General features: G+C 49.1%; 2 protein-coding genes across 3 annotated transcripts; both read right to left on the reverse strand.

Annotated features, from left to right (window-relative positions):
- Positions 1-10,789: 10,789 nt before the first annotated feature.
- Positions 10,790-45,845, reverse strand: LOC122364442 (probable N-acetylgalactosaminyltransferase 9). 2 transcript variants are annotated; one of them, XR_006253550.1, is made up of 11 exons: positions 45,593-45,823; positions 41,229-41,535; positions 38,488-38,654; positions 37,877-38,051; positions 37,229-37,429; positions 21,732-21,849; positions 20,423-20,608; positions 19,885-20,124; positions 19,237-19,389; positions 12,089-12,860; positions 10,790-12,029 (listed from the first exon to the last, which is right to left on the reverse strand). XR_006253550.1 is itself a non-coding variant. In XM_043334803.1 (10 exons), the coding sequence occupies exons 1-10, from the start codon at positions 45,642-45,644 to the stop codon at positions 12,726-12,728; spliced, it is 1,734 nt and encodes a 577-aa protein (XP_043190738.1). In that variant the 5' UTR covers positions 45,645-45,845; the 3' UTR covers positions 10,790-12,725. The 2 variants fall into 2 exon arrangements, 1 of the variants encoding a protein (XP_043190738.1); XM_043334803.1 differs by having other exon boundaries at positions 10,790-12,860; positions 45,593-45,845.
- Positions 33,180-35,185, reverse strand: LOC122364443 (zinc transporter ZIP1-like). Its single transcript, XM_043334804.1, has one exon. The coding sequence runs from the start codon at positions 34,851-34,853 to the stop codon at positions 33,714-33,716; it is 1,140 nt and encodes a 379-aa protein (XP_043190739.1). The 5' UTR covers positions 34,854-35,185; the 3' UTR covers positions 33,180-33,713.
- Positions 45,846-69,861: the final 24,016 nt, after the last annotated feature.

Genomic DNA, 69,861 nt, shown 5'->3' on the forward strand with positions numbered 1-69,861 from the left:
AGTTTGACATTTAGTCACGACGGCACAACCAACTGACCAGCTTCAACATTCCACTGAAATGGAGCCGCCGGAAGTTCCAAACGACGCTCCACGCCGCGGCACCTGGCTGTGAACTATACCGGCGGCGACGGGCGACTTTTCGTCCGTCCTCCGCCCATAAATCGTCCACGAAACAGCGTACGACCGGTAGGGGGCGGAAATCACGTCAATGACCCGGAATGGACACTGGGCGCGCGCAGAGATCACCGGGAGACCGAGGAGAGCAGGGTGGCCATTGCTAGCTGGCGTGAACGACTAAGGATGTTTTTTATGAAAATCCAAAGCATTAGAAAGTTTGATGCGCAGTATGACATCACGTCCATGCATTTGAACCGACCTGGGTCCAAATTTCCACCAGTGTGAACATAGTTTGAAGATTTTTCATTTCATTTCATTTTGTTGGGTTAGGCCCTTTCGGTCGACAAGACCATTGCAGAGCCGGAAGGATGATAGGATTTAGGGGGAGACATTGGTCTGGGTAGGCACCCTAGTGAGTCGCCGGGGCTGAGCCCGTCCAGAGGACAGGCCACCCAGCCCCAAGGCACTCACTGCACCCGGCTACGGGGTGCGCTCCCTCGGGAGCAGCGGTGCCGCTCCAAGGGAGCAGCCCGCATGAGATAAAGTTGCCTGTCCAGCCCGGAAGGGGATTGTGGCGTGGAGGAGAAGGATTTCAGTATCCTGAGGATAGAAGCACGGACAGGTGTAGTTTGAAGAAAAACAAAACCAAGCAAATGTGCAGCCTAGGAAAACATCAGAGCTCTGTGTTATCACATCGCTCTCTGACTCCGCCCCCACAAAACGCTGTGACGGGAAGGGAGGGGCGGGGCGGTCTGGTCCACTTCTGGTCGCTATGGCGGCGGCAGCAGCAGTGCTTCTCCTCAATGGGCCACTTTATCACCATCAGTCTCGTAACAAAAGTGTCGTCTCATTCATCATACCGACCCGGCGTTCCCTCTCAACATGGAACGAATGTAACGTCCGGTGGAGCGGTGCCGGGAGTAGAGTGGCGCCCAAAGCTATAAACAGCTGCACAGCTGCATTAGTCGCAATTAGCATATAAGTACCATTGAACGTTCATTGTGACAATTATGACTAGATAAGTGAAACTTTTTTAAATATAAAGGTACTGTATTATAGAAAGCCTTCGCAAACGCGTTTCGATTATATCATCTTCAGTGCTAGCTTCCCATAATACAAAAAGAAAATGGTACAAAAGTTCACAACACATCGCAAATACACACGCTGCAATTTTTTCCTCACAGTATCACGGGTAGAATGTTTTTATATACTTCTGGAATGCAAGACCGCAAATCGCCCCTCCTAAGGTGTAAAAGCCCCCCTTATGGTTCGTACATGGCACACTTTGAATTAATGCCGACTCAAGAATTTTTCTGTGCGATCTCTTCAGACCTGATTTCACCGCACTGGCTTTATCCCACTTAGGTAGGTGACCCTCTGTTTCGGCATGTAACGTAATTGAGTTAGACAAATTATGATTTATCAAATCACGCTTGTGTTCAGTTACTCTGGTTTTAAGCCCTCTGTAAGTTTCACCGATATATACTTTTGGGCAGCCCCCACAAGGAATTTGGTAGACTACGCTGTTCGCCCTTCGCTGTCCTTCAGTTCCTCCCTTAATCATGTCACCTATTTTTGTTCCAGATTTTTCTATCAGCCTAACACCTGCTTGATTTAACCCTTTTGCTAAGGATTGCACTTGTTCAGAGTGTGGCACAACAATGACTCGTTTGCTTTTCTGTTGTCTTTCTTCATTTTGGTTCCTTGTATTTGCTTGTTCTTTCTTCTTTCTTATGCGTTTGGCACTGTTCTTGCATCTAATGAGAAAAGCTCTTGGGTATTTGAGCCGTTCAAATACCTCGAAAATGTGTTTGATCTCATCTGCGATGTACTCTTCGCTGCAAATACGGTATGCGCGCAGGAAAAAGCCAATGACGACCCCTGACTTTGTTCTCATGCTATGTGCAGAATAAAAATGAATATAATCCTCCTTACTTGTTGGCTTTCTATAGACCGCAAACTTTACACTAACATCTTCCCTGATAATCTTAACGTCTAAGCTTTTCTCAAGTCTAAGCTTTCAAGAGCTTTTCTCATTAGATGCAAGAACAGTGCCAAACGCATAAGAAAGAAGAAAGAACAAGCAAATACAAGGAACCAAAATGAAGAAAGACAACAGAAAAGCAAACGAGTCATTGTTGTGCCACACTCTGAACAAGTGCAATCCTTAGCAAAAGGGTTAAATCAAGCAGGTGTTAGGCTGATAGAAAAATCTGGAACAAAAATAGGTGACATGATTAAGGGAGGAACTGAAGGACAGCGAAGGGCGAACAGCGTAGTCTACCAAATTCCTTGTGGGGGCTGCCCAAAAGTATATATCGGTGAAACTTACAGAGGGCTTAAAACCAGAGTAACTGAACACAAGCGTGATTTGATAAATCATAATTTGTCTAACTCAATTACGTTACATGCCGAAACAGAGGGTCAACTACCTAAGTGGGATAAAGCCTGAAGAGAAAGAGAAAGCCTGAAGAGAAAGCCTGAAATAAAGTCTGAAGAGATCGCACAGAAAAATTCTTGAGTCGGCATTAATTCAAAGTGTGCCATGTACGAACCATAAGGGGGGCTTTTACACCTTAGGAGGGGCGATTTGCGGTCTTGCATTCCAGAAGTATATAAAAACATTCTACCCGTGATATTGTGAGGAAAAAATTGCAGCGTGTGTATTTGCGATGTGTTGTGAACTTTTGTACCATTTTCTTTTTGTATTATGGGAAGCTAGCACTGAAGATGATATAATCGAAACGCGTTTGCGAAGGCTTTCTATAATACAGTACCTTTATATTTAAAAAAGTTTCACTTATCTAGTCATAAGTACCATTACTTGAGTTCGAACACAGAGAGCGAAGGGTCTGCTCCTAGCACGCATCATTTTAGTGCCTTTCCTGTACTGATGTTAGGAGGATGGCTTGGAAAGATTAATAATTGCATCTACAGCATTTTAGGCGCAATTTCAAAAAGTTAAAGGCCAGATTCAAAACGTTCACGTGCATTTCGAACTTAAACTTTTTGAATTTGGCCTTGAACTTTTTGAAATTGCGCCTAAAAGGTGTAGTGTTCTGTTTTCTTTCACATTCGATAGGTTCGAGCTTCAAAACAGGTGTCCTTCAAATGTTTTAAATGCTGTTTTGAACTTTGTCCATATCGACCCTTTATCGTGATTCGAATAGCATGAAATAAGTTTCGTTTATTCTTGCTCAGCAATTCGAGAACTCGAGAAGCAGCCGGTCATTCCACGGCCGACACTATGTCAATAGCAGCCTTCAACTTAAAGAAGTCGGCTCAAAACGGCCTAAAATCTTCGCCGAAAATCAATGGGTTTTCGAAATATAAATGCAGAAATCAGCCCAGCTTTTCGGCATTACCTACAGGCTACACATAGCTTTGTCCTGCCCGGTCACAACAAAGTTTAAAATAGTGCTGCTGGTTGGGTCACATCATAAAGCATTCAACTGGACAATACTATTTTCTGCTTACATAACTATCTAGACAGCGTCCATAATGCACATTGCTTAAGGCGGCTAAAGTCCTTCGATCTCTGGACTCTGGCCAGCCCCGGGCAGCAGATATGAGTACCCAGGCTCAGCTATCGGATAATATATTGCCCCTAGAGACAATTCATGGCGAGAAATAACTTCTCTATGGTCTACCATGACTGGAACATTCATATGGAGTTACGTGCTATTTGCCCGAGCTTCTTGACAGTTTTATATATGTTGATGTTGGGGAAAATTGTTCAGGAGTCTCCAGGAAGTAATGCCACAGAATTTCCGGTTAGCCAGTTTCAGTGCAGCTCAGGCGGCGACAGTGGCCTGGATTTCGTCGTTTGAAGGTCGTAGCCTGGCAGATTCCGCAAAGTTACATAGTTCATATTGTTTTAATGGTCCCTGCTAGGAAATTACATGGGTCCACCGTCTATGCCAGCAAACTGAATTTCCTGAGTGAATTTCTGCTAACTGAATTTCCTTTTAATCTTAGTCTAAATCGGTGAAAGGTTCAGAATAGCTGTAAGTAGCCACGACTTCAGAAAATTGTATGCATGAAAATCCAGTCGAAACCAATCGCACCCATGAAGAAGCACAAATACCCGATCAAAAATATAAATGCAAGTAGGTGCATTAGTAAAGCAAATCAGTAAAGTAATATTGGATGCACATACATTGCAGAAAGCTCTGCAGTTTTTCATGGTTCATGTCTAGCTTTTACGTAAAATCAATTGGGCCAAATTTCGCATTTTATTTATCTTTTTTTTGTCAGGTCTAATGGCAGCACGCAACACAAAAATTGCTGTTTCAAATAAATATAAGAATAGCTCCCGCTGGGCTGGCATTATATCATAGAGGGCTTACAGAATTCCTTTAACCCAACAGTTTTGGTACTTATATGAACAATGTCACAAATCCGACGTTGGTTCTGTTTGCAGACGACCATTCATTACTTCCTTACTCGTTAACACCAGGAAATTAAACACCGCCAACTTAATTAGTACTGCTTCGCACACACGAAACGCAGTTGCATTTTGGTATAGTCCTGAAACGCGCTGCGTTTGCAAACATATATGATGGTCAAAATCAGACATGTGCATGGATCCGAGTGATGGATCTATGATCTCAGTGGATCTCGAAGCAAAGCATAGGCTGGGATCTATGATTCCACCGGATCCGGCGTGTAAAATACATCTTGGATCTATGATCTCATGATCTGACGATAAATTAAGAAGTGGATCTATGATCTGAGTGGATCCCACCATGCACCACATTTGAAACCATGTTTTATGGGGTTTCTATGCCAATAAGTGCCGTGCCACAAAACTATGGATTATGACGTGCGATCACATAAAATCACTAAAACAGTATGTCTGTGAGTTGAAACAAGTGCTATAGTTGGGGATATACATGTGTTGACAAAAAAAAAAAATAAGTGAGGATCTATGATCTCACTGGACCTCAAGCAAAAAAATGAGACTCGGATCTGTGCTCCCTACGGATCTCTCGATAAATTACAGAGCTGGAGCTATGGTCCCGTTGGATCCGAGATCAGGATCCATGGGATCAGAGTCCAGATCCATTTTCTCGGATCCATGCACATGTCTGGTCAAAATGTTTATTGTTTGGCTGATGCTTCAGAGTTCAGAATGAGATTATAAAATCGTACAGTGAGATGCATTTTCAAATCCGGCAATGCTAGCCCAATATAGGGCACGTTATGAAGTTAAAATAATCATAAGCTGTGCATAACAAATGGCTAAACGTTCAGGTGTAAAAATCGTTAACATAAAATTGTTTTTAACAAGGGAATTTATACAGGGTGTCCACGTCAAAAGTGTACCCAGACTTTTCTCCGTATTTTATCTTAAAAACATCACACTCACAAACAATTGCCCTCGTTTGAGAGTCTAGGCAATGGCAAAACATTTGCTAATTGCTATGCTTTTCAACTGTGCTCGGCACTCTGCTGACCAGAGCGTGCCGTCTAGAGCAACTGCTCTATATGAGCCCCTTTGCTTCGGGCCACCGCCGGCAGACGGACCGTGACATGTGAAATCCCACAATGCCCCGTGCACTGGGGATCCCACCGCCTAGAAAAAGTTCAGACCATGCCTCTGCACAGCAAGAAAGTAATGGTTTGGGTGGCAATGAGGCATGGAGGGGGCATTATCGGCCCCTTCTTTTTCGAAGACGACAGGGGAGCGACAAACACAACACCGTAACGCTAGAACGTTACGTCTCGGTGGCACTGGAACCATTCTGGCGAGAGCTGAAGCGGAGACGCGGGATCTGTCGCCATCAAGAATGAATTCAACAGGACGGGGCGCCGCCTCACACCGCCAAACGGTCGCTGGAATTCCTGGAGGAGCACTTTCCTGACCGCCACAAGCACGGTGGAATGGGCTCCCCACTCGCCCGACCTCAGCCCTCTATAGACTTCTTCTTGCGGGGCTTTCTCAAGGACTGTGTGTACGCCGGCAATCCAGGGTCGACCCAGGAGCTGAAAGACGCCATCAGCGACGAGATCCGTCGCCTTCCTTCCCACATGGTTGACCAGGCCACCACCCACCTAGTCTGCCGGCGGTGGCCCGACGCAAAGGGGCTCATATAGAGCAGTTGCTCTAGACGGCACGCGCTGGTCAGCAGTGTGCCGAGCACAGTTGAAAAGCATAGCAAATGTTTTGCCATTGCCTTGGCTCTCAAACGAGGGCAATTGTTTGTGAGTGTGATGTTTTTAAGATAAAATATGGAGAAAAGTCTGGGTACACTTTTGACGTGGACACCCTGTAAATGCCTACATAAAACAACGTTTAAAGGGACTATCCCACCTTTAACATGGGGTGAGTTGAGATAGCCAAGTTTGCGGCGAGGTTCAGAAACCACTATCTATCTAGGTTGCAACCCCCGCGGCCTCTTGGTGTTGAAGAAATTCGTTCCCTTCATTTGAAAATGGGCCTTGTACAAGGCTCTATCTTCAACATGGAGCGACCGTTAGTGTGACGTCACCTCGTTTAGTCATTCTGATTTAAATGGATTTGTTCGTTGAAAAATCGCTTAAAACTTGGTCTGAACTTTGTTGTGGTGCCTACAGAGTAAAAAGAATCAGCTTTATGACAGTAATGTGGCCTGGGGAAGGAGGTAATTTTGGGCTGTGACGTCACATATTTGAAAGTTTGTGTGTGGAATATGGGAAGCCTAAGATGTTTAATGAAAAATAAATGCCAGAACCGTGTTCCTGGTCATCCAATCTATAAAGTCGGGCACAATTTAACTGGTTTTAACAACATTTTAGAAGGTGGGATAGTCCCTTTAACGGAAGCATTTCGACACATTTCACCATGATGACCAATAACAGCTAGCTGACCCGCCGGGACTTCCTGATTTCCAGCGCAGTGCAGCGGGCGTCGTCAGAGTGCCACTGGCCACCACCGAACCCCGCTCACCGCCGACTCCTGACCCCGATCTCAGTCACCGGCGCCGGGCCCGTCTAACTCGGGTCACGTCTGAAACCACTATACGTGGAGAGCTCGCTGTGTCCACGGCATCTCACGGAGGGCGAGAACAGACCACCGCTGAAGGTCAAGAAGCAGAGACCGCGACGAAAACCAGGACTTTGAGATATCTGGCGCACCAGACGCGGCGTGCTCAGCCAGGATTACCTGTCCCTTCGCCGCCGACTTTGCCGAAGACAACTCAGACTTTGACATAATTAACTGTACTTTGAGACTGGCCAAACTTGCTCGACGTCCCACAGGAAGCAACTCTGAACGTTCGAGGAAATGGCTCGGCCGACCTGTTAAGGCATAAATGACATCCCGGCGTCCATACAGGTCCATATCATGGCATGGTGGGTGGGTGGAAAACAGAGTCAAACACCCGCAGCCTTATGCCGTGTCACTACCTGACTGCTATGCCAAAGGCATCAGACGAACACATTTCAACATGATATCTAATGTGGTATGCATGCATATGACACTGCTGTCGAGCCGTACACGACACAGCACAGTGGCGTGCAGCTTCAGGGACGTTCCTACCACTCCATCACTGACAGCCGGCCGTGTAGGAGCCGTCAGAGACGCGCTCGCTCACCGGGGCGCCCCTCCCACCCTGCTCTCGGTGTACAGGTGTGCGCGCGACGCCAACTGGCCATCCCAGTCCCCCTGACAGCCTTCCCAGCTCCCACCGTGGCCGCGGCGGCGCTAACCGGCGGCGGGCGGCCGATGATTTGTCGGTCGGCTCCCCGGCGGCCGCCATTGATCGCCGAATCAATGGCACGCCGCTGCCGGCGCCGGAAACGGGCGCCTTTCAACGCGTCTTGACGCCGCCCATCGACCCCTCATCTGGGCCGCTCCCCGGGGAGAGAAAAGGGAGAGAGCTCTGTACCAGGTAGTGGTGTACTGGCACTGAAAGGGTTGCCGAGCTTAGATATTGGTAGGTAATGGCTGCTGGCACTGGGAGAGCGGTAATGATAGCCAGTACGTGCTGGTCAGTGAGACTGGCTACCAGTGGTAAACGAGACTGCTTGTCTCCTGGCTACTCAGACTGGTTGACCTTCGGCTTCCAGGACTGATTGCCTCCTGGTTACAGAGTCTGGTTTCTGCTGGCTGCTGATTTGCTGGCACGACACGGCACACACATATGACCGATGCTCAGGATAAAAATAAGTACCCTCCAACTACTTGGGAATAACCTAAAAGAGGATAAGACTGCAAATGCGAGTGCTCGTTATATCCTCTCGCTAGGCTGCCCCTTTTTACCGTAACCAAGCATACAAACATCCAGTTTATGCTGCAAGAGGTCAGGTGATTAGGGAACTTAAAAATTCTTGAAGTTTCCAGCCGGCAGCCACTTCTCGTTTTGAGCTTCTGTCAAAGAGTTCCTTCAAAATTTGCAAACTCAGTTTTGATAAAAAATATACCAGAGCGCTCAGCGCCATTCCGCACTGAAATTGCAAATTATCTGAAAAAGTGCCTATGGAAGCTGGTGGGCACAGTAATGTAATAACTCCGAGCCCCGAGGGCGGTGTCATACCTAGACGACAGAATTGCCCTTAGTGCGTTCCATGTCAGTCGCCAAGATGTGGTAACCCTGGACATTACTTTTACACCGTTTCTTTTGAATACTGACCTTGACCCCACAGTCCTCAGACATGGAATCGAGACTGGTTCCGCTCAGACATATTCCCAAAACTCGACAGAGCAGTACCATGTTGTGACGGCGCCCCCCCCCCCCCCCCGTCCCCCCTAGATCCGGTCTGAGTTCGACAGTCGGTAACAGACTTCCAACAGCCGGCCAGTAATCTTGAGCTGACCCACTGACAGACAACTCGTCCCGTTTATTAGTCCGACCCCAGAGTAATGCGGCTGCCCAAGTGACCTTCTCAATTGACCTAACACGATGGAATTTCGGTTAACGCAAACAGGGTGACTTCCGAATCTAAGCATCAAACCTAACCAATATCCTGAGGACCCTTCCGGTTCAACACATCCACAGCACTTGCCGAAGCCTGGGCCAGCCCATGCCACCAAGTCCACCAATTTAACCGTGCTCCGACCTTTCCCAGGAAGTTCAGTCTCCACAGGAGGTGCACATTCCAGCGTGACCGTCTCCCATTCCTCTCTGTCTCCGAGCTGATCAATAAGCCGCCCGGTTACGAGCGAACCGAGAGGGTCATGACCTCTTGACCCCGGTCGCGCTGACTCGAGCGAAATGGTCCGACCAGAGAGCCTCATGACAAGGATATTGGGACACTCGGAAGGGGTTTCCAGTCTGTAGGAGAAAAGAGCGCGACTGTAAAAGGAAGCAGCAGAGCAAGAATGCAAACTTCGGAGCATGAAAACATGTAATTTCGATGAAGCTTCTGGTCGAATGATTCGCACTCCTACACTGAAATGACATTCTTTCAACGAAATCAAAACCATGGCAAAATGCACTACACCAAGCTCTCAAATCCAAACGAGTGGCAAAAATGCAAAAACGTCGAGATTCTAGCCAGAGGCACATGTCAAATGTAACAAGAATAGGTGAACCGCCAGCACATTTCCAGTAGACATACCGACATAATTTACTTCAAATGTCAAGTCACCTTATTGGACCTTATAGTTATTGGATCGGTGGGCAAATGACTAGCAGATTCAAGCTTCAATAGCAAGGAATAGACGACGCTTACTGAATATGACCAAACGCATTTTTCCCATCTGGCACTGCCCCTGGCGTTTCTTTTTCTAACGGATATTGCGAAGTTTGACTTCCAAACAAGCTTAGATAGGTACATATCTTCAGTTAGAATAAGCTAGCAATTAGCATCGTAACGGGCTAACGGCCTCGGCCAATGGCCCTCTCGAGTTATTCGGAGCCTACATGCCTATACAGATTAGAAGTCAGGACGGCATTTCCATATCATGATGCTCCCATGGGTCCTTTCGGTGCAACAAGGCCTTAAGTAACAGGGACAATTCCCAGCCGTGCCCATAAGAACGATAGCTAAGTGGCATTTGTCAATAATCCCATCCCATCCCATTTTATCCCACGTCGATTCTCGCCCTCGACAGCGCTGAGACGAATCTCAACTGTCACACAGAAGCGCCATCTACTCCACAGACCTGCAAGCTCTAGTTCTCCAGGGCCCACCCAACATAGGCTGGGGATCATCAAGACACTTCAGTTTCACCATCCCGCTAAAAGCCCCAGCCTCAGCGACAGCCATCTCAGAATGTGTGTTAAATCATACCTCAAGCGTTCAAGGACCAATTCCAAGTGACAAATGCTTCAAAAGACCCCTTGAGCCCTGAAATTGGTCATTACCGCGACTCGCGGGTCAGTTGGCATTTAAGTGTCATACAGTCACTGCGGGCGGTCATACACGGGTCTCGAGTGACAGTCGCTGTGGTAATTGCTCGGTGGGAAATGGATATCACCAAACCTTGTATCTAAACTGTCAGAAAAGTCGATTGAGTAAGGATTTATCTGTACTAACTGAGACCAAGCGTGGGCAAGCTGGGAATCACTCATAACCCTGAGTTGCCCGTATCGGGCCATCATATCTAGGTACTGGTCGCACGATCAGTTGGCGGAAGGCAGACGTGTAAACTGTCGGTCGTCCGACACCATCGTAAGCGCGACATGCACACCTTCCATGCGTGTACTCACATCAAAAATAGAGGTAGTAAATTAAAACGAAAAAGTACGCTGATGCGCGTTTATTGACATGATAGTTACAAAACAAATCCAAATGCAATCACAGTAGACCACAAAGTAACAAAAAAGGTACCATCTACCACCTTAAGCCAGGACAAAATTCTTTTTGCCCTGGTCCTCACCAAAACGACCCACACTCTCCCAAAGTATGATCACGGCTGGCTAGCCGCCCGGCGAATCCGCCGAAAACCCTGTTTGGGCACGCATAGTCTCACACAAATGCGTCTAGCAATAAATAATAATTTACTAACACAGATATATCGCGGCAGGGGATAACGCCAAGGCACCACGGCCCTCAGCAGAGGCAGTGGAGGTCGCAGCTTGAATATATCACATCCAAACTGGGCACTACGCCAGGAAAATACAAACGCACACACATGAAGATAATCGCAAACCACAACAACGACGCCAGTAGAAGCTATCCGTATGAATATTGATTTACTGTGGTTTCTGTCCGTTCAAATGCAAATTATTTGCTTGGGCAGTAAAAAGTGAGTTATTAATTCAGCACCCCCACCACAAACAGATAGCACAGCACCCATTGAGGAAAACAAACACCACAACACAGTCTAGTGTGCGCGATCTGATCTTACATCTGACCGTTTGACGGTGGATAGATGCGGCGCACAGCGTGTTTTTCATCATGGAAATGCGATATCAATTCCCAGGATATCTGCTCCAACACAGCCATTGGAAACGGCAGCAGCCATTGGAAACGGCAGCTCTTGATCCCAGAAAGTGAGCTAGACGGCAAGGGCACAACAAGGACACTTCACACTCACACTTGTTTAGAACTAGCCATAGTGTTTCTAAATGCAAACTGTGGGCCTGTTAAACACTCAAAGCAAGGCTTGCTGATCTGTGATATGACTCACATATTGCGTCCCTTTCAGGAATAGGAATTCGGTAACACGCCAAGGTAAGGCACTTGCGTTTGGTAAGAAAACATCGAGCATGTTTTCTGATTGAGCGGTGACTCATTGTACCCATCTCAAACAAAGCCTAGATATACCACTGCTGATAAATAAAGCTTGTAACAAAAGGGAATCTCGTATGAACAAAGTACAAGCCCACATTTTTGTGACTTATTTGCAGTGTGCGAAAAAAGAAAGCTTCAGATCTTTGCCAATGAGATTAAAGGTCACATCGCTTACCCAGAAGCTGTTTCGCAAGCGTAAGGAACAAAGTCGTCAACAACTTGACGAAACCAAATATTCTTCTTCCTATATGAGCAGTAATCGCCACGCACTTTGTATGTGGATCGCTCTTAAATGTAAATACAATATATAGTGCGCACAGATACAAAAGACGGCCTTCTGTACCGTATTTGACTGCCAACTGAGTAAAACGAAACAACAACTCTTCTCAAGGCGTAGCAGTCTGAAGTATTGCCATTTGGAACCGATATAAATAAATAAATGCGCTGGAATGAGCGTTATCAAGCTAGTAAAATCCGCATCTACTCATCGGCACAGCTCCCTAAAGATATGCCACCGTTTGACTGGTTGCGTTTTGATTTAGAGTGCATCCCATGGGAGCTGAATACTCCGTAGGAGCGGGGAAGGCACTGCGGTCCACATTCATCAACGGGTGGGGGCATTGGGCCCAAGGACTCACGAGAACCATGGGCCACGTTAGCCGCTGGTCGCATGGATCTAGCTAGACCACACGGATCAACGATCGCATGAGCCAAGGACAACATGGACCTGGACCAAACAGACCCGGGAGTACCCTGGTAATTAACCGCTTGGTCCAAGGACCATGGAGAAAGGAACCCATGGACCTGGGATCTACGCGGACCTCTGACCACAAGGACCCACAAGGACCAAAGACCACACGTCTCACGGACAGACCACGGACTACCTCCATCCATGTCGTTCCCACCTCTGTAGCTACTGGTCCGTCCGGCGGCACACCGCTCGTCTACAGCTGTCCGTTCTCAAAGGTGAACCGCTGTCCGACGTCGGCCGTACAGGTGGCCAGGTAGAGAAGGTGCATGGCCTCCACCCCGGAGCTGTTCAGACACAGGCCGGTGGCCATGTGGCGCAGATGAGCAGTCTGCCGGCAGAGACACGGCGAGGGAGACGGTCAGAGGCGCGGGGCCGGCATAGATGACAAGCCATCGGAGTCGGGGAGAGATACATGCATACTCGAAGATTGACAATGCACGATATTCATCAGATGCACACAGATACAGACGCAGTGCATAGGTTTTTACACACCTTCACAACAATCAAATGAAGAAGCGAGAACAGTAAAACCTGCCAGACATTCCAAGGCGTAGCAGGCACGAAAGTGTTTCAAATATCGACAGCGTGTGGAGGGCTAGCAAGCAGACCCACCTTTGCTCGTCAATAGTTTGATTTATTTTTGGGGATCTGTCTAACTGCCCTTCGGGACACATCGAAGCAGCGGCTCGAATAAAACCCAAAGAAAGCGCTCGGACGGTCAATAGCACAGTGCAACCGAGTGGAAATAAGACAAAACGAAAATGCCGCCAACCAGTCTCGATAATATGTTAAAACACAAACTCTATCCAGAGAGACAACAAAAAAAAAAATCAACCCCAAAATAGCCTATCTTGGGAACGCAAACACTAAACAGAACCAATAACAGTTTCAGCGGCAGCAAGACTGAGCGTTGGGCGCGAGTAATGGTTGCAGAACTGCGAGTTACCCGCCGTAGGCACCTGAATGCCGAGCATGAGCATCAGACTGCTGCCGGTGGCACCATCAGCCATCACATTACGTAAGAAGCTTGCAGGCCACCGGACCGGTTCATTACGTAAAGCCACGGAGACGGGGACAGGACCCCAGCAACACGGGGAGGGTACGAAGGGTTAGTGACGGCACATGGCGGGGGTAGGGGTGGAGAAGCGAATGTTGGATGGAAAGACATTGGAGCGGGAGTCCTGAGACGGGAGTCGACGTAGCAATGCGGACAGGATGGTAGTAACGGGCTATCCTAACGGGTTTCGGTAAAAGCGTTGCGGTCAATGCAAAAATAAACGAAGTGAGTGAGGCCACAGAACTTAAGATATTATAGGTATGTGAGGGTGAGAGGCGAGTTATTGACAAAAAATTCATTGCGCTTAACGCAAAAATAAACAAGGTGCGTGAGCCGTGAAGTGACACCACATAACATGCATAGGTATGTGAGGATGAGAGGCGAGTTATCGACAACGAATACAAAACTTATACTGCAAACAGGTAAGTGTTACATCAAAATGAAAGCTATTCATTAGCTTGAAGCGTATTGGCTGAGTTAAATTTAGCCCCCCTCACTTTCCTTATTGCAGTCATCAGTTGTTACAGCGAGTCACGCCATATACGCCCATAGTTCGAACTTCGAGCCTCGAGGTCCTTTGGCATACTGACAGTCTCTTTACGTAAGTAAGACCATATTATGCAGCTTGGTACCGGCTGCAAAACGACCTGTTTGCACCGGACACAAAGTCATGCGATAGAACCTGACGATGCTCCTTTCCAATAGCATGAAGTCTTCCGTTTGGGCATAACAAGAGCCTTTTTCTTAGGACCTTGAACCAAAACAAAGAAGAGTATAAAAAGTAACTAATAGGTACGATATTCAGATCTCGTCTCTCTGAGGTTTGCGAACCAAATTTTCCTGAGACCCTCTCTGCTTACGCGACTTAACCCTTCAATAAGCGGTTCGAGCAAGGGGTTAACCACCCCATAGTTATCACAGACGTCACTGAGGACCCTGGCAGTCCTCAACGACCCCTCCCCCTCCCCGACCCGTCTCCATGTCCCGGCCGTCGGTCGCTGTCCGCTCAAGGTCAACCGGCACAACCCGACCCCACCAAACATTGGCGGTACGCTGCCTCAGAGACGGTCGGGGCGGCGGCACTATGTATTATCGCCGCCGGAACGGCTCCGAATTATGGAAATACTGTTAGATGAAAATGGTGTGGAAATTCGGTGTACCTAAATGATTGAGCTCTCGTCACATGACACGATAGGTTCAGGCAACAACACGCGTCATGGACAGTCTTATTTGTGTCGATAACGGAATTGACACTGTGCACAACGCAGCTCAGGTCACAGCATACGGCAGTGGTCTCAGAGTCCAGTGACGTCACCTGTTGTTCTCAAACGCAAACATTGGGCACGGCTGGCCGCTCCCCCGTCTGGCGGACTTTAGAACGGGCGGTGTGCCGACCCGGCGACCCGTCATCAGATGACTTACGGACAATAACCTCTCTGGTTACCCTCAAACAGCAGCAGATCCACACAGTCCCAACGCGTACTGAGTGCCACGCGCCGGGTGGAACGCACTCTGAGCTCGGCAGACCAACAAAAACCGCCAATGACCGCCCAAACTCCGGCCGGGCGGCTGACGGATCGGTGCCGCGTCTCGCCGCCGCGCCGCTGCCTATCTTGCCTACCCGGCGACTCCCCGGTCCGATGTTATCGCGACCACGAGGACTACGAGTGACTAAGGCGGATACAGGGAAGATTTTGCAGGAGGTTGATACGGCAGACAGAAATAACAAGCCGTGAGTATTAAATCGGCGAAACTGAAACGCCCGATTTCACATGTTTGTTTTTCTCCACTCCTCCCCGCAGGATGGCGCTGACTGCGCCACTGCACGGCCGCCCGCCCGCCGGCCGAGCCTGGACGCGCCTCTGGCCGGGCGGGCGCGGAGGCGGACAGCGGCTCCAGCGGGTGCACACGGCACAGTCGAGCGCAGTGCGAGCGAGTGCACACGGCACAGCGGAGTGTCACCCGTGGTTCCAGACTCGGTGTTTATTCAAGACGGCCGGCGGTTATCAAGAAACCACGAACCATATCGCTCATCAAAACTCATCTCAGCTCTTCATAGATCGTCTCCGCTCAGCACAGCTCGCTCAGCCGTCCAGATTCAGCCCATCCAGCTCCCAGCACCAGCGGCCAGTGACCCACAAAGGTGACCTGAGCAGCCGACCGTTCCGGCGGCAGCCGACAGCCGACCATGACTGTCCTAGCAGCCAAGCTGGGCGCGCTGGCCATACTGTTCTCCACCTCGCTTCTGTTGGGTCTGCTGCCGTTCCCGCTGCGGCCGTGGCTGCGACAGGGTACCGGGCGCAGCCGTGCCGCCCGGCTGGCCATCTCCTGCCTACAGTGTCTGGGCGGCGGCGTCCTGTTGGCCACGGTACTAACGCACATGCTGCCTGAGATTCGAGAGAGTCTGGAGGCCGGCGGGCGCGGCGGCGACTTCCCGCTAGCCGAGGTGCTTCTCTGCGCTGGCATGTTCTCCATCTACGCCGTGGAGGAGGTGGCGATGCTGCTGTCGCCTCAGAGAGATGAGGACGGGGACGGGGACAGGTCGCCGATACTACAGCCGCGGCGGGGTACCGACAAGGCAGCTGAGGCGGCCGGCGCGGCGGCCAGGGCGGGGTACGGTACCGTGCCGTCCTCGAGCAGCGCAGAGGCGAACGGAGGGCACGGTCACAGCCACAGCCTGGTCGCGGCGGCGGGCGGCGGTCCGACCGGGCTGGCCTCGTTCCGCGTCCTGATCGTGACGGCCGCGCTGTCGGTGCACTCTGTGTTCGAGGGCGTGGCCATCGGCCTGGAGCCCTCCGAGCCCAGCGTGTGGCTGCTGACGGCCGCCATCGCCACCCACAAGGCCATCATCGCCTTCTGCTTGGGCGAGCAGCTGGCGGCCACCCAGCGTCGTCTCCGCTCCGCAATCGTCTCTCTGACCATATTCGTGGCGGCGGCACCTATCGGTATTCTGATCGGCATTCTCGTCATCTCGAGCGAAGGCGATGACGTGGACACACAGGCTTTTGCCACAGACATACTTCAATCGCTGGCCGCCGGAACTATCCTCTACGTGGTATTCTTCGAGATCATCCAGGGAGAGCGAGCCAAGCCGGGCGGCGGACTGCTGAAGCTGCTGGCTATCCTGGCCGGCTTCGGCATCATGTTACTGGTGACTTCGTTCCTTCAGGAGCCTGACGACGACCAGCCGACGCCACTCACGCCAGTCACCGACGCAACGTGAGGAAGAAACTCAACGATGACGGCAGGTCACAGCAGAAAGAGGCTCTCTATAGCTGTCTGTCCAGCGTCGCCACCGGCGTCGCTACGTGTAAAGTTCGGTGGCGAGAGAAAGGTTTGGTGGCCGGAGGGGACGACGGAGGCGGCAGGCGGCGGTCGGCGGCGGCAAGAGACGCTACGGGAGGAAGATAGCCACGAGGGAAGCGGGGGCATTGGAGGCCAGAGGGGGGGGGGGGGGAACTCGAGCACTTCTGTTATCGGCCCGAATGTTGCCGGTGGAACAGAAGTCTCTGTCGAGTCGTCTCTGAAGTGTTTTAGCCAGTACGGACGTAACCGAAGGCCGTGAGCCACCTAACATATCTGTCGGTGTGGGTGACCAGTAGGGGCTCAGTATTAACCAAAACCAGTTTTACTCTGCCATGAACAAATGGGATGGGTCTTCTGTTGAGCGTCGTGAGTGTGTTTTTACTTAAGTGTGATGGCATGTGGCATAGTGTTCTGGCAGAACATATGTCTGCCATTATCTCTTACAATTTACGAGAGAAGGAAGCTTCGTTATTTCCCTTACATTGCGAGCGCTACTGTAGAAAACAACAGGGCGGAAATGCTAGAATGCAAGCTGTTTTATCCATGTCAGAATGTTCGAACTTGTTCAGTGAGCGATTTCTGTTATCGGCGATCAGCTGCGATCATAGATCTACAAGCCTTGTCACTTAACATCAGCGAGCAATAATTTGTCTGTGAGCTAGGTGAGCAGTTTGGAGAGTTGGGTGTTGTGTTGCTTCATATTGATATAAAATGCATAAACATCACGTTTTGTTACGGCGTTTTGACTACGAAATATGCACACAACGAGCGGCTCTAGATACCCTTTACTCAGATGTGTTTCTCTAGCAAATATCATCGAATGGAAAAAGTCACGCAACGCAGCTGGTGAACATGTTTTCAATGATTGTTTAAACTACAACAGCAGTTATCATTTATAAACGCTCAAAAAACATATCACTCCTAATTACCTCCTAAGCATTAAGTACCTAGCACCTTGAAATCACCAACACCAATTTCTCGTTTTTGTCATACGCGCCAGAAAAAAAAAGACAAAAAGACCACCACGCCATGGTCACTGGTCAACAGCCACATATTTGGCAGGTCGCCGGTTACCGCCCAGTTGCTGTGGCAGCTAGGGTGACTGAGACCGAGTTGGGTCCTCCCACCACCACGCCACGGGACCGCGCCGAACCGCGGCCGCGCGTCCATCGGAAGGTGGCCTGTTTGTGTGTCACGCTGTCAAAGCTGTCTGTGAGAGAGTGTGTTCTGAGGACCCGGTGAGCGCGATCGATCGAGTGGGAACAAAGGCCGCAGGGCGGCGGGCACAAGACGGCTGGGAACAGAGGCCGTTAGAGAAAACAGAGAGCGGAGTCAATCGTAAGAATGACACAATACGAGTGTTGCACTATCATGAGTGCGGACGTCCCTGGTGCTATCGCATCACTTCACTTGTAGGGCATCATGCGATATGGTATAAGTTACCATTTACCAGCACTATCAGTATCCTAACAAACAACTTAGGGGGCCGAATTATAGCTTGAAAGACGCCAATCTACATTCTTTTGGAGAGTATTTAGTAAACACATGAGATACATGAAAGCAACGATCGAAATGTCTTTTACATCACATGGTTTTTGGATGATCATAGTATTGAGAAAAAAATATCTTAGGGTTTCGCAAAATGTTTTTTTTCTCAAAACCTTGGAATTACGTTCCAGATGAACTTTTAACATAGGTACGAGCTGGCGTAGCATACAAACCATACAGCACAATGTACCGTCAATCACACATGTCTCCCCATAGCCAGCTGTTAGAATGGGGACCAAATGAGCAGCCGCCTGTGACTCAACACATCTGGACTGACTGCAGCCACACACCACATAGCATCTGTGTAGCTCATACGTCAGCGCGTCAGCTGCTTCTAAAAGGCCAAAAAAGGCAATGTTCATTGTTCAATAGCCAGCCTGTGATGAACAGCGGAAGTGGAATATATTGTGAGGTCAATATCTTACATTCGACAGTCAACGACCGGTCAAAATAAGTTCAGATAATTGTCGGGCTATTCAGCTGTTAGACTGAGCCAGCTTGCAGCACCGGCTGTTCTGTTGGGTGGGGTTAGGCTGCGGCTGTTACACTGAGCAATGACACGGCTGGTACAGCTGAGTACAGCGAAAGTCGGGCTTAAGCCGTTATGTAGAGTAAGAGTCGGGATCGGGATGTAACTGTTGAGCTATAACGTGAGAGCCAGACTGCTGATGGTGAGCTAGACATTAAGAGCCGCGATTCGGCTGATGCAATACCTATAACCGCGTCAGGACCGCGAAGCGGCTGATACGATGCCGCCTCCGCAGCCACCCAAGCAGACCGACCCAGCACTGACCTGCCCGTCGTAGATCCACTGCTGCTGCTCCGACCCTTTGATCGTACACGGGGCCATCGGAGCCATCACGGTGCCGGCGTGGGGCCCGGCGCCGCCGGCATAGGCGCAGTTGTCCTCGCGACGCAGCTCGCCCCGCTTACTGAGAGTCAGGTACTGGGGAAATAGTAATCATTGAACGTCAGGTGATGGGGCCAACGACAGAGCTAGTGTCAAGTACTGGGGAAACAACAGTTAAGTGTCAGGTACTAGGGCAACAACAGACTTATTCTTACTCCAAGTCCAATCCCCAGGTACTGGGGGATTGGAGCTAAAATAAAGCCCCGATTGTGATTGGCTGGCTATAATAGGAAGATTTAAACAACTGACATTAGCAAATCATCATGCACCTTATGATGGAATAGAAATCGCTCTGATAGGGTCCCCTTTCGGTTCTCAGTTATAGGAAAGGCCGCCAATTTTTATGAACTTATTGAAGCATACCTGTTGGAGATGCATTCTACAACAAGCTTACCTTCATTCAACGCGATAACTTCAGTCCACACATATCAAACGGAGGATATCATATGCCTTACCACCTGCCGACATCCCCTTGGTGCCACCACTGGCGCCGGCATCATACCTATCCCATTACCACCGGCCGGGGCTCACCTGTCCCGAGACGACCGGCTGGGTGCACGAGTTCAGCCCGAGGAAGATCTGTCGGTCGATCACCAGCGTGTCGATACAGAGGTCCGGCCGCAGGGCCGAGCGCACCTGGCCGCTCGCCAGTACGTCCTCATCCAGCCGCATCTTGTTGGGGTAGACGTTATCCAGGTACCAGCGGAAGGAGTGACACTGCAGCTGCTCCCGGAGCTCCCGACGGGCCGTGACGTCACCGGCCTCGGGCATCTGACGGCGCAGGGCGGCAGCGTTAGCATATTGACGATAAGTCGCGAATGGAAGAGGCGTCGAGACTACAGATCTAAACTTGAAAAAAGCTCGTAATATTACATTGGTTACAAAAGATACCCATGTTTCCCAGCAGTTAACCAGCTACAAGGGCTGCCGATTCAGTTAGCGGTTAGAATAACATTGTTCAGTTGGATTTAAGCATCACGTTTTCACTGTGTGTTCCTTTATCAACTCCCGACACCAATTACGCTACCCCCTCCCCCCCTACACACATACACAAGCCACCGTCACCAACCTCTGTATGTCGGTAGTGCAGGTAGAAGTAGCGGCTATACTCGTCCATCCAAACCGCGGCGATACGGGCCATGTTGGCCGCCAGAGGGTTACCGCTGAACGGGAACGAGTACGGATGGAAGTCGCGGAATATGTGGCCGACCCGGGAGCAGGGCAGAGTCTCCACCACGCCGCCGCACTGCCACGTCTGGGGGCAAGCGGTAATGTCATCAGATACTTCACACGTGCTAGAAAGCACGTCGCACAGGCATAGCCCGTTATCCATGCACAGCCCACAGTAACACACGGCTCGCATGTGCAGGCCGGGAGAAGCAATTAGCGATACACATAAATGAGTCACGATACTGAGCTCAGAGCTGGTTGTTTGGTGCTGCAGAAGGCAAAACCACTGAAGGCATGGACTTCACTTCACTAGCATGTGGCCGTGTGGCCCGAAAGTGGATGGTAGCGCCACCTGCATACGTTCCTACCGGCAGGTGGCAGCACAATCCGTAGCAAACTCTGACGGCAGGTTACACAGCACCGGTATTCCAAACTACCGGTAGATGGCGGTACATACTACGGCAGATAATTTTCCAGAAAAATCGCCTGAGGCACACAGCGGCGCCATCTTTCCGGAACAACATTGCAAGAGCCGGATGGGAGATGGCGTCACGGGTCAGTTGAGAGGAAGCGGGCAAAGGAATGACGATAATTATTGATATCAGACAAGATCACAGCCTGAAACTAACATGATAAGTTTATCAGAAAAATGATATAGGTGAAATCAGCCCTTCCAAAACTTTATCATCTAGTAGAGGTTACTTTTGACCTTCGACAGGGCGATGAGGAAATCAGGAGATGATCAGCTGATTAATCTCACGGTGGTCTACCTCTGATGAGGTGACTCAACCAAATCTGAGCCCCTAGATGATCAAGCGCAGTACTGCGATAATTCAAATACATGATGGGGGACTGGACAGTGGACGTGAAAATAGGAAAGCAGACAAAAAAAAGTTGTTGTTACATTACCGTAGATCAATTAAGAAAAGTACCTAGTTCAATTCCAGAACACAAGCCCTTTCTATACCTTATTCTCCCTAGCCTGGCTACAGCTGGGCTGCCATTACATTTGTGCATACAGATCGCCTGTGACAGCAGTGAATACAAGACGTGCACGGTGCACACTAAAATCCATCAACGGGGTAGCCTGTCAAATGCATGCTTATTGCTTATTCCCGTCATATAAGCGCCCATTGCATTGGTAGACGGTGAAACAGCATAATCTCCTGTTAACGGAAGCACCCTGCCCAGCCGCGGAGTTAACTCACCCTGAACGAGAGTTCGAGGTTTTCTCCGCCGTAGACGTCCATTCCAGTGTCGTAGCCTCCCAGGTGCCAGAAATATTCCCTGCTAATGGCGTAGAGACCTCCAGACATCACGGGAGACCTGGAGGTGGTAAGAGGAAAAGTTATGGTGAAATAGTCCCTGCTCATCGCGTATAGACCTCCAGGCATCATGCGATATCTGGGGGCTTCGGAATGGAAAGTCAGGGTGAAAATAGTAGGCATTAATTAATCGCACATTAGCCCAGAGATAGCCTGACAGGCTCAAGATCTAAGTGTGGCAAAAACGGGGTGTCCCTTTATCGTGATTAGGGGCATTCCACGATAGATCGTACCAGGCCCGTCACCCTCATCTCTCAGATTTTAATGAAAATCGGTTCTAGGGGTAATCATAGGCCCCAAAGACGCCTGGCAAAATATCAGAATTCTCAGATCAAAACTTTTTGAGTTATATTGCATTACATTTTTTTAACTTCGGTTTATAACGGTGAGTTTGATGGCCTATAACTCAAGAACGGGTTAAGCAACCAACAAACGGTGAACAGCACTAAGCTTGCGATGAATCAATGATAAATATTACTTTTTAAAAATTCCGAAGAAAAATTTTATTGGTTCAACAAAATTATTAATATTTTTTTTCATTTGCCTCTAATGACTTTTGGGACCAAAATTTTTCACATTTTTATTTTTTTCAAAACAAACTTCATGTCATTGCAAATCGACATGCAAAAAATTAGAAAGGTGTTCTTTCTATAAGTTCCTCATTTTCCCGCAAACAAAATGGGTTTCGAGGGGGTTAATACGACCCCAGCACGCCGTTTCGCTTCTAATAGAGCTAGAGCCTCGCGGAAAAACGAGCGTGTGTGCCGTTACAAGTCGCAGCGATTGGTACCCGATTTTAAGGTCGCAGGTTAACCGGTAGCGTCTGAGGTCAGGTCAAGTGACTGAGGTTACGGGTTCGGTTTTTAGTAAATAACTTCGCAAAAATGGCCGCAGAGCCACGATTTTGGCATCATTGTGTTCGCCTAGCTCAGGTGCGTCGAATGATATGCTTTTTGTTTGGGTGAGGTCAACTTAAGTAGTTGACCTCGGGTCAAGGTTAGGTCAGAGCCCCTCAGGTCACGAAGCTGGGCAAAGGATGTCATATGACATATCATTCGATTCGGAAGGTCTTTCCGGGTCTATTGGTGGCTTTCCCGACTCTCTAGCTCAATTTGATCGGGAGTTATTGACGAAAAACTCGTACGACCCTAGTGACGTCATAAATGACGTCACGCAAGGCTAGCAATGCAAAAGTGAAGCCATGGACTTTGCAAGGAGTGCATGAAATCACGACACCATGTACGGGAGATAGTTTTAGATCATTCTTGGCGCCAAAATAACAGTTTTTATATTTCCCCATTGACTTATAACAGTGATTTCACGTGACCGACCTGACCTTATGTGACCTTTAAAGATTCCCAGATATACAAGTTGTGAGACCTCTGGAGGACACCATATATGCGTCCTGTAACTCTTATCTCGGACAGCTATGGTCATTGGTGTCCAAAACAATGACAGAACCAAACAGCCTTTTTCACTCCCGCGCTTATAGGAAAGAGGGTTGGATGAACCCTCTTTTCATTTTTTTCAGATGACTCGGACCTCAATTGAAATAGTTATCAGTAACCCGTGATGTCACTAGGCAGCTTTACCACGCCATTTGTAAGCTCCCCTCCCGAAATCACTATTCGAGACCGTTATCGTGACGCAAAATAAATACATTTATAGAAAGAACACCTTCCTAATTTTTGCATGCTTCTTAACAATGAGCCAAATATTTTTTAAAGGAAATAAAAATTCAAAAAAAATTGGTCCCAAAGTCCAAAAAATACAAATGAAGGAAAACTCGATGTGTCATATATCAAAAATCGCGTATTTTTCAAAATTTCAAAAATACATATTAATCTCTGTTTCATTGCAAGTTCAATGCTATATAACATTTGGCATTCGAATAATCCGTCTTCGAGTTACAGCTCGCCAAACTTAGCGCTGCAAAGCAAGATCCAAAAAATGTTATACACCATAACTCAAAAATACTTATCTGATAAGCCTGAAATTGTTACAGGTGGATTCAGAGCGCCTGATTACCCCTGAGACCGATTCTCGTCAAAATCCGAGAGATGAGGGTGTCAAATTGGAAAAAAGTGGTACGATCTATCGTGGAATGCCCCATTAATTATTTTAACATGGACAAAGTAAATACAAATGAATGAAAATCGATTATTTTATAATCGACAGTATTTTATCTTTATATAATTATTGATGTAAAGATAAAATACTTCCAACAGTCAGCTCAGAGGTTTATGTAATCCATAACTCAGTTCGTGAAAAGGAGACATACATTATGCATATACAGGTCGTCAAATCACCATTGCCTGCGCCCGAGCATGGCGACATGTCGTGGCATTGCAATAAATCCCCACTGAAGGTTTGCTTCTACGGCTCAGAATTGTAAAACCCAGGGCAAGCAGAGGGTCAATAAGACTGGAATGATTTTGATTACATTGTTTTCTTATAAAAAGTCCAAACCATATAAAACAAAAGTTTCTTTGTGTAGTGCTCGGCCAATAGCAAACTGCATTCTGAATGCGACAAAACTTATCTCGTAAGGTAAATGGGTTCCTGGCATCAATACTAGAGTTTGCTTCAGCTACTAGCAGTACAGAAGTCTGATTGGACAACAACTGCCATTAGTCGGTACAAGCATTACTTGGCCTTGCAACAGGAAAGCAAGTTCAACAAAACCTCTAACAAATGCATTTCATAAAGTACGGGTGCTTGTAACTTGTGCACTACATAGTTCTCCGACATTCGAGAACGAGCTTGCGCCCCTCCACTCCCCTTATTCCCCTACCCTGCCACACCGCCCCAGCCACTGACATTTAACCCCGGGCGGGCGCTGCTGTCGCACTGTGTCGCCAGGGTTGACCGATGACCGCGTTATACGCCTGCCTCCCGCTCCATAGACTTGACGGTGTCATTTGCGTTAAAAGCACCATACCCTGAGTCATGTGTCATTTCTGACACGCTGTGTGTCAGTCCCCGCCGAGTCACCAGGGTGTCCCCCGCCTGTACTACCCCCCCCCCCCCCGCCGTGTGGTTTAATTGGTCTCAGTCACGTAACACAGTACCGCCCATTCCACTGGGGCACTAGAACGCAGCTACGCAACGCCAGCGGCCGGCTGTAAACACTGCCACGATTACAGAAATCAGAGGTAGAAATGTGAATAGGAATAACGCAGCACACGTCAGAGCTTGGCAGTGGTGACTGATGGACTCAAACTAGGCCACGGGGGGGGGGGCAGGCACGACCCCTGACCGAGCTGCCGTCGGACAAAAGTTCAGGGGCGACTTTTGCACGGCAGGATGGGTGACGGACAGCCCCCTACCCGCCCTCTCCTTAAAAGCTTGCAGGGGTGCAGCGTTCAGGGTTGTATACGACTCAAATTTTTGGTGAGTCGGTTCAGAAGAGAGTTTCCTAAAACTGAATCGACTCGACTCATGATTCCAAAAACTTTAATTGAAATGATTCGATTCAACTCTTGACTCAAACATGACAAGAAATATATGAATCAATTCGACTCATGATTCAAGCATATTTTCAGTTTAACGATTCGATTCAACTCATGACTCAAGGGTTCTGTTAAATAATTTGAATCGACTCATGACTCAATTCTGACTCAACTCATTGGACAGACTCATCAAATTATTCAACATAAAATGTTTGTGCAAAACCCAAGAAATACAGGTAGTCGTAAAGCAGGCGTCACACTTATTTCTGCAACCATGGAGAGGCGCTGTACCCAGAGATGCTTTCTAATCAACCCAAACCAAACCAAACCTAATCAAACCTGGCATAACCTAACACAGCCTACAACCTAAAACCTACCACCTAAAACCTAAAATCTAAAACCTAACCTACAGCGCCTCTCCTTTGTTGCAAAAAGAAGTGTGACGCTTGCTTTACTATGTAGTGAAATACATTCATGGGTGCATACTGCATATGTAATTCCTGACAACTAGTGAACTATATACATGTAGATATTTTAAAAAAGCTAACATTAACCATTTTATTTATGTATGAAATAAAAATAAAGAAAAACATGTTGCTATTATTATTGAAACCACATAACACACCTTACATACCTATAATGTAAATAAAAATGTCAGCAACACATCAATATGTACCTAACTACGTGCCAGCTGCAAGCCAGCACAGTATTGATTTCTAAATAAGAATGCAAATATGAAGCCTTTAATATATGACAAATATGAAGCCAAATGTAAGGCTAATTAGAATCTCAAAATGCAAAGAAAAACATTTTGTTCATGCCCTGTTGCCTTGTGGCCTTGAGAATTTAACAGACAAGGTTTAGGGCATAATCCAATAATGTAGTGTGGTTCACTTTTTAAAGGTATAAACACATGACGTCAGTTATCTTAACCTTAGCTTTAGCTTGTCATAACTAATTAAACTCAAAATAAATAAACCAATTTTTATTAAATTTAGCAGAAAAATACAACACCGAGCCTAAAAATGGACGTTTGCGTTAATTATAAATAACAAAGTTAAATAAAACGTCACTTTCCAGTTGATTTGCGTTATGGTAGCGTTTTTTTAGCTATGGTAGCGCCGCTACGATTTTTTGCTTTTCCTTTACGTTTGGGATATGGCAGCAAATATGATTGTCGACAGAAATTGCTAATAACTTACAAATACTCTTATCTATGCAAGCTCGAGAAACATTTGTCCGCGTTAATGACGTCATACAATTTTAATTTGAAACCAAATCATGTTATATTTTTTCTTAACTTTTATCATTTTATAATTTTCTGGCTAAAAAGATCAAGTTCTCATATCGTTTTAAATCTGTTCCTATTCATTTATCAGCTTGAATTAAAGGGACCATCCCACCTTAACATTAGTTTTGAGTTGAGATAGCCAAGTTTGCGGCCAGGCTCAGAAACCACCATTTATCCTGGTCGCAACTCCCGCAGCTTTATGGTGTTCAAGAAATTTCTTCCCTTTACTTGCAGGGTGGGACCAGCTTAGTCCCTATCTCTTAACCATTAGCGGTTTTTTGATGACGTCAGCAGTCATTTCAACGCCCGCCATTCCTTGAACCCGAGTTTTGCTGACCTTGAGCTCCCTTTTTTATCAACGTGAAATCCGTCGTCGGCGCTGAGAAAGCCTATTGCTTTTCATTTTAATTTGAATATTAGAAGATACCCACCACTGGAACTTGGACTGATATTATACCAAGGCCGAAGATGATCAAGCTGCCTGCTATATCTGGAGCTTGGTGTTCAACTTCAACATGGAATAAAAAACAAAATATCAAAGCAAACTGGATATGGTACTGCAAGTTAAAGTCCAAAGAAATTTGAAGAGCTGACAATTGACATTAATTCTTTTCCTGCAAGGTTTCCATATGGAGATCACAGTCACACCATGAAGAAATATTTTTGATGTTAACAGTTGAAAGGGGATTTATCTTCCAGTTTTGACGAAAGACGCTGCTGACTGTCTTTGGAAAAGGATGTCGGCATGAGGTGCAATTGTGCTTGTGAAGTGGTTATAACTGGTCTTTTCACAGTATTAAATTAAATGTGCCATTGCAGCCAAGTGTGTTATCATGTAAGGTAAAATCAAAACTACAATGTTGGTTTTACGAGCATTGAGAAGGCTGGTAGGTAACACCTGCCTGTGCTCGTAAATCATGCTGCCAGAGTATTCTAAATTAATTTTATCATACACTTTTGTTGTCCAGAATGGTTGCACTATTGTTTGGTATCATATTATTCCATGTAAATATGGTAGTGTAAAGTCCGACCAACATGTTACCAGATTTGAAGCTGTTACGTTACCTAAGTACCTGTTTTTTACTGGCGTGGTGAATGTCACCTGGATTTTGTTTTGAGGTGCAGACCTAGTAACTCTCCTCTGACTGCATGGGTTTGAAGCTATTATCTATTCTGTTTTTACTGGCCTGGTGAATGGCGACTGATGTTGTCCGTGGATGGCACTGAAACAAATTTTGAGTGTTTTGTACAGTGTTTTAATACAATGCTGAGGGCTGAAAGTTGTCTTGTTTAGAGTGGTGAAAGTTCAGGATATGCCAGCCACCATGGTGGTCAGTTAAATGTGTTGCAGTCAGTTCGGCTTCGGCAAGCACACGGATGGGCATACGCATCAAGACCTGCTCTGCCATACTTTCAGCCAATTTTACCTAGGTAAGTCTTTTCTTTTTTTCCGCCAAAAGCTATGACATTGTGAATTTCAGCACTGTGGCCTGTGTGTAGCTTTCAGGAAAGCAATTCTAAATAAAGCTCTGATAAAGTGCAAAATCAGCAATGCAGCCCTCTATTACATTTTCTACAACATCTTACTTGTTCCTTGCATGGAGAGAAAAATGCAATGTTATGAATTCGTTTATTCACATAATTTGACAAGCATGCAGTTACCTGCTACTATCACTGCACAAAACAGAGCAGAAAACATCAGTTGATCAAACACAAGACATAACAGAAGTTTACAACATAGGGCTGCCGAACCTGCTTCCTCCCACCACAGTTGATGCCATTTCCTAGCCTGGCTTGATGTGAGCACTGAATAGCTGCTCTGTCTAATTACAGCTCACTACCATTCAACTTAAACTACTCTCTTTAAAGTAAGAGTGAGAGCGTTCAGTGTTCATAGCAGCTCGACAGACGACAGACAACAAACATCTTGACAAACCAACCAGTATTTGATTTGGCTAATGATTTATGTGCTTGTTGTATCATGGCCAAACTACTTTAACAGCAATAATCCCTGTTTCATCTTGATCTTGCTTTTATTTCCATTTGAACTCAGATCTTGAAACAATCATCTGAAGTGATATCAGATACTGACTTCTGTTCAGTTGGTGACATACCAGGGAAATAAGCTAAAATAAGAGTGCTCTATTTATTGCTCCTGCCCCATGTTGAAGAGATACCCCTAAAAACGTGATCTTTTATCGGCCCTTACGCAGCAAGGCAGTAATTCTCAGACCGGTGGATGGTATCAATAGAAAGAGAATGCGTCAAAGATTAAAATGAATTAATTAAAATAACATTAAAATATTAATTAAGCGTGGAAATTAGTCCCAAACATAAGCTAATTATTGCTTCTACCTCGGCGACGGCGCTCCCCGCAGTCAGCGGAGAAGCTAAAATAAAAGCCACCATCCTCCTCCGTAAGTCAATTTTAGAGCGGCCGAGCGGGCCGATGTGGGGCCACCAAACTGAGGTAAGACGTGGCTAGCAATTGCAAACCGCCATAGAAATCAATATCTTAAGACGTACAATATGGGATGATTACTCTGAAGCTGGAGTGAAAGCATGAGTAGATTGCAAGAAACGAAATGCATAGATTGGTTGAATTATGTACAATAGGCACAGCTCAATAGATGAAGCCATTTCTATGATGTTGACATTTGACATAACCCTTCCTCTCCTCACCTATGACCTAAGTGCATTGGCAGTTACCGGCATAGTTTTTGAGCACGAGTTTAATTCGCCATCGGGCCGCAATGCATGTTGCTAGGCTGCTGCAATTACAACGAACATACGAATACTGCCTTCATTTGTAGACGTTTGTTTTTTAAGCGGTCTTTGACGTACAAGGGGGCATACCTGTCGACAACTTGAGTTTCTCCGAATTTCAAAAACTCCCAGAATTTCAATTCCTTATGCACTGTTGTAGGTACAGCTACGTTCACAAGTATTCGTTTCCTCCTGTTCTAAAAAGGATGATATTTGTCGATTTCGTGCGTCGCTGATAAGAGGGTGCGTTTAATAATTAGGCCCAACGCTTTCTGCATCCGCGAGTACCTACCTTCAAAAGGGAACAACAGTTTCCATTTATTACACTATGGGACATGTGACAAAATGACCACTGGAACACGCATGAAACGGAGCTCATATTCCTAAAAATGTCTACAATCACTTCCTTTCTGACACTATTAGCAAATACCATCTCAAGTTAGGTGGTTGACAGACAGTCAATGGAGATCTGGGGAGACTGAGTGATGCCGATTCACCACTTAACTGATATGAGGGCTGAGGGCAGAGAAACAGGCAACATGCACAACTGACAACTTGACAAGTGACAAAACACTACCAATATTGCGCAGTGCACAACATATTACAGCGGCCAGCCCAAAAAAAAAATGCTTTTGGTGGCTAATTGCAAAACAAGTCACTAATAAAATATGTCTTAGTTGCAGCTGAACACTGCACAATGATCACACTGTTCACGCATTGAGTGAGATGCCACAGGTGGTTTGAATCACACTTTGATACAACTGCAAATCTGAAGTGTTATTATGAGATTCATGCCTCCATGATCACAGCACTTTGGTTGTGGTTGGCATAACACTTGTAGTCTGCAGAGTTCCACATGAACTGCAGACACCTCATCTGGTGGTCTTCATGTTGCTCAACTTCTTTAGGAGGCAAATGTCGACCACCCAGCGGAAGCATGGTCCTGCAGAAAAGAAAGGTAATGCATAAGGTACAAACATTATCTGCTGAAACAGCCCCTTCTGTTGGCTGTTATTAAACTTTTAACATAACATAACAACATGTATTCCATATATATTACAATTGTTGAAGTAAAATACTGCCGGCTATTTCAATACCAGAACATGAAATTATATTGTGGCATAATTCACATGCTCAGCTATCAGTATCAAATAATAAAATAATTTAAAATTTGGCATATTCTATAAAACACATTCATATAATTTTCTACTTCACGTCACAAGGACTCACAATCTTTCTGTTGGGTGTTTGATTGACGCATTAACTAGGTTTGTCTTAGGTCTTATTATTACACAAAAAAATCATATTGCATTATTGTATCAAAATACTGCCAGCAATAACAAAACAAGAACATGAAATGTCAATGAGCAGGCCGCCTTTCCTAAAAATGGGTTACTTTGAAAATAATTTTAGTTTCTTTTAAGGAAAAGGAGAAATGATTATCAGGTAATTATCAGAAAACCACTCAACCAGCAAGTGGCTGGGTGGTTTCACAGCAAACATCAAGCCAAAACATATATTTACATTTATCTAACAATTGAGCCATTTGACTACCACAAGGATATGTGAGCAAAATAAGAATCCAATTATCCAGTGTTGACTTCCTTGCAAAGTTTATGCCTTATTTTATGAAAACGTGTCACTAGAATATGATACTTATCATCGAATATTATTTAATTTACGATTTATTTCGATCGAAACGCACATGGAGTCACGCGCCATTTTCGTCGACGATTAATATGATCGTATTTCATGAAGAGATGAGGGGTTTCAATGGTCTTTCAAAGCAATAATTTGATGCAAAAATTGGTAGGAAATAATATAAAGCTGGTTCAAATGGCCATCAACCATTTAAAACACCGAAAATACTCACAACTCCGTCCCGACGACCACGCAGCACCGCGCACGCCACACTACTGGCACAATGCCAAAACTGCTGTCACAGCAGAAATTTTTTTTATTCTCGATTGCAATTATGGAATTATTTATTAAACAGAAGACGATCTTTCCGAAAAACCGACTGATTTCATACACAGATGCATGGAAAATAAAAAAATCCCGGGAAATTTATTTGTATTGTTTTGTCGATTTTGACATGCTCCTAGTTTGCAGCCATATTTCGATATGTTCTACAGGGAGTTCAGAATTATTTCAGGACCAATCTTTTCCTCGTTCATTTTCCCGTCGATCATGAAATTTTTAGAGCGGAACAATTAGTTTCCAGGCGGTCCGAGCGGTTTTCGTGAGAAGGGTGCAAAAATCGGCGTCATTTTTAGAGCCTCGACACCAGCTCAACACAGGACCCTATGGGAGACGGTGAAGTAGCGGGAGCAATAAATAGAGCGCTCTAATTTTAGCTTATTTCCCTGTAGTGTCACCGACTGTGTTTCTCTTGAAAGCAAGTTAAAACAACAATGATAAACTAAGGCAGGAGATGTGAGTTGTGGCAGTAGATTTTTGATTCAACATATGTCAACCTTATATTGCTTGAGACCTCTGTGACAGACAAACAAATATTTATAGTTTTTTGATAGTTTGGATTCTTGGCTTGATTTAGCAGATCAGCTGTGAACCTTGACTTTGAAATCACATAAATGTCATGGTACCCGAACGAATCCTCGCATGACATTTCTTCGTAGCACAATTTTTCGTCCGCATTTCTTCGTCTACAAATCTTCGTCGGTGCATTTATTTGTCCCTCAATGCTTACTCTTGCATATATTTGCGTTGAAGAAGAAATGCGAGCCGATTTTCATATACCCTGGTGCGAGACAAAGTAATGCGATAGGTACGAATAAATGCCCTGACGAAGATTTGCAGACGAAGAATTGCGATACGAAGAAATGCCATAAGAATTGTCCTGGAACCTTTATTGGCCATCATATATTGACCTTGATAAGATAAACGCATCATTCGCGCAATATTTGTCGCACTTTGATACCAAACTATTGCTTCCAAATGCCGACGTAAAGAAAACCTTTATGTGACGTCATAGAAACAGCGGATTTCCCAAAAAGTAAACAAAAATAAAAGTCTTATATCTCGAAAACGGGTGAATATTTTCCGGTAAAATTTGGTAGATGTTCATTTTCGCTCTTTGTGATTCACGCTACATCACTTTTATGCCAATTCATCAACTTTTTTGAAGGTGGGAGGGTCCCTTTAAATAAAAACTTCATTTTTCATCTTGTTTACGAATAGTTATTTGCGACGTCATGCGCGACCACGAATTAGCAATTGTGAACCATCGGAAAAGAAAAATGTGAGGGTTATTGATGGTCTTTCTAGACAAATTTGATAGACAATTATTTAAGGTTTTATATCAATTGTAAACTGGTATCTATCTCATACTTGTTAGTGTCCCTTACTAGCACTCACAAAGCCAACCCAATGCGAGTATTTCGGTAACAGTCCACAGATGTAGTGATTGCATAAATACAGACTGAGGCAATTGCAATGCTGACTTGCCAAAGTTGAATATACTAGGTAGCTGATGCCAGCCAAAACATTAAACGTGCTCACTACTTCACTAGCAGTTTCATGACTTTAAAAATAAGTTTATCTTACCTGGTGGCTGGAGCAGACTGTGACAAGTTCCTTGAATCGATTCAAAATGTGGCGTTACCTTGAATCGACTCAAACTCTGACTCAAGTGGCCTATCCATATGTGAATCGACTCGACTCATGATTCATTAAGCTTTCAAATTATTTGATTCGACTCAACTCATGACTCGAAGAAAAACGACTGATTCTTGAGTCGATTCATGATTCAACTCTGAGTCGTATACAACCCTGGCAGCGTTAGAAAGGTTCCTATCATATTCCAATAATGTATTTCACCTGTATATTCGCACGCATTATATACAGCTGCTAAGTAAATATGGATGTCACACGACAGAAAAGTCAAAATGACAGCTTGACTCGTTACAAACATAACCAATCAGCCACGAATGTGCACTAACGCATGACGTCCTGATCTGAAGCTCCGTGCGGTGAGCGCTCAAAAGCTCAGCTCACACCATTCCGTGGCCCCCATCGTACAGACTCAACCAGTCTCGCTAGTCACTACCTCCACTGCACTAGTTTTGCCCAGCTGTCTCAGAGTGGCGAATGAGCGAGCTCTGAACCGCGTGTAAATTGTTGGTCGTTGTCGTAAGAAACACCATGCCAGGCGACCCTGAGCGGTTCCCTTAATTACGTTATGATAGCACCTGCTCATTATTAATTAATAATGCCATGGATTTTATGGTTTTCATTCACGATCATCAGCATAGCTCCACAACCGATCGTTAGTTGCGCAACTCCAGCTTGTCAATATCGTATGAAAGCCTCATCATATGAAACCCGAGACACCATTTACTGTCGCATCGCCGACGGCAGGATGACTCTCTTTCTCACCCCCGGCGCCACGCTGGCGACCGGCGACATCAGCTGGCCGCTCCCCTGCTCTTCCTCCTCCGGCTCTCTCACCAGGCACACCACCAGCAGCATGAAGCCAAACCCGAACAGAATGGCTGCTAGCCGGGCCAGGCCGGGACCCGGCTTAGCTCGCTCTCCCTGGATTATCTCAAAGAGGACGACATACAAGATTGTGCCGGCGGCTAGAGCCTGCAGTACAGCTGAGGGTAGCGCGTGGCCGGCACCGCCGCCCGCAGTCAGCACAGCGCCCAGTATCACACCCAGCGGAGAGGCCACCACGAACCCGGCCAGCGAGGCCAGCGCGCGGCGCCGATTGGTCAGCGATGAGGCCAGCTGCTCTCCCAAGCAGAAGGCGATGATGGCCTTGTGGGTGGCGATGGCGGCCGTCAGCAGCCACACGCTGGGCTCGGAGGGCTCCAGGCCGATGGCCACGCCCTCGAACACAGAGTGCACGGACAGCGCGGCCGTCACGATCAGGACGCGGAACGAGGCCAGCCCGGTCTGACCGGCGGCGGAGGCTGTCGCTGTGGTCGCCGCTGCGCTGTGGCAGTGGGTGTGGCCGTGGACGGGGGTGGCCACTGGCCACACCGTGTCCCCAGCAGCGGTCGGTCGACCGGAGACAGCCCCGTACTGGCGCTCCGCCGGCGGCAGCAGGGCGCTCTCCATCCGTGCGTCATACAGCACCCTCTCCTCGTCCTCCTCCTCTTCTTCCTTATCCTCCTTCTCCCTCCTCTCCGTCCCTCCGCGGGCACAGAGCAGCGCCAGCTCCTCCAGTAGGTAGATACCGAACATACCCACACAGAGCAGCAGCTCAGCCAACGGCAGAGTCGGCTCTCCACCCAGCGCTGTCGTCAGGCCCTCCCGCACCTCGGGCAGCATGTGGGTGAACACGGTAGCCAGCAGAACTCCTCCGCCCAGACACTGCAGACAGGATATGGCCAGCCGGGCAGCACCGCCACCGCCGGCGGTCTGACGTCGCTTCAGACAGGCGGTGAGCCAGAACGGTAGCAGGCCCAGCGTTAGAGAGCTGATCAGCAGCAGGCAGAAGGCGCCCAGCTTCGCCGACTGAACAGACATCGCGGCGAGTATGCAGAGAGGATGGAGACGGCAGAGACGATGGAGACGGTCGATGTGATAGTAGTAGTTGTTGATTGGCGATAATCGGTGGGCTTCGTATCACCGAAGTACGACGCAGGATGTCGCGTAAGAAGCACACTCCACGACGTAGAGATTGTTTCACGTAACCGACACCAAATGCTCGTCACGGTCGGAGCCAGAGCCCAAGGCAGACACACGATCTGAATTATCCAACCAAACCACTCAATCAAAGCAGAGTATGTGAGTGTCTGCTCCACGTCGCACGAGCCCGGCGACTCTGTCTCGACCTGGCGGCCCCTGCTGCGGTGTACAGTGACAGTGACAGCAGCACTGAACACTGACAGGGACGGCCTACAGACCCCGTCCGTCACCACTGACAAATGGCAGGTGCAGAGCCGCGTACGTGTCTGTCCGACAGAGGCCTCAGGAGCGCTGTCTACCCCAGCCACCTTTCCCACACACGGACGTGCCAAACTATCACTCAACAGGCAGGACAAGCAGTAACAGTAGAACAAAGACACCAATCACATCTGGATCCGAAGTCGAACTCGAACCAGACGGATGGGAGAGGCCAGATTCGTCTGACAGCGGTGTCCCAGGCAGAAGTTTTGTCAGATGTCTGGCAACTAAGGTAATTCCCAGACGGTAGTTATGGCTGGGTGTCTTGAAGCCGGTCACAAAAGACGGAGATTTCTGCGCGACGTCTGTTTCCCGACTCGGTCTTTCAGCCGGTCACAAACAACTGATTGGCCGTGCCTAACACACGGTATGTAACACCACACTGCCTACCGACAGCCAACGGCAGCCAGATGTCACCATGGCAACGGCGGCGGCGACAGAGACAAGGGCTGTTCACATCTCTCCAGGTGCTGCCAGCCGATATTCACACCCAGACTAGCATCGGCCTCAAGTATCATCCACAGCCTATATATACACAAGTGAGCAGAAGACACACTCGAGCAGACTTGGAATGAAATAGGACACGACCCGGACCTGACTGGCACTGGATGGCGTGCTTCGCCGAGTAACGAGCTGCAGTTATAATTGTTCTGGTGCACAAATAAAGCAGCACCCTTTACGAGTTGTCCAAATGTGCCATATCGCCCGAAAGCCAACGAAATATTTCAGCAAAAATGCATGATGTTCATGTTCTCGGGAGCAGAGCATGTAGTAATTGTTTGTTCTGCTCTCACTGGTTTAACTCAGTTCACTTTTCGATGAAAATTGGTGAAAAATCAGAGCATGAAGGCAAGCTTCTCTGCTATCATCGTATTAATTTAGTATAGACTGCAGCTATCCGCAATTTCGACTGTGCCGTGACTCACCTACGCCATGTCACAATTTTTGCCCTTGGGTCAGTAGCCGGAAAAATTTAGAGAAGACACCCAAAACAACAGAGCACAAGCACTAAGCAGTTTCCTGGCGCTTGGTGAATTATATCAGTGGCTTGCTATTTGGGTCATTTGAATCATCCTTTAGCTACGGATAATGAAATCACAAACTTGCGATGACCATTCCTACGGCCCTTGGTTAGGTATTCCCATTCCAGCCCGCGGACAGAATAAGTATTCTAGCCACAGTTCGATAAACCATACGTATAATAGGGTTCCGGCATAGCAACGTGAAATGCCTATTGATGTTGCGATCAAATCAAACATGACTATAAATAAGGCATTGCGGGTCGTCATGTCACAGAACAAGTTGCAGTGGGTGGCCCCGGGTACTTCCGTACCGACCCACCCGTCACACCGACCGGTCCCCACTCGTCGGTGCAGTGACCAGTACCATTACAATGACCTTCAGTGAACGGAACTGGTGGCTCCGAGCGACCCCCGTCCAGTATGGCGGCCCCATGTGACCCACCTCGAGCCAGTGGTACCGGTCCCACCGGTCTCGATGCTAAACTAACAACCGGTCCGGCCAGCGACACGGTGCCACCAGGGACAGGACGGGTCAACGAGCGATACTGGGCGCATTGGGGTATTTGGATATCGAGCCATCGGAATAATCCGGGAGTTGGATAGGTCGACTACCGATTCTAGACGCATTGTGTTTGGATATCGAGTCACCGCAACAAGGGGGAGGGCGCACAGGCAACTGAAAACACCACCATGTCAACATAATTAACGGTAATATAGTTCGACCTCAGCTAGATACATCAGCAGATATTGTCTTGAAACATCATGCAGTCTTTAATCCCTCATTTTTCTCCATTCCATCCGCATTCCGCAGCTTATTGCAACCGTAAAACTTCACCCTCCTAACTCAACCTGTCGTTTCCTACTACCCCACACTCTCCCAGCCTCCTACCTTAATCTGACCTGACCCATCTAATACACAATCGCCCCTCTGACCTGACGGGAGCCGCCTCGTCGCTGGGCAGTTTTCCGTCGGCTCCGCCGGCCTCGATCCAGGCAAAGTGTCCGGACCAGGTGAACCCGCCGGCCACTCGCTCGGCCGGCTGGTAAGCCAGGTCCGTGTCCCTGATGTTGTCGATCACGGGGCAGACCAGGGCGTGAGGCTCGTCTTTGATCCGCTGCAGCAGAGGCTCGATCCTGGGAGGGGGAGGGGGTCAGGTTAGAGGAGTTCGATAGCGCAAGACACTGAGACGTCAGACTGGCAGCGTCTGGTCCCATACGATAGAGGTTTTTAGTAAGTCCAAATGAACTCGGTCTCGGACATTTATTTTACTACAACACTTGTCTTTGTGACAAACTATTAAGCTTGAACAAGACAGTATTTGATCTGGGAGAATTCGCTCACACGATGACAGGCCCAACTTACATTTATATGACTAGCTTTGATTCCCTTCTGACCAGTCATCACTCAATGCTGAGTGATGGTCAGCATTGATCAGCTAACTCTACCGCAGCAATTATCAGGATTGCTGCGCGAGAGTTGAGCAGTCCTGCACTAATCAGACACCGTGGGACTCACAATGACCAGGTATCACGCAGGTATCACAACGGACCAAGTATCAAACGGGCATCACACTGACTGACCAGGTATCACAGGGCTCCACGTGCGAGTCTAGGAAGATGAGCACGGGTCCGGACGCCTGCTGGGCACCCCAGTGTCGGCCTCTGATCAGGCCATGTCGCTCCTTCAGTCGGTGTAGCGTCACCTTGGACGGCAGGTGGTCAGAGACGTACCGCTCCAGCGGCTCGCCAAGCTCCGCTGTGAAAAGGTCATGGCACAAATGGGGTATCAGAGTGATGTGAAATTAGAGCTGCAATAGTGACAACATATAAGGGCAAATAGAAAGAACGACACACATGAAACCATGCAGATATCACACATGACCATTATTGACCTATAACATACAAAAGAGCACCAAAACTCTACATAAAGCCATGCAAAAGAAAATGTAAGTAAATATCCATGTAATATATCATTATCAACCTTCAATAAAACGCATCATGCGCTGAATTCACATTACCAGCAAAGCAAACAGCAGCAGCCCCAACTTCGAGATCGTCCAGTCCCACCTCCCTGGCCCTCAGTCCCTCACAATTCCTCCTCCCTGATCCTCAGCAGCTCACCCTCAGTAGACCCTGACCCTCATCCCCTCTTCTCCCTGCCTCTTCGTCTCCCCCATCCCCTCCCAGCTCACGCTTGGTGCTCGCGTCATCGATGAGCAGAATCTCGTACAGCAGGTGGGCCGGAGTGCGGGCCAGCACCGAGTGGACCGATCGCAGCAGTGCCGACCACACCTCGTTGTGGAAGTTGATGATGATACTGGCAGCAGGCAGGTCCGTGTCGTATGTCCGACCGCGACACCTGAGGGCGAACGGAGAGGGTGAAATCATGGATGAAGTATTCCCCTAATCCATGGTGAAATCATACCGGCTGCCAATATACCGGCACTGGTCAATGTTTCACTTATAGTACCTACCATGACTTATTACTTATTATACAATGGGTACAGTACGTTAGCTATTGACATATTGCTCCAGATTCAGACAGGGAATATTGTTTCAACGAGAAACTCAAACCACCAAATTGTTGATCGAAACTCGCTAGGAAAAAAACTTGCTAGGTTTGGGTCGATCAAAAAGACGCAATACACCTCTGGCATCCTAACTGCAAAGCATTCCATTCTAATAGCACATATGACCAGACATGTGCACGGATCCCAGACAACCAATCACGGAAATCGAGATGGCCATTAGATTGACGGTCTTCAAGCATGAAATTATGGTGGAAAACATGGCTCATAGAAGCCTCTCAATGAACCAACTATTTTGCATTCCTTCAGGGTTAACAGTTCTGAGAAAATCCCTCAAGATCCATCTCGGATCCATGATTCGTGGCCATGGATCCGAGATGGATCTTGAGGGATTTTCTCAAAACTGTGAACTATGAGGGAATGCAAAATAGTTGGTTCGTTGAGAGGCATCTATTAGCCATGTTTTCCACCATAATTCCATGCTTAAAGGTAGTGTGCCAGCTTTCCTGGACCATATGGAGTTAATGACCCGGATAAGGAGAACCGGATTTTTAGAACTTATCCATACCTTCAAAACTTATGGAAACGTCTTAAATTCTTCAAATTTTGAGTACCCCAGTGCGAAATTCGCCCCGACGGGTTGTCGGTCGTACCCCAACCACATTTCACACCACTATGAACAATAAATGCACACACTAAAATCGCTATTACCGATAGGCTCATCCAATCAAGTTTCGATAACCCGTTCATCATCATCTCCTGCGGTTTCGAACACGCCTGTTAGGTGGCTTCTGATGCTCGTCGAGGTCGGAATTTCCAAATACGCGTGGTGCGTCGGGCCGCGCGCTCTGACTTCGGCCAAGAAAAATGCGTCAGCTGATCATTGTCATTTCTGCCACTTGCGTGTGGTGTAATGGGGTCATAACTTAACCCTCGCATGTGTGCGGCGTTTGCCAGCTTCTAATGTGTAGGGGGGGGGGTCGGTTGGACCCCCCCCTTGCCGTTTGGCCCCTGATCGAGCTAGAGCTTCGCGGAAAAAACGAGCGTGTTGCCCGTGACGAGAGGAAGCCGATGATACCCAATTTTAAGGTCCTAGGTCATTGGTTGACCTTCCAGGTCAGGTCAATGACCCAAAGTCGGGAAAATCGGGACCTGTTAGAAAGTCGTAAAGTGTGGCTGCTAAGGGGTTTTTCGGGGTGCTGATCACGAATATCGTGTTAGTTTTGATCACAGGTGATGTCTTGAAGCATTTAGACCAGGTCGGGTCAGGTCAGGTCAACCAGTAGGCGTCGTGACGGGTATTCGTAGTACGTGTCAACCGCCTCTGACAGCTTCGTAACATGTTACGAAGTCACCAAAACTACTTCGTAAATGTTCAAATGGTTGCTAAATTCGAATTCAGCTCCAAAAACTAGCCTAGAAACATGTAAAACTCGAAAAAGTGACCCGAGGTCACCCGAGGTCACCAAAGGTCAATGACCTGACCTGACCTTCAGGTGACCTTGACACACACGGGAGTAACATCAAATCACATGTTTGAACGTTTGAAACCACGAAAAGCTTGCAAACACGCGGCTAGTGCGAGCCGACATACGCGAAATCGCGATTCCGGCCAAACATGGTCTCGGAAAAGAGGTCACAGGTCAAAGGTCATTTGGGTCAGGGTCATGAAATTTTCAGGGTAGGTGTCAAATTGATCAATGCGAGGGTACTGAAAGTTTCGTCGCGATCGGCCGCTTTTTACGCGAGTTATTCGCGAAAAACCATGGGGGGGGGGTCCATCCGACCCCCCCCCCCCCTACACATGCGAGGGTTAAGAGACGGCTGTTTCATATCAATTATTTTACATAAAATCATATTTCAAACCACAAATTAATGTTCGACAGCCAAATTTAAGAAACAATACCAATACAGGCTTACAGTTTAAGGCTCGACATTGTGTTGTCTACGATTAGACAGCTGATAACTCATTCCCGTACGTCGTATGGTCGTAACACTATAATGACCTTTGCTTATTGTCACAAGTGCGCCGCATTCGCGATTGTTGCCCGACGCCTGTTTGCAGGTGAGCCCACTACAGTTGTTATACATATCTAAAAACCGATAAACTTTTAGGCGAAAAAGGCAGTATTCCAGGCCCATTTTTGATTTTTTTTTTTTGCGATATTAGGTAAAAACAGAAGCTTCTTATCCTAGGAAAAATAAAACGGGAAATCTTTCAAAGGTGGCACACTACCTTTAAAGTCCACTAATCTAGTGGCCATCTTGATTTTCGTGTTTGGTCGTCTGGGATCCGTGCCCATGTCTGCATATGACTCATCGCATAAACCCGCCGCCGTAAGCAGATACCGACCACAGTCCATCTGTCCCCCGATATCCCTCGGCGGTGATGTCGTCCCACTCACAGCTGCGGCCGCACATCGGGCAGTCGGCGCACGAACGGCACCTTATCACTGGCCACAACATTGAAGCCTTCCTGCTTGTACAGCTGATCAGCTAGCCGTCGCTCCTCAGCAGTCAGCGCCACGGGACGGCCGAGGTCACCGGCAGCCGGGTCCTGTTGGGTGACGGCCGCAGGGCCGGCCCGGTCACCGGCCGGCTCCCAGAGAGAGGGGCAGAGGAGAGCCACGGCCACCGCTACGGCCACCGCTCCGACGGCATGCACGGCCAGGCTACGGCAGGAGAGCCGGGAGGTTCCCGCAGACTGGGAATCTGGTGGGCGGGAGTGATAGTCAGAGCCGGGCTGGCAGTGTGCAAATGCATAGGTACTCCACAGCTGGGACTAACAACTGCATAGTGCAGAATGATGTCACAGTCGAGCATACTGGGTTGAGGGTAAAACATAACCCGCACCGAGCCCGGGAGTTGACCTCCACCCCATCCCCCACCCCAACCCCACCCCACCCATCTAACTTGGCTCCTGGACCCAATAGCGACACGCGGTAAGCGGCATTTGAAAAAGTGTAGAATATTAAGACGAAAATGCTTGTCATTTATAGGTCGGGTAGGTCAGGTCAGGTCAGGTCACCAGAGGCAGCACCGATAAAATTTTGTTTATTTCAACGTTTTTCGACAAACAGCCGCATAACTCGGGAACCAATAAAGCTACAATGCCGCGAAAAAGCGCATTCGGTAGCTCTTTTAACGCTCTTTCTGGTACCGCTCTCAAATTTGACCTAAGATCAATGGTGTAGCCTCCGGAGGGCAAACACTAGAAAAATAGTCGTTTTTACGATTTTTCGGCAATAGCTTTGGACTCAAGAAAGGCACATTTATTTTGCCACAATCGTGTTCCTTTCGTCGAGGCGTCGAATGCACTATAATTTGTCCGTAAAAAGTCATTTGGAAAAGTTGACCTAAGGTCAAGATCATGACCTCACCAGAAAGGGTCATGTTGCATATCCGTCGATCCGTATTGTCGAGCGAGCGAGCACATCTGAGGTGTTTTCATTGCTCAAACATGCCTCTATCAAAAGATATTGCCAAAAAAAACTGCTGTGAACCTTTCATGACCTCAGATGACCTCAGGGACAAAATGAGAGCCAAAAATGCAACTTTCTGATTCAGTGTATCTTAACCCTCGCCGGACCTATTGGTTTTCTACATACGCGCCGGCCGAGGGGGGGGGGGCGGGTACGACCCCCCCCTCGCCGTTTCGCCCCTGGTGGAGCTAGCGCGTCGCGGAAAAAAACGAGCGTATGCGCCGTTACGAGACGCAGAGCTTGGTACCCGATTTTAAGGTCCTAGGTCAACCGGTGACCTCTGAGGTCAGGTCAAGTGCCCCAAGGTACGGTTCAGTTTTTGGTGAATAACTTCGCAAAAAACGGCCGCAGAGCGCTGATTTTGGCAGCATCGTGTTCGCCTCGCTCAGGCGCGTCGAATGATATACTTTTTGTCCGGGTCAGGTCAACTTGGGGTGTTGACCTCAGGTCAAGGTCAGGTCAGCACCCCCAGGTCACGAAGTTGGTCGAAAGAGGTCATGTCGCATATCATTCGATTCGGCAGGCCTTCCTGAGTCCATTAATGGCTTTCCCGACTCGCTAGCTCAATTTGATCAAGAGTTATTGACGAAAAACTAATATGACCTTGATGACGTCATAAATGACGTCACGCAAGGTCAACATTGCAAAAGTGACGCATCTAACCTTGCAAGGAGTGCACCAAATCACGATTCTGTGTGCTTGAGATAGTTAGAGATCGTTGCCGGCGCCAGAATAGCAGTTTTCATTTTTCCCCATTGACTTATAATGGTGAGGTCACGAAAATGACCTGACCTCATATGACCTTTAGGAAAAATCTGAGATATACAAGTTGTGGGACTCATAATGGATACTAGATCCTGCAAGTTTCATTTCCCTGTGACATCTCCTCTGGCAGTGAGGGCGTTGGGAAGTTGCGACATCTGAAGACCGTGCAGAGGTTCACTTATGACGTCATAGGTCAGTGACCTGACCTGACCCAAAAATGCGATTGGTGTCAAAAGATCGGGCTTGGATCAAAGGTCAGGTATGCCAAGTTTCAGCTCTCTATCGCCAGCGTGTTCGGAGCTATCGCGAAAAAACCCTATGGGGGGGGCGGCACCCGCCCCCCCCCCCTCGGCCGGCGAGGGTTAAGTTTGCCTGTATCTCAAATCTCAATGTCTCAGTGTTTAGAATGATGTGCATCCAAAAGAGGTTTCTTTCATTTTTCCCAGTTGACTTAGGTACAATGGAGAGGGTACAAAATTGAACTAATCTTAGGACATTGATATCCAAATTCTAAGATATAAGTTTTACATATACTGTTACTCCGATCCATCCCTGAAAATTTCAAGGTGATCATTCAGACAGTGCAGCTAATTTATTTTTTCTAAGATGAGGTCACTTGGCGTGACCTTGACCTGGTGACCTGATCTTAAGCAGCCAGGGCCTAAGATTTTTATGACATGTGCAGAAGAGATGCAGGAGCAGGTGTGCCCAACCACTGACTTTCAAGATAAAAACAAAAAAAAATCTTCAGACAGTCAGTGATGAAGCTGAATAAGAACTTTGAAGTTTGACATTGGATGGCCGTTCACGGGCACCGCACACTGCTGCGTGCGGTGTGTGCGGTGAGTCCAGCAGGCGTGGGGGTAGGGGATGGGTAGGCGGTTCTGACGTCACGGCTGCGTGCGGTGGACGTCTTCCTGTGGCCAGTCCCGACCGGCCACAGCGGTCGCTGTGTGCGGTGACGGAAGGCTGACATAGGGACGCAGTGGGCGGAGCTTGGAGGCTGTGTGCGGTCCGACCGCACACAGGGCCCGTGAACAGGCCTCAGAGTAAAAGTGCAAGCTTATGGACAAAGCTCTACTGTAAAGACTGAAAAACAATAAGATGCTTGATCCATCAGACTCTGAAGAAGTTCCAGCAACCAAAAGTTTGCAAGCTGTGAATAAGCTTCCCCTCCGCCCCATTCAGGTGGAATGGAGTGTGCAAGACCCTACTCGACCAGTGGGATGCCAGGAATGCTTGAACAACCTTCCCGATAATGACAAAAGCTGTAACAACTGCATAACAACCGTCCCGAGGTTGTCCCACTAACAGGATCCATTTCTCAGGCGGTATTTATTTACTTTAGGTCCGCAAAACAGAGGGGTAAATAAAAGTCATTCACACGATACTCTAAGACCTCCTGATTTCATTTCTGATACTTATTCCTTCTAGAAACCAATTTAAAAGCACCAGTACACTAGTATCACCAGTATCACCACCAGGCACCAACGGCCCCACCTCCGACCGGAACTGCACGTGTCAAAAGACCGTCTGCGCGGCGCACCCGCTACAAATGGTCCAACCAAGGTTGAGCGAAATTACGGATGATAATAAATTGTAAGGAGAGTGACATCAAAATAATCGTGGCGGAGCGGTGCAGTGCCGAAGGCAATGCCTTAGGAGTTTTTGCCCCAGTAGGCAAACATCAGTAGGTCAGGTTAGGTAAGGTTTGGTTATGTTCTGATCATTTTCTCATGCTCTATTACCTTTGCTAAATATTTTCTCTTTTTTATTCACCGTTTTTCTTGTGCTTTGGTATTATGACGTCATTTTCATGACGTCGAAAACTAATGAATGTCCGCATCATTTTTTTCTTTTATAGGGCAGCGTTGTATGTTTCGTTTTTGTCGCGGAAGCGTGCTTTCTTCAGTGTGTATTGTGCAGCAGTGTGGTGTAATGTGCTGGGGTTTTGTATCTTATTTTACATTTTTGATGCATTTAAGCATCATATCTGAATTCAGGACATCAAATAGTGTAAGAATGTGCATTTTTTCTTGTTAAAATAATATTGCGGACCTAAAGTAAATATTTACCTCTCAGGCTGCATCAAAAGAATTTCTCACTGGAACACTTCTTATGCAACCAATAGTATTACCCAACCACTGGAGCATGGCCCCCTGGATCCACCAGTGGAAGCATGGTGTAGGCGGGCTATAAGCATGCCGCTCAGGAGATTTGAGTCTTGAGTTACCAATACATTGACATGGAAATTACACCAACGATGTGATCAAAAATTGAAATGCCAATGATGAAAATAGCACACATATTCTATCTATTTATATTCCAGATTGGGGCTTTGTTTTGAAGCAGAGGTGGATTTTGAGTGAATCAGAATGGTTTATTGCTGCTGCAAGAACAATATTGAAAATATGCTAGGTATGGCAAATACAAGGCAGATGTGATCAAGAAAACAACTATCATTCTGCTTCAGTTAACAGTCATCGTATAAACCTCGAATATATAAATAAATAATAGCTTACTATTGATGTTGCTCCTCGATCTCCGTGCAGTTTGTTTTTGTTTCCCTGCCATGGCGAACCTATACTCTGAAATATTGTCAGTGATGTTACGTTTCAATTACTACTTTCACTTCTCACAAATGAATAAATCCCTTGAACATCAAATAATCACGACAGGAACCGGCGAAACGCCACAGAAGAGCCTCGTAGCGAAGGCGATGCGCGAACGAGCGAGTCGGGGGGGAGCCGGTTTCTTTTGGCGGCCGGCGCACACATTTGTTTACAACTTTAAGGGCTGCCAAATCGAGAGAATCTGGTAGCTCTTTGCCGACCAGGCAATGAAGTATTTTTTCGGGTAAAGGCATTTCTGGTATAAATGTAAATAGGTAGGTATGTGTGTTTGGGTATGCCGTATGTATATACCTATAGTAGTAGCTGATGTTTTCATTAGTTATTGTGGTAGACTCTAGACTCATCCATATCAGAAGTCTTAACCCTCGCCCGTAAACGGCGATCTGCCACCTTCGCCCATGCAGGGGGGGGGGGGGTTGGTGCGACCCCCCCCCTTGGCGTTTGAAAACGGAGCGTCGTAGAGCTTAGCGGAAAAGACCAACGGATTGCTCTCGCCGAGATCTCGCGATTGGTGGTATATTTTTTGGTCCTAGGTCAACATTTGACCTACTTTTGACCGGTCAAAGGTCAAATTTTCGGAAAAATAGACTTTTTCAACTTTCCGCGGCGATTGCGGCAAAACGGTGGGAGATATCGACTTGAAACCTTCACCATCGTGTTCCTTGATCAATTCTCTATCGTTTGGTATGTATTTCGTTTCCCTAGCTCTAAAAATGGCGCGTTGGGAGCGCCGGAAGTCGGCAAGGTCACAGTCGGCGGCAGAAATTCGAAAAATCAAAATTTAAATTTTTGAAATCTGATTGTATTTTTGGATTTGGAAGGTCCATTTGCTCCCTATAGAAGCTAATATTGCTGCATATTCCCATTGAGGTGACAAGAATTAGCAAAATAGTGGTTCGGGCGCTTTTCAAAAATAGTACCGGACGCTGTTCCTCTTGTGACGTCATGGCTCCGTGACCTGACCTGACCCGGTCAAGTTTCTTATACCATATGATAGCCAACAGGGGCGGATCCAGGAAAACTCCAAGGGGAGGGTCATGAATCGAAGTGGTGCCCCTACCTATACCCAAAATTAAAAACTCAACGGATTTCGTCCACTTCATTTTGGTGGTGCCCCCATTTTCAGTTTTTTTTCTTTTTATTTTTTATTTTGTCAGTATCTTAACTCTTAGCCACAACCACATTTACCAATTGTAAGCAAGTATATATGAATGTGCTATGTGCATAGATGCTATGTGTATATATGTTGTGGACGCTGAGTAGTGAGTACTTACCAGGAACGGTATCAGGTAAGCAAATCGTTGTCAGTCCGACGAACTTGACCCTGGCGTCTAAAGGGTCTGTCCTTGACACTTCAGGCTTGTCAGGGGCACCAACGTCCTTCCAGGGACACCACAAACCTTTCAGGGGCACCTACGGCCTTGTAGGGGCGCCACAGGCCCGCCAGGGGCACCACAGGCCTGCCAGGAAGTAGGGGCACCACAGGTCTAGCAAGTATACACGACAGGCCTGTCAGGGGCACATCATGAGCACCCCTAGGGGCAGGGGCACCACAGTCCTTCCAGGGGCACCGCAGGCCTGTGAGGGGCACCAGTCAACACAGGCCTGCCAGGGGCACCACAGACCTGCAAGGGGCACCAGAGGTCTGCCAGGAGCACCACCGACCTCGCAGGGGTATCTTGGGCCTGTCAGGGGCCAGGGGCACCACGGGCCTGTCGAGAGGCACTTCAGGCTTTTCAGGGGCACCATAGTCCTCTCCGGGCGCAGGGGTAGCAGGGGCACCAGAGGCCTGCCAGGGGCACTACAGGCCTAGCAAGGGCACCACTGGTCTATCAGGGGCACCACGAGCCTGTCATAGCCAGGCATCTCAGGCTTGTCAAGGGCCAGGGACACCACAGGTCTGTGAGGGGCACCAGCGACCTAGCAGGGGCACCAGTCAACACAGGTCTGCCAGGGGCGCCACAGACCTGCCAGGGGCACCACAGACCTGCCAGGGGCACCAGAGGTCTGCCAGGGGCACAACCGGCCTCGCAGGGGCACCTTGGGCCTGTCAGGGGCACCACGGGCCTGCCGAGGGGCACTTCAGACTTTTCAGGGGCACCAGTCCTCTCCGGGTGCAGGGGTACCAGCGGCCTAGCAAGGGCACCAGAGGCCTGCCAGGGGCACCAGCGGCCTAGCAAGGGCACCAGAGGCCTGCCAGGGGCACCACAGGCCTAACAAGGGCACCACGGGCCTGTCAGGGGCACCTCAGGCTTGTCAGGGCCCAGGGACACCACATTCCTTCCAAGGGCACCGCAAGCCTGTCAGGGGCACCAGAGGCCTGCCAGGGGCACCACAGGCCTAGCAAGGGCACCACTGGCCTGTCAGGGGCACCTCAGGCTTGTCAGGGCCCAGGGGCACCACAGTCCTTCCAGGGGCATTACAAGCCTGTCAGGGGCACCAGAGGCCTAGCAAGGGCACCACAGGCCTGCCATGGACACCACAGGCCTGCCAGGGGCACCACCGCCCTTGCAGGGGCGCCTCAGGCCTGTCAGGGGCACCACGTGCCTACCGGGGACACTTCAGGCTTGTCAGGGGCGTTACAGTCCTGTCAGGGCCCAGGGGCACCAGGCCCGTGGTGTCCCTGCTAGGCCTGTGGTGCCCCTGGCGGTCCTGTGGTGCCCCTGTCAGGACTGTGATACCCCTGATAGGCCGGTGGTGCCCCTGGCAGGTCTTTGGGCCCCCGGGCCTCAAGGGGGGGGGGCCATGACCCATGTGACCCCCCCTTGGATCCGCCCCTGATAGCCAATACTTGCCCCAACATGCATGGGAAGTTTCATCACGATCCATCAACCGATGTCCGTACCACCGGCAGGAAACCTCGGGCGTTGGCACTCAGTTTGTGAAAATCCGGCCGGAGGCTGTTCCCTTTGTGACGTCATAACTCCGTGACCTGACATGACCCGGTCAAATTTTTTTTATCAAAAGATGCGCAAGGTTTGCCCCATAAGGTACCAAAAATTTGGCGGCGCTGCGCGCCGCCGTTTTTGCACTATTTCCGAAAAACCTCAGGGGGGGTTGCACCAGACCCCCCCTACATGGGCGAGGGTTAACCCTCGCCCGCACATGCCATTTTCCCATCCTAGAACGCACATGGGGGGGGGGGGTGGTTGCCACCCCCCCGCGCCATTTCGTTCCTGTTGGAGATAGAGCTTAGCAGTAAAGACCAAAAAGATTCTTTGGGAAGAGACGAATCCAATGATACGATACCCAGTTTTACCTTCTCAGGTCAGTCATTGACCTTCCAGGTCAGGTCAAACTAAAAAATGTTGCTGTTTTGGGTCACCGTTGGATATCAAGTGCGCTGCTTATCAGATTCCGATGACGATGCTGTTTTCTGGTGCCAAGCCAGCTAGAACCTCTTTGTCACACTATCCGACCAGAATTTTGCTGCTGAGGTCATTTCAGGTCAAGTTAGGTCAAGGTCAATTATATGTGTTTGTATGTCTGTGTGTGTCTGTGTGTATACTGATGTGTGCACCGATTGTTTTTGGGTCCATATCACATGAAATCATGATCTGAGAAGCTTTTACCAAAAATGCAGTCAAAAAACTTCACAAAAAGTAAATTCAGCTTGCCTAAAACGCAATTATCTTAGATGACCTAGGTTGACCTTGACCCTGACCTTGACCCCTGTACATCGTCGAACAACATGTTCCATGATAGGTGGGAGGTAAGACTGGCAAAAAAGGCCGAAATCAGGGTGTCAAAAGCTCACAAGGCCCATGGCAAACGCAAGATGTTGAGAATTGGCCATTTGGGTCATGACATGACCTGAAAAACAAGGTCATATCTCCGAAACCAAAAATCACAGAAACTTGAAATTTTCAGTGGACATCAAGAAAGGATAGGCAAGCAGCTATACGAAAAATCAGCCTTCTAGCTCTAAAAATGTTGAGTGCAGAGCAGAAAGACTGCCTGGGGGGGGGGGTGGCAACCACCCCCCCATGTGCGGGCGAGGGTTAACCCTCGCATGTGTAGGGGGGTCCGATGGCCCCCCGCCCCCCCCCCCCATGGTTTTTCGCGAATAACTCGCGTAAAAAGCGGCCGATCGCGACGAAACTTTCAGTACCCTCGTATTGATCAATTTTTGAATTTTACACCTACCCTGAAAATTTCATGACCCTGACCTTTGACCTGTGACCTCTTTTCCGAGACCATGTTTGGCCGGAATCGCGATTCCGCGTATGTCGGCTCGCATTAGCCGCGCGTTTGCAAGCTTTTGGTGGTTTCAAACTTTCAAACATGTGATTTGATGTTGCTCCCATGCATAAGGGTGGGTATCAAGGTCACCTGAAGGTCAGGTCAGGTCATTGACCTTTGGTGACCTCGGGTGACCTCGGTTCACTTTTTCGAGTTTTACATGTTTCTAGGCTAGTTTTTGGAACTGAATTCGAATTTAGCAACCATTTGAACATTTACGAAGTAGTTTTGGTGAATTCGTAACATGTTACAAAGCTGTCAGAGGCGGTTGACACCTACTTATACGAATACCCGGCAGGGCCCCTACCGGTTGACCTGACCTGACCTGACCCGACCTGGTCTAAATGCTTAAAGACATCATCTGTGGTCAAAACTAACACGATATTCGTGATCAGCACCCCGAAAAAAACCCGAAAAACAGCCACACTTAAGTCTTAACCCTCGCCCGCACATGCCATTTTCCCATCCTAGAACGCACATGGGGGGGGGGGGTTGCCACCCCCCCGCGCCATTTCGTTCCTGTTGGAGATAGAGGTTAGCAGTAAAGACCAAAAAGATTTTTTGGGAAGAGACGAATCCAATGATACCCAGTTTTACCTTCTCAGGTCAGTCATTGACCTTCCACGTCAGGTCAAACTAAAAAAATGTTGCTGTTTTGGGTCACCGTTGGATATCAAGTGCGCTGCTTATCAAATACCGATGACGATGCTGTTTTCTGGTGCCAAGCCAGCTAGAACCTCTTTGTCACACTATCCGACCAGAATTTTGCTGCTGAGGTCATTTCAGGTCAAGTTAGGTCAAGGTCAATTATATTTGTTTGTATGTCTGTGTGTGTCTGTGTGTATACTGATGTGTGCACCGATTGTTTTTGGGTCCATATCACATGAAATCATGATCTGAGAAGCCTTTACCAAAAATGCAGTCAAAAAAACTTCACAAAAAGTAAATTCAGCTTGCCTAAAACGCAATTATCTTAGATGACCTAGGTTGACCTTGACCCTGACCTTGACCCCTGTACATCGTCGAACAGCATGTTCCATGATAGGTGGGAGGTAAGACTGGCAAAAAAGGCCGAAATCAGGGTGTCAAAAGCTCACAAGGCCCATGGCAAACGCAAGATGTTGAGAATTGGCCATTTGGGTCATGACATGACCTGAAAAACAAGGTCATATCTCCGAAACCAAAAATCACAGAAACTTGAAATTTTCAGTGGACATCAAGAAAGGATAGACGAGCAGCTATACGAAAAATCAGCCTTCTAGCTCTAAAAATGTTGAGTGCAGAGAAGAAAGACTGCCTGGGGGGGTGGCAACCGCCCCCCCCCATGTGCGGGCGAGGGTTAACGACTTTCTAACAGGTCAAACAAGCAGCTGACTGTTCTGAAAGACAGGATAAAACACCTATCCGTCGATAAGAAATACTATTTTTTAGGGGAGGCGTTTAACCCATTAATGCCGCTTGGGTCATATATGACCCAAAAGCAACATCTTAACATTTTTTCTAAATGGAGGCAAGTGGCACTTTGAGGAACTTGTGCGTGTGTTTTGTTGGATTTGTGGGTTCAGCGACGAGCGTCGGAGCCGCATAAAACTCGTGTGAGCTCGTCCACTGAAGTTTCTGGAGCCAAAGACGACGGGACTGCACAGCCGCCGGTCACTGGCAATGGCGCGCCTTCCCAAAAAGTAATATTATGTTATGTTTGCACTTAACTATCTATTGAATGATCGTCCACCTGGCATCTAAATTTGTCTGGAAAAGACATGATGTATATTTTTGCCCTTCTTGTCGCCATCGGATAACTTTTCTCCTCGATAAATATCCTTGGGTCATAAATGACCCAGCCGGCAATAGTGTTGTCAATTTTCTCGTATGTTGAATACGAGGGAAGCAATTGATGATTATACGATTATTTATTTCTGGGGGTTGTGATCACATCACAGTGGCGGATCCAAGGGAGGGGGGTCATATGGGTCACTCATGACCTCCCCTGGGACCCGGGGGCACCACCGATCTATCAGGGGCACCACAGGCCTAGTGTTGCGATGTTGGGATATCATGAGCGTACCGGTTGTCCGGGGCCGTGACGCAGGGCGGGCCGGCGACTTGGCCGGCCGAGGGGCACCACGGGCCTGTCAGGGGTACCACAGGCTTGTTAGGGGCACCACAGGCCTGCAGGAGCACCATCGGCCTAGCAAGAGCACCACAGGTCTGTCAGGGGGCACCACAGACCTGCCAGGGGCACCAGCCAGAGGTCTGCCAGGGGCACCATCGACCTCACAGGGGCACCACCAGCCTCGCACGTGCACCTTGGGCCTGTAAAGGGCTCCACGGGCCTGTCGGGAGCACTTCAGGCTTGTCAGGGGCACCAGAGTCCTGCCAGGACCCAGGGGCACCAGCGGCCTAACAGGAGCACCACAGGCCTGCCAGGGCACCACAAACCTAGCAATGGCACCACAGACCTGTCAGGGGCTCCACAAGCCTGTCAGGGGCACCTCAGGCTTGTCAGGGCCCAGGGGCACCACAGTCCTTCCAGGGACACCACAGGTCCGTCAGTCCTATGGTGTCCCCTCAGGAGCACCAGAGGCCTAACAGGGGCACCACAGGCCTGCCAGCGGCACCAACGGCCTCGTCAATGAGACGTTGCAAAGCATTGCAATGCAGTGCCTCTTAATATTGTTTGGCTGAGACCGCTATACGGTATACACAATAAGGTATCTAGCTAAATCGGTTGTCGTGATAACTCCTTATTTGTGACTATGCCAATGCCGGTTGGGTCATTTATGACCCATACTTATAACTTGAGAACCGATGGAACAATTTTTTAAGCTTGCACAGTTTTCTTACTGGGACCCGTGTGGCTAACATTTGTTAAGGACAACTAAAGAATCAAAAAAATAAAAATTCCGGCATTAATGGGTTAACCCAGGGGTGCGTTTTCCCCACAGTTACCCTACCAACCAAAACCGTGAAGAAATACCGAAACCAAACCAACTTGAGAACATGAGGAAAATAACAACTTTTTACCGATTTCTTAGTCTCTTACATTAGCGAGGGTTCATGATACCAGCAAAATACCAAACACATTAGGATTGAAATACCAAATGCCGAGTTGGTATCGGTTTGGTATCGGTATACCAAAAAGTTGGTATCCGATTGACATCTCTAATGTACACCTACACATCAATTTTTAGAAGAATCGGTTCAAAAATGTGGGAGCTATTCACAATTTTATGACGTCTCCACACACTTTTTTTTTTGAAAAATGATTGTCTTGGAAGTTCTAGACCTCTTACGGAAACAAAAATAGTGGGTACCGTTCGATTCGCCGTGAGAAACTACATCTAACGGATAGACACCTTTTTAGGTCTTAACAACCAACTTCAAAATTTGACCTCACTTGACCTGACCCTGACCTGACCTCGACCTGAAATTCATCCAGATGTGGTTCATATCACTTATTGAGTGTGTCTATTGAATTCTATGAATACGAGTATAATGACCCATAAAACATGTGTCGCACATGCCCTTTTCTATATTTTGATTTTGGTGACCTGACCTGACCTTGACCTTGACCTTTGCATGATATTGCATGCAACGAATATTGTCTTTGTAGCCTAAGAACACGTTTTGGGCAATCAGTCTCAGTCCATGCTTCGGCAACTACGGTGCAAGGCCGATAATGTACCGGCAAGGCCGGTGCAAGGCCTTCCGCGATCTGGATAGGCAGGTCAGGTCAGCCATCCGTCGTGACTGCTGTGCGGGTATCGAGGAGAGTCTGCGTACTCGAGGGAGCGGCTCCCTGTACCGCAGTATCCGACCCATTCTGACAGGGAAGAGGGACGGCGCGCGCAACCTCCCCGCCGCTACACCGGACGAGATGAATGAGCATTTTGTGAGTGGGGGACCACGTGTAGCCGCTAGCCTGGCTGGCCTCGGTCCGCCGTGCCCCATGTGCGTTCTTGGATCGGAAATGGCATGTGTGGGCGAGGGTTAACACACGCCTTGCTCATACGAAATAATGCTGTCTTCTTTTTTAGAATGAATTTCCATAATCTGTCGCATACGAAATGTGAGTATGTGATATGCATGTAAGTACGACAATACATAGGTGATTGCTATTGCCTTTCCGGTATGCTGGAACCAAAGCTGGAAAATCCTGAGAGCACTATAACCTTCCTAGCTGAATTACCTACATCGGCATTCGGCACATTGCGTGACCATCGACTGCGGCCCAGTAGTGCCCCCCTGGCTCCCCCCCCCCCCCCCCACCGGGTCGCAGGTCACTGTTGTCCACCGGTCACGCAACAGAACGCACCGCCTGGCCGCCTGCCTTATAGCTCGTAACGCAGCTGGGTATATTATAGATATGTATCCATGGATTGGACGTGTTTGCAAAGATATCGATCTTAGTCGGCGCATAGTACCCCTATTCAGGGACGACGGCCAAACTTCACTTAGGTAGGTACATGAACTTCTAGTGGATATTTGGTAAAAAGGAAATGGCTCAACTTCAGACCGAGTGACCTAGTGGTAGTGTGAGTGATCTAGAAACGTTTGAAGTGAGTCAAGTTGATGCGAAAACTTCTACGATATAATGACCGTGATTATGAGCTCCTTATGCTTGTTTATGCAGTGAATAGCAATTTATATTCTGAGCCATTGAGCACGTACAAGTATGTTCGCGAATTACTTTTCTTCTTTGCCGTTAGCTTGCAGTGAAGTTTCACCAAAGTAGATGCCACTTGTAAGCACCCATGGTGCAATTGTCTGCAGTAGTCAGCAATCCAGCAGAATTCAGCTGTATTGATAGGACTGTGATAAGACTTTCTCTTATTTTATCTAACACTGGCCTATCGACTATACCTACCTCAGGTCTCACCTTGAGAGACCGCCGCGTATCGACATTGCCCTGCGTCTCTGGTGGCCTGGAATCACAACGTGTGTTGTCTCGTATCCAGGACACCCTAACGCTTACCTGGCCTGCCCATGCCACACAGTAAGTAAATGACACACCACACGCCATCTGACCGTACCGCACCTCTCGATAGGGGGTCGGTATGACCGGTGCCTGACCCGCGATAATTAGGGAGCGAGCTGTGCCCGCCCGTGGCTGAGCGGCGCTAGCTGGCGTCCTATGACCCCCTCCATCATCCAGAAATGGGCTCCAGCCTCGGCGCCGTTTCCGCCAGCCCTAATGGGTTCCAAGGTTGTGTAACATGGGAGTCAAGGGCAACGGATTGTCGATCCGGCGTATAGACCCAACCCTATAGCATAAATCATGCTACCGTCACATATTCTTTTAATGATTCATTGCTTATGTTATCTATGCCAACAATAAATAATAATGATTTTTTTACAATCTTGATGAAAAATTAGCAAAAGGAAATGGAAAAACTTCAGCTTAACCCTCGCCCTATAGGGGAGGGGGGGGGGGGTGCCCAACGGACCCCAAATTATTTTCAGTGCCATTTTGACCTTGTACCGGTTTCTGTGACCTCGTGACCTGACCTGAGGTTACTGGAACTCAAAACTCCGAGAACAGGTGTCGAATAATTGCCCCAAGTTGCATCTGAACTTTGGTGGCGCTACTTGCCACGGCACTCACGCTATTAGCGAAAAACACTGTCGTTCCGTTGCCGCTAATTAGTCCGATGTTATCCTGACATTGTACCGTTGCTTGGTCCGTTTTTTTTTGTGACCTGGTGACCTGACCTAAAATGACTGAGACCTAAACACTACAACAGTTGTTCAAGCGCACTGCTGCTGAAAACTTCTCAAAACGTACACCGTCTCCCTTACGGGGTGGGGCAGCAGCATCAGGAATAAATAGCAAACAGGCTTCTTTGGTCATGAATTACAAATTACGGCTCCAAGTACTGTTTTAAAACAACATGTCATCCACCGGTCGCCTTTTACCTATCCCTCATCCCATCCATGTCGTCTCCGCGTCGATGAGCTTCTCAAGGCGGGTCCATAAGCACGCGCACGCACGTGCAACTTCCTGACTGCCATGATCGCCCATCAGCCTCGTACGTACCTTGCGCTGAAGACCGTCTTTACTGATGATAAGCTGTTCAGTAGCCTTCTATAAAAAACGCTACAAGTATAGAGTTTCATCAAATTTAAATCGGTGGAGCTGGAGGACCAGAAGTTTTTGGTTCATCTCACCGGCAGGTGCCCTACACAATAGTACGTCGTACTTACTGCAACACCAGCAAGGGCAAAGTCCTGGAAAGACGTAACCTGGACCTTCAGTTGGTACCGACCAAGACCCGACGACTTCACGTGAGTCTGCCAAGTGCCAGAGTGCGGATGCATTTATCAGAGGTGCTGATTTATCCGGGCTCGATGAAGCAGGGTGCATGACGTGCACCTCCGTTGAAGACCACCCATGAGACCATTATCCCACCAGAATGTTTGCCTCGCATGACTGCTGGAGCATTCTCGATACAAGCCCTTACATAGCATGTCATTTTTTTATCTTATTCCAGTCTGTGGTGAGATTTTTGGTCGCTGAAGTTTCGAACATTGTTTCTCTCCAATGCGCTCAATAGCCTCCTCCCGATATTCAAGCGAGCCATCTTAATGTCCTCTCAGATGTGTTCAGCTCGAAAATACGGAGCGACAGATATGCAACATGACCTTTTCCGTCATGTCATGATCTTGACCTGAGGTCAAATTTTCAAAATGACCTTTCAAGGTCAACTTGTAGTTTATTGGACGCGTCTCGACCAGAGGAACATGATGCTGGCAAAATGAATATCGTCACTTTCCTGAGTCAAAAGTTATTGAAGAAAAAACTTGTTTTCATAAACACGTTTTTGTTTTTTGTTTTCTGGAGGCTAGACTGTTATCCTGAGGTCAAATATGAAGGTACACACCAGAAAGAACGCTAAAAGGGCTATCGAATGCGATTTTCCAGGGCGCTGTAGCTGAATTGGTTCTTGAGTTACGCGCCGGCATTTCGGAAAACGTTGAAATATGCAACATTCTATCTGTGATGACCTCTGGTGACCTGATGTTTAACTTGACCTAAAAATGTCTGAGTGTTTTCGTCCTGCTTTTGGACGCTCTTCCAAGTGCCGCTCACCGCGTGTCGCTACGTGGCCCAGGAGCCGAGTTAGAAAGGGGCGGTGTCCAGAAACACCCCCACCCCCCTCCGGCTCGGCGCAGTTGGCGCCGAGCGCTGGTCCGGCGTAGGCTATGGGATAAACAATGGATACTATTTTGAATTATGCTTTTTTAAGTGGCTACACGTGTTTTGACAAAATGTCTTTTTTCAAGCCTTATTCACCAGTAAAACGCCTTTTGGGCGACCAACGGAGCGAGCGAGAGGATGGGCCTTGCACGTGCGAAATTGCGAGGGGGTACCTCCAACTAACTTGTGCACTGCATCCTACTAACCGGTCTTTAGCGATGTGCCAAATTTCAGCGCAATCGGCCCAGCCGTTCTCGAGATCTGGAAGCGGCACACTGCACGTGCGCACGTGCAAGCGGGGTCCAAACTGACTTTTGCACGGCACCCTACTAACTGGTCCCCAACCGTGTACCAAATTTGAGCGCAATCGGCCCAGCCGTTCTCGAGATCTGGGAGCGCCCCCTGCACGTGCGCACGTGATGTAGCACCCCAACCTTAACCCTATTCCTGGCTGGGGGGGGGGGCCTCAGGAGCCCCCCCCCCCTGAGGTTTTTTGGTTATTTCTCCCAAACGCGTTGAGCTAGGAAGCTCAAATTTTCTGACTTTTCCTAAAAGGCTTCTACGCAACATGTCTGAAAATTTTGAGTTGATCTGACCTCAGGTCAGGTCACCAGAGGCGGTTTGGTGACCCTACCTCAAAAAAGTTTGCAATCACGCCAGAGCTAGAGTTTTTGACCGATCAATTTCTTCTCTTCAGGCTTTAGTTAGGGTAGGCAGTATGTGCAATTTTTATATCTCGGAATTTTGATATCGGTGACCTAAGGTCAGGTCAGTTTCGCGACCTCCCCATTATAAGTCAATGGGGGAAAAATCAACTCCCTGTTTTTACCACTAAAACGGGTCGGAATGGCCCCATATACCATACATGACTTCATATACGATCAACCTTCACTACCTTGAGGTCTGTTTTGCTGTTGGGCAGCTGTGAGGTCATGTGACGTCATCAAAGGTCACCAAAGGTTTTTGGCCAATAACTCCGTACAGGAACAAGATACAGACGCGTGGATGGTCTCATTGTGTTCAGCTCGTCAAGACGCATCGAATGATATACATGATGACCTCGAGGTCACGTGACCTGAGGTCAACCTTTGACCTTGACCTTGCGAGGTCAACATATATATCATTCGATGCGGATTGACGAGAGGATCACGATGATGCCCTTAGTTTGTTCCTATCTTGACTAATTCGAAAGTTATTCGAGAAAAACTCTCTCCATATCTAGCGCCGCCATTTTGACTTTTTCGACCCCTGTGACGTCATCTTTGACCTGACCTGAAAATGACCTAAGTAAAAATTGTAGATCTTGACCGTGCGTATCCGATGCCGTTTACCGTTTGTCGCTATCTTGCTTCGTTCTCGAGATCTCAGGGGGGGGCCGAATCGGCCCCCCCCGCCAGTTTCTTGTCCCGGCGGAGCCCGCCAGGAATAGGGTTAACACTTGCAGATGAATTATCTGATGGAGACCTAACTGTGTACCAAGTTTCAATTCAATCGGCCCAACCGTTGTGCCATTATTGAGGTTGCAATTTTGGGGGTTCTTAAAAAATGTCCAACCTTACCACGCGCCACGTGCGGTGGTTGGCAAGAACGCATGGTGGCCATCACACCACAGAACTTTTACGTCCAAGTGACATTCAGTGAAGAAGACCGCTTGTCAATCGGATGTCCCGTTCCTAAGATATTAGCTTTTGAAGAGCGTCCCCACGGCCGGCCGGCCGGCCGGCCGGCCGGCCGCTCATACTCAGGATTTTCCCTTAATTCAGTATGAGACTCCGCTCGCTTCGCTCGCTCCGTAATCAACAATTCAAACTGTTGTCATTTCGGGTATAAGGTATGACAAAATGCATAAGCTCGTGAGCCAATTCAAAAGAATATAAACCAGTATAACGCCTTTTGGGGCGACTAACGGAGCGAGCGAGAGGGTGGGCCTTGCACGTGCGAAATTGCGAGGGGGTACCTCCAACTGACTTGTGCACGGCACCCTACTAACCGGTCTCTAGCGATGTGCCAAATTTGAGCACAATCGGCCCAGCCGTTCTCGAGATCTGGAAGCGGCACCCTGCACGTGCGCACGTGCAAAATGGGTCCCAACTGACTTGTGCACGGCACCCTACTAACCGGTCCCTAACTGTGTACCAAATTTGAGCGCAATCGGCCGAGCCGTTCTCGAGATCTGGAAACGACCCCTGCACGTGCGCACGTGCAGCAGCACCCCAACTCTGGCACATGGATATGCAGTGCCTAGTGGGTGCCTACCTACATGCCAACTTTCAGCGCAATCGGCCAAGTAGTTACCGAGATATTGCAACAATTACAAAACTGACACCTCTTCGTTTTGCACGTGGCACGTGCATAAGGGGTCACCCACATGCATCGGGAATAGTCCAATACTTGGTAGAAGGAATGAAGCTACCCTACAAAATTACCGCATGTAAATCGGTCAAGTGGTTGCTGAGATATAAGCCTCGCAAAAGCGTGACCACGGCCGGCCGGCCGGCCGGCCGCTCATACTCAGAAATTTCCGTTAATCTAAGGAAAGACTACGCTCGCTTCGCTCGCTCCGTAATCAAAATAAGTCCCATTGTTTATAACATGATAAAAATCATAGATATTCATTATATCTATGTAATAATACTACTTTATAACATGTGATGAATTTGAGTAAAATGCAAGATATTTGCCAGAAAATGATAGGTATTGCATCTCCGACGTATGGAAAATGACCCCGAAGGGCAAACTCTCTGATTACAAAAATGAAACATGCAAGCTCTCGCATGCGACAGAAGAGTATTTTGAATCACCACGACGTGCTGAATGTGATTGTTATAGCATATACCTACTGTTAACCCTCGCCGGACCTATTGGTTTTCTACATACGCGCCGGCCGAGGGGGGGGGGGACGGGTACGAACCCCCCCCTCGCCGTTTCGCCCCTGGTGGAGCTAGCGCGTCGCGGAAAAAATGAGCGTGTGCGCCGTTACGAGACGCAGAGATTCGTACCCGATTTTAGGGTCCTAGATCAACCGGTGACCTCTGAGGTCAGGTCAAGTGCCCCAAGGTACGGTTCAGTTTGTGGTGAATAACTTCGCAAAAAACGGCCGCAAAGCCGCGATTTTGGCAGCATCGTGTTTGTCGCGCTCAGGCGCGTCGAATGATATACTTTTTATTTGGGTCAGGTCAACTTAGGGTGTTGACCTCAAGTCACAGTTAGGTCAGCGCCCCCAGGTCACGAAGTTAATTGAAAGAAGTCATGTCGCATATCATTTGATTCGGCATGTCTTCCTGAGTACATCGGTGGCTTCCCTCACTCGCTAGCTCAATTGACAATTTGATCGGGAGTTATTGACGAAAAACTAATGTGAACTTGATGACGTCATAAATGACGTCACACAAGATCAACATTGCCAAAGTGACGCATCTAACCTTGCAAGGAGTGCATCAAATCACGATTCTGTGTGCTTGAGATTGTTGGAGATCGTTCCCGGCGCCAAAATAGCAGTTTTCATTTTTCCCCGTTGACTTATAATTCGTATTCGTTTATTAGGGCTTTTCCAACAGTTAACCCGCGCCCCGTAGGGCTACTGGCGGACCCTACCACCCGTAGGGGGGGGGGGACGTTTTGCCCCCCCCCTGAGATCTCGGAAATTTACTGGCCGATTTTCAAAATTCAAACGGCATTCGATAGCCCCAGCGAGGAACTACCTTGTGACCAAATTTCATTGACCTAGGTCAAACCGATGACGTCACAGGTCAGGTCAAAGGTCAGATTTTCACCATTCACAGGCATTTCAAGAAATGTGTTGTGAAATCGAGTAAATTGGTAAGCTATTGAAAACCATCGATGGTACATTGTTCGTCAAACACAGACTTCGCTATCTGAGGTCACTGATACCAGGTCAGGTCACAGAGGTCAGGTCACTGGGGGTCGCAATATGAAAGTGTCGTATGATACATGTTTTATGGTCCATTTTACATGACAAATGCGATTATGTGGGTCAGGCAGCCTTTGGGGTCAGTTTATATTATGTTCCGGTGAAGGTCAGTTTAACCCTCGCCGGCCGAGGGGGGGGGGGGCGGGTGCCGCCCCCCCATAGGGTTTTTTCGCGATAGCTCCGAACACGCTGGCGATAGAGAGCTGAAACTTGGCATACCTGACCTTTGATCCAAGCCGCATCTTTTGACACCAACCGCATTTTTTAATCAGGTCAGGTCACTGACCTATGACGTCATAAGTGAACCTCTGCACGGTCTTCAGATGTCGCAACTTCGCAACGCCCTCACTGCCAGAGGAGATGTCACAGGGAAATGAAACTTGCAGGATCTAGTATCCATTATGAGTCTCACAACTTGTATATCTCGGATTTTTCCTAAAGGTCATATGAGGTCAGGTCATTTTCGTGACCTCACCATTATAAGTCAATGGGAAAAAATGAAAACTGCTATTCTGGCGCCGGGAACGATCTCCAACTATCTCAAGCACACAGAATCGTGATTTGATGCACTCCTTGCAAGGTTAGATGCGTCTCTTTTGCAATGTTGACCTTCCGTGACGTCATTTATGACGTCATCAAGGTCATATTAGTTTTTCGTCAATAACTCCCGACCAAATTGAGCTAGCGAGTCGAGAAAGCCACCAATGGACTAAGGAAGACCTGCCGAATCGAATGATATGCGACATGACCTCTTTCGACCAACTTCGTGACCTGGGGGTGCTGACCTGACCTTGACCTGAGGTCAACACCCTAAGTTGACCTGACCCGAACAAAAAGTATATCATTCGACGCGCCTGAGCGAGGCGAACACGATGCTGCCAAAATCGCGGCTCTGCGGCCGTTTTTTGCGAAGTTATTCACCAAAAACTGAACCGTACCCTGGGGCACTTGACCTGACCTCAGAGGTCACCGGTTGACCTAGGACCTTAAAATCGGGTACCAATCTCTGCGTCTCGTAACGGCGCACACGCTCGTTTTTTCCGCGACGCGCTAGCTCCACCAGGGGCGAAACGGCGAGGGGGGGTCGTACCCGCCCCCCCCCCTCGGCCGGCGCGTATGTAGAAAACCAATAGGTCCGGCGAGGGTTAAGGTCAGGTCAAGGTCAGGTCAAATTAGGTCAAATTTCAAAGTTGATGATATTTTCCATAAAATGGGTATCCATTCGATGCAGCTCGTCACGGGGAGTCCAATGGTGGTCTTTGTTTTACCCTACGTGGTCTAGAATTGCCAAAAATTGAGTTTGAAAATTTGACGTCATCATTTTTGGACTTGGACAGTTTGTTCGTTATAACTTGGCCAAAAAAGGAGATATCGATCTGAAATTTGGTATGTAGATAGAAGACGGTAGGTACTATCACATATATTCCGTTTTTTCGAAACTCAAAAAACTTTTTGGATTTTTTGGCTAATATAAAAAATTACATTTTTGATTTTTTTGGAGTCAAAACTCAAAAATTTCAAAATTCCGAGATAAGCGTTTTGTAGCCCTGTTAATTCTACACCTTTTATGTCTTGATCATTTTTCTGTATCTTCAAAGCTGTAGGCCTGACAGCTCTTCTCGCGAAGGTCTTTTTTGGGTCGAAAATGGCAGAACATGACGTCATTCTGACGTCATTTGTGGCCAACCTATCATAGCCTCTGAGAATATTTTTTTTGTTCACAATGTGTAAAATTGATGTCCGGAAGGGTCCTGAAAGTTTTGTGGCGATATCCCCAGCCGTTTAGGAGATATCGACGGAAAAGGATAGGGAGGGGCCGTTTCGGCCCCCCCCCCCCCCCTACGGGGCGCGGGAATGGTGTGGTCACGAAAATGACCTGACCTCATATGACCTTTACGAAAAATCCGAGGTATTCAAGTTGTGAGACTCGTAATGGATACTAGATCCTGCAAGTTTCATTTCCCTGTGAGAGCTCCTCTGGCAGTGAGGGCGTTCCGAAGTTGCGACATCTGAATACCGTGCAGAGGTTCGCTTATGACGTCATAGGTCAGTGACCTGACCTGACCCGAAAATGTGGTTGATTTCAAAAGATCCGGCTTGAATCAAAGGTCAGGTATGCCGAGTTTCAGCTCTCTTTCACCAGCGTGCTCGGAGCTATCGCGAAAAAAGATCTATGGGGGGTGGCACCCCCTCGGCCGGCGAGGGTTAACCCTCGCCCCGTGTTGGGGGGGGGCATTTTGGCCCCCCTGTGGTTTTTCCTGAATAGCAAGAAAACGGCGGCTCCCAGCGCCGCCAAATTTTCAGTACCTTCCCGGGCATCAATTTGACACCTTCACAACAAATTTCAAGTCTTAGGTCACCTTAGGTCAGGAGTTATTGAGGACAAACTGAGAGCCGAGTAGACCCAGCTCGGGGAGCGGTATCGCGCATGGTGCAGATGGGACAGGCACGGGCGAGGCAGACCGTTGACACGCCACACGGCGGCGGCCGGTCGGTGCATCATCGTTCATTCTGCGCGGGCCGGTGCGGGCGCCGCGGCGGCTCTGAAGGTTAGTCGGTAATCCTGTTTCGGCGTTGAGAGAAGGAATGGCGGCTGATTTCACCGCCGCTGCCGCAGCGGCACGGGGACCTGTAAGTCGCCCCTGACGTTAGTCGAATGAATAGGTGACTCATCGGTAGTTGGTGCTGCCGCCGGGGGCTCGAGAAAGTGGACCGTTTGACGACCCGGTGAGTATGGGTTCCAGCAGGTTAGTAAGGGAGACGTGACAGACAGCAGACAGGTATGGAATGGTCAGCGGACCGGTGACAGTGGGCGCTGCTCCATATCCAGCCAGCGTGCCGCGGAATGGGTACGGTCAGCGGACCAGTGAGTGTCAGACCCAGCGGGCAGAGGAGGGCGCTTCCAGTCAGCGGGCCGTGGAAGTGGGACGGTCAGTGGACCGTTGAGTGTCACTGCCAGCGGGCAGAGGAGGGCGCTTCCAGGCTCCAGCTAGCATGCCGTGGAAGTGGGACGGTCAGCGGACCGTTGAGTGTCACTGCCAGCGGGCAGAGGAGGGCGCTTCCAGCCAGTGGGCCGTGGAAGTGGGACGGTCAGCGGACCGGTGTGTGTCACTGCCAGCGGGCAAAGGAGGCCCTTCCAGCCAGCGGGCCGTGGAAGTGGGACGGTCAGCGGACCGGTGTGTGTCACTGCCAGCGGGCAAAGGAGGCCCTTCCAGCCAGCGGGCCAGCGGACCGGTGAAAGTCACTGCCAGCGGGCAGAGGAGGGCGCTTCCAGCCAGTGGGCCGTGGAAGTGGGACGGTCAGCGGACCGTTGAGTGTCGCTGCCAGCGGGCAGAGGAGGGCGCTTCCAGCCAGCGGGCCGTGGAAGTGGGACGGTCAGCGGACCGTTGAGTGTCACTGCCAGCGGGCAGAGGAGGGCGCTTCCAGCCAGCGGGCCGGGGAAGTGGGACGGTCAGCTGACCGGTGAGTGTCTGCCAGCGGGCAGAGGAGGGCGCTTCCAGTCAGCGGGCCGTGGAAGTGGGACGGTCAGCGGACCGTTGAGTGTCACTGCCAGCGGGCAGAGGAGGGGGCTTCCAGCCAGCGGGCCGTGGAAGTGGGACGGCCAGCGGACCGTTGAGTGTCACTGCCAGCGGGCAGAGGAGGGCGCTTCCAGCCAGCGGGCCGTGGAAGTGGGACGGTCAGCGGACCGTTGAGTGTCACTGCCAGTGGGCAGAGGAGGGCGCTTCCAGCCAGCGGGCCGTGGAAGTGGGACGGTCAGCTGACCGGTGAGTGTCTGCCAGCGGGCAGAGGAGGGCGCTTCCAGCCAGCGGGCCGTGGAAGTGGGACGGTCAGCGGACCGTTGAGTGTCTGCCAGCGGGCAGAGGAGGGCGCTTCCAGCCAGCGGGCCGTGGAAGTGGGACGGTCAGCGGACCGTTGAGTGTCACTGCCAGCGGGCAGAGGAGGTCGCATCCAGCCAGCGGGCCGGGGAAGTGGGACGGTCAGCGGACCGGCGTGTGTCACTGTGTATGGACTTGGTGCCGGCTGGCGGCCTTCTGTGTGCACTGACATCTGTGCACACCCCTGCCGCGGCCCTGCGTGGACGCTGACCTCTGTGCACGCTCGGCGCCTCGGGCACACGGTGGCCGATCGCGACCGGCCGGTGAGCCGCGCCGGTCAGTCGGTGCCGGGACCGAATACAGGCTGCGTCGATGGACAAGTCTCTCAGTACCATACACCACCTGACATTGCCGCACGGCCGCTGCCGGACATGAGGTGTGCATCCTTGGCCGAAGTCTCCAGCGCCAAGCAAATTCTCACAGCGGTGCTGACATCACGGGATCCAGTGCTGTCCTGAGTGAAGCGTCTTGTCCAAAAGGGGTGGCCGGCCTCTCAGCACGGACTCGGAACTGTCTGCATTGCTGGTAAACGGCTGGAATTGTCCGTATGCTGCGGCGTGCTCATGTGGGGTCACCGAGTCGTTATTTCGAGCAGGGCACGTAAAGCGATCTTGGCCGAGCTCCACGTGGCGCAACCTGGAGTACGTTGCATGAAGGCTCTAGCAAGAGGCTGCGTCTGGTGGCCGCTCATGGACAAGGTCATCGAGCGTGTCGGGAGCCTGTGTCGGGCATGCCAGGAGAGCAGGCCAGCACCTGATCGCGCTGCCCTCCGCATGTAGCCCTGGCCGGATCGTGCCTGGTCACGGATACACATCGACTTTGCCGAGCCCACGAAAGGAAGGTACGTGATGGGCGTGGTAGACGTTGATTCTAAGTGGATTGAGGCAGAGTGCTGAACCACTGTCAGCTCCAAGTCGACGATTACTAGGCTGGGAAATGTGTTCCCGATGGGGATTACCAGACACGGTTGTGACTGACAACGCCACATCATTCACCTCATCCGAGTTTCAATGTTTTATGCAGGGAAATGGCAGACATCACAGGACGAAAGTACCTCGCCACAGCCAAGGCAACGGATTGGCTGAGCATGCTGTGCGTGATGTCAAGCTTGCCTAGTAGAGGTCTGACGACAACTGGGAAGATGCTTTGTCTCGTTGGCTGCGCTGTCAGAATATCACACCTCACAGCACGACCTCAGTTTATCCCTCAGAGCTCATGGTTGGACGCAGCATCCGGAGCCGGCTGGATCTCCTTCACCCGGACATGCGGAAGGGAGTGACTGAGCATCGGGTGAAACAGAAGGAATTCATGACAGCAAGGTAAGATCTGAAAGAAGATTTGGTGTGTCATATCTCGTGTTTTTTTTCCAGAAACTACGGTGTTGGGTCGCCATGGGCTGCTGGAGTGGTCGTTGGTGTCGACGGGCCAGTATCGTACGCGATCGAGCTAGAGGACGGCAGGATATGGCGACGGCATACTGATCAGTTGAGACGTAGACTAAACGGAAACACGGTTACAGAACCTCCTGCGATGACTGCTGGTGCAGCCGAGACCGTGGCCGAACCAGGAGTGCGGCTGCAGAGGAGCCGACGCCGCCGACCCAGCTGCACGCGCCTCTGCTCAGGATGTCGAGCTCCGCCTCCCAGCGACCGCCGACCTGCTTACCCGGACTGGATCCTGCCGCACGGCGGCTGCCGGTGGAAACTTCTGTGACTGGGCACGCAGGTGCCATTAGCGAAGGCGCCTGCGCCATCAGGCGATGATTGTCTCGAAGTGGCGGTGCCCCCCGATAGCGGCGGGCTGACGGCTGCGAAACAGTTAACGTCCGTACCGGCGGAGTCGGGTGCTAGCGAAGCTGGTGATCGCCGGTTGGGCCGATTGCGGAAACAAACTGATTTTTTTTCATAGTTATGTGTTGGTGTGCGGCGCAATGGCTCATTTTCTTCGGGAAGGGCAGTGTAGAGACTTGGTGCCGGCTGGCGGCCTGTCTGTGTGCACTGACGTCTGTGCACACCCCTGCCGCGTCCCTGCGTGGACGCTGACCGCTGTGCACGTCCGGCGCCTCGGGCACACGGTGGCCGATCGCAACCGGCCGGTGAGTCGCGCCGGTCAGTCAGTGCCAGGACTTAATACAGGCTGCGTCGATGGACAGGCTTCTCAGTACCATACACACTGCCAGCGGACAGATGAGTTCAGTGCCTCAGTGGGAGTGCGACACTGCGACTCCGGTGTAGGTGTGACGGTCAGTGGACATGCTCGTGGCGGCAATGCAGCATGCAGTCATTCTAGCACCCACAGAGCGGCATACGGCCAGCAGTGACCTGACTCCAGCCCAGATGGCCCGCTGCAGACCCGGTGCAAGACGACCCCCGATCAGCTGCGGACCTGCGGTCCGGGCGCCGGGCCAAAGGCCGCTACGCCACGGTCACGGTCAGCTGACGTCACGGCGGATGAGTCACCCGGGCCGCCTCACGGCGCAGATGACGGTTACGTGACACGCCCGCGCCTGCGCCGCTGGCGGCCACGTGGCTACCAGCAGTTGCTGTCGCTGCCGCCGCGGCGCCACCAGCGCTGGAGGTGTCCACACCTACCGCTGACGTCACGATCACGCGATCGCTGGGCAGAGGTCACACGATTGCTGGTCGCTCCCGCCAAGATGGCGTCAGGGTGGCTTGGCCTTGGGTGCACAGAGACATTAGGTCATGCACGTGGACAGTAGGGTTGTTCAAAAAAACCGAATTTTGGAAAAGTATATGGGCTCATGGCTCATGTGGTGCGGTATTCTTTTCTGAGACCAATGATGCCCTTTTTTCTGAAAAGTATTAACTGTTAGGGGCTCCTCAAACGGCTTAAAGAGGACCATGTTACGCCCGCCGACCGGCCTGTGTCAATAAGGGCGAGAACTCGACGCCGCGCGCCGGCGGCAGCGCCTTATCGGCACCGCGCGCCACGACATCTGCCGGGCGGCCGGCTGGGCGGTGGGAAGTTATAAGTGCGTGGTCTTATTGCACACGATCGGGGTGAGCTATCCCATGTTTTCGGGGAGGAAAGTTTCAGTGCAGCATCGGTGCGTCTGCCACGGTGGTCTGTGTCGATGGTATAGAAAATAACTCAAGCAGACCTCAGAAAAGACTGAATGATTCCGGGTAGTTGCCTCGAAGCAATCCGTTTTAAGAATACAGCTGCCTTCTTAACGTACCGTATCACTTGTTAATTCTTCAAAAAGCAAACTCTGAGCAATAACACACCTCTTTGCATTGCTGTTGACAATTTACGTTAGTTTTTGACGGTGGCTCGCACCCTCAATATGCTGCCGCGCAACTTTATTCCAACGGCGAAACGGCAACTTTGCGAGAATCGAAAATTCACGATATACGTACAGCAGGGGCTGGCAATGCAGTATGCACAAGGACAGAATATGGAGGATACCCGACAGTCATCGGCCCAAGTTTGGGGGTGGCTTTGACGAGCATAGGCGTCACCAACGTCATTATTCAGATACGTTGATGTCAGCTGCTGGGGCAACAGAATCGACGCCAGGTTTAACTTAGATTAGCGGGTCGAAAGAAAACATAACATGTCTGGGAGTGACAGGGTGGCCACCCTGACAGTGTGACGAAGTGAGACATGAGTAGAGACATTAGCCGGAGTACCTACTCATATAAATCAAGCGCCGTTTATCCAATCCTTCGAGCATAAGCGACGCCGGCAGTCCGGCCAGGGCGGCCGTGCCCACCGATGCCGATCAAGACCCGAATCCAGACCCGGCATAGAACACAGCTCTGCCCTGACGTGACACATTACCCCGGTGTGTCACTCATGACGGATAGACCAATGCAGGAGCCTTGCCAGCTCCTGTTGTACCTACTTCGTTAAATTTTCGATTCTCGCTAAGTTGCCGTTTCGTCGTTGGAATAGAGTTATGCGGCAGCATATTGGGGCTGCGAGCCACCGTCCAAAAGCAACTTAAATTGTCAACAGCAATGCAAAGAAGTCTGTTATTGCTCAGAGCTTGCTTTTTGAAGAATTAACAAGTGATACAGTACGTTAAGAAGGCAGCTGTATTCTTGAAACGGATTGCTTCGAGGCAACTACCCGGAATCATTCAGTATTTTCTGAGGTCTGCTTGAGTTATTTTCTATACCATCGACACAGACCACCGTGGCAGACGCACCGATGCTGCACTGAAACTTTCCGCCCCGAAAACATGGGATAGCTCACCCCGATCGTGTGCAATAAGACCACGCACTTATAACTTCCCACCGCCCAGCCGGCCGCCCGGCAGATGTCGTGGCGCGCGGTGCCGATAAGGCGCTGCCGCCGCCGCGCGGCGTCGAATTCTCGCCCTTATTAACACCGGCCGGTCGGCGGGCGTGACATGGTCCTCTTTAAGCCGTATGAGCAGCGCCTAGCAGTAATACTTTTCGGAAAAAAGGGTATCATTGGACTCAGAAAAGAATACCGCACCACATGAGCCATGAGCCCATATACTTTTCCAAAATTCGGTTTTTTTGAACAACCCTAGTGGACAGGTCTATGAACACAACAAGATGCGAGGCTAGCAGTCTGGTGGCAGCATAAATCGTATCTCCCTGAAATGGGGCACGAGCATAACTGCGTATACGGTCGGTGATACTGTCGGCCGTTGGAGAGCTCTGGCCTGAACAATAATGGCCGACGCGCAACCCTGTCCTAGGGCCAGTCGGTCATGGCGGCCAGTAGGGCGTCAGCGGAAATGCAGGATACGACCCACCTTATTTGCGCCTAGTGGCAATCTGCAATCGTCGGCAGGCAGCACAAAGATGTTCCCTCTGTGATGGTTTGTCAGCAAAGGGAAGGGTGCAGTTCGTGGGGCGCCGCCGCCTGTAGTCACTTCCACGTCAGTGCAATGTCTGGCCGACCGCTAGGTGTC

The sequence above is a fragment of the Amphibalanus amphitrite genome, unplaced genomic scaffold, assembly GCF_019059575.1.
Source record: "Amphibalanus amphitrite isolate SeventyFive unplaced genomic scaffold, NRLGWU_Aamphi_draft 000677F_arrow, whole genome shotgun sequence".
Classification (NCBI taxonomy): Eukaryota; Metazoa; Arthropoda; class Thecostraca; order Balanomorpha; family Balanidae; genus Amphibalanus; species Amphibalanus amphitrite.

Bases quoted from the DNA above. Each gene is read 5' to 3' on its own strand.
- LOC122364443 (XM_043334804.1), bottom strand. From the start codon at position 34,853: ATGTCTGTTCAGTCGGCGAAGCTGGGCGCCTTCTGCCTGCTGCTGATC.
- LOC122364442 (XM_043334803.1), bottom strand. From the start codon at position 45,644: ATGGCAGGGAAACAAAAACAAACTGCACGGAGATCGAGGAGCAACATC. The intron at 37,430-37,876 runs GTCAGTCAGTGT...TCCCCCTCCCAG, and splicing joins GTGGAGCCCTGTGATACCTG to GATCGAGCCTCTGCTGCAGC. The intron at 20,609-21,731 runs GTGAGTTAACTC...GCTTGCCCCCAG, and splicing joins ACCTCGAACTCTCGTTCAGG to ACGTGGCAGTGCGGCGGCGT.